At 38.6% G+C, this 72,089-nt stretch overlaps 1 long non-coding RNA gene across 2 annotated transcripts; it reads right to left on the bottom strand.

The window, feature by feature from the left end:
- Positions 1 to 13,283: 13,283 nt before the first annotated feature.
- LOC131503744 (uncharacterized) lies at positions 13,284 to 57,505 on the bottom strand. 2 transcript variants are annotated; one of them, XR_009257569.1, is made up of 4 exons: positions 54,486 to 57,505; positions 50,327 to 50,428; positions 15,840 to 15,939; positions 13,284 to 14,328 (listed from the first exon to the last, which is right to left on the bottom strand). It is a non-coding gene; the product is annotated as an uncharacterized LOC131503744 (long non-coding RNA). The 2 variants fall into 2 exon arrangements; XR_009257568.1 differs by having other exon boundaries at positions 13,284 to 15,939.
- Positions 57,506 to 72,089: the final 14,584 nt, after the last annotated feature.

Here is a 72,089-nt window from a genome sequence, read left to right as displayed (position 1 = left end):
TCATGGAAATAGCTACCTGAAATGTGACCTCTTCCAGTCATTGGCTTGACTTTGGATTCTCTTACAGAAAGCAGAGATCCAGTCAGTCTTTATTGAGACCAGCTCTTCAGATTCTATGTTGTTCATCAACATAGGATAAAAAAGTAATTTACCCAATCCCTTTTTCCAATTCTCATTTGACTTTCTAAATGTACTATAATACTCTATTTTTATTTAAAAAACTGATTTTCTACCTTCTCTGTTGCATGTTTATATTTATTAACTTATTTAGACTAAGAATAAAAGATTCTCCAGCTCTTTCCTTCAGTGACCTTGGAAAGCATAAAGCTTTGGTTAATATAATTATACCAATCCTAGAAAATCAAAATCACTACCCCAAACTCTTCAACACTAATAAAAAATGGAGCCAGACAGACTGTTAGGTAAAGCATATGCTAATAAAGCACAGAAGTGGTTAAACACAAGGACATTTCCCTCTATAGGAGACCAAAGGCCCAAATATCCAATAACAAAAATTTTAGCCATATGTGCACTTATGTAGAACAGATTATTAACGGTTATCCTTCGTAAATATAAGAAATGAATTACAATAAATCTGAATAATTTTAGATTATTTTTCTGAAATCCCAGCCATTAAGCAGTGATGATCATTCAGGGGAAATTTTCATCAAGATACACGTATGACAGAAATACGAAGTTCATTCTGCAGTGTCAAGTGGAGGCAAATTCTACAAATGCTTATATTCAAAAACATTTTCAGAGTAATTACGTTTTTTTGGACAACACTTTTAGCATTCTTTTTTTTTCTTACATATGCTTCTAAATCTGTGTTTGGAATCCAAATTTTAAATTTAATTACAAGCAGAAGAATATGCCTACTTAACATCCAATTTAGGCCTAAATTACCCTTAAATTTATAGAGATTCATGGAAGTTTAGGGTTGGAAGTTTTTTAAAGTTTACCTAACCCAGTGGCTTTCAAAGTTTAATGTGCATCAAAGGGCTTCTCGAAACACAGACTGCTGGATGCCACCCTCAGAGTTTCTGAATCGGTGAATCTGGGGTAAAGCCCAAGAATTTGCTTCTTTAAGGAGTTCCCGGATCATGTTAATGTGACTGGTCCAGGGACCACACTTTGAGGATCACTGATTTAACCCACATTTAAATTTTACAGATAAAGGCATAAAAGCCCAGAAAACCTGGGCTAAATGTTTGGTTGAATGATTCTGCCACAGTCAGTGGCAAAAATGGCAGGAAGAGGCCGAACTAGGATGCAGCGTTTCTAATCGCAGGTAGGGTCTCCTTTGATTCGACTTTCCCAGTCCGAGGTGTTTCAGCACCATTTGAGGTGTTGATGACTACGCTACAGAAAAAATAAGTCACAGCCGAGGAAAAGGGAAGGCAACCCCAAAACCCTCTCTCCCAGATTGACAACATTAAAGACATGCCGGACCGCACCAAAAATGGCATGATTCAGGTATTTCTTTGCGGCCACTACTCTCCTTTTGAAGTTCCTATCCCTCTAAACATCTAAGGACTTACTTTGCATTCTTACATTGCAACGTCTTTGTTGATAACTTTTCAGTAATTCCATTACGGCAAATCACAGGGTTGTCAAATCTTCAAGGATCAGAAGATCATGAGTTGACAAGTAGCAGATGCGCAGAAAGAAGTTTTAAATAACGTGCATTCATTCCCCATGTGGAGCCAAGTAGAATACCTATTACCCCGTGATAGTAAAAACCAGCCGGGGAAGTAACAAAGAATAGAGTTATGCCATGATATTTACTGTTTCTCCCACTTTTATTCAGTGAAGAATCAAAGAATTCAGAAGAAAGAAAACTCTTAGATTTTCAAACAAGCTGTTTCTGTTTAAGGACAGAAGTTTCTGTTAAAATTTAGTATAATTGTGATGTCACTGAGCACAGTGAAAGCTGCAGGCAAACAGAGCATTCTCATTGTAATACCACTACTGTAGGCATATTTGAAACACTATCGCTTCTTCAGACTATAATTATAACTGTTTGTTGCTTCTGTGGTTTCAAAGATAATAGAAGCTGTTCACAAAATTTACACAACACTGATGTGTTGCATATAAAATGTAGACAGTCACGTGTAAAATATCCCATTATATATTTTCTCATAGACAGAAACAGCTGAGAAACCTACAGACCATCAAATTATGACTCCAGTGTTTCATTACAAGCAATTAGACTCCGGAACCCAAAGGTACAACCGAAATGCTTGGTGTAATCTGGTTAATACCACTGAAGAGCTGGCCCACAGGTGTTTGCGTCTGTAGAAAAGAAAACCTCTAGTGGCTATAGGGGCTTGTTATTTTACTGTTAACTACCTCCATAGGCAGAGCATCAAATGTGGAACTAGTGAGAAGATACATGGTAAGTGAAGCCAGATATTCAAAATTATACTCATTCCTTCCACTGAATGGCTACTCTCTGTTAGATACAGTCCTTGCCCTCGATGAAATCAAAATCCAGCTGAGAGGTGGGCATGAATTCATTCCTTTGTCAAACATTGAACAGTGCTGTGAAGCTCTCAGTACAACCTGTTAGTAATATTACAGAACACAGTGGCTTACGTGTTCAAAGGACTGGGAAATTAGGAAATTATCTCTAAGAAATGACACCGACCTAGGTCTAGAACACTTAAAAAAGTAGTTTCCATCTAGAAAAGAAAATCCCGTGGTGGGAGATAAAGTTATGAAAGACAGACGTCATATCCCTCAGAAAATTATGCTAAACAATTTAGACACTGTTTCCAGATAGCAGGAGCCATGGCGGGTGTTTGAGGGCTATAAGCAGAGTAATTTCTGAGAAAACTCTTCTGGGTGGCACACCTTAAAAAGTGGACAGAAAATAAAAGGCACTTTTGGTAATGCCTGAATGAGCTGTCGTAAATAGAGGACCAGCCAGGAACCCATTACAAAATACAAACAAACAAACTAAAAAACAAAACAAAGCAAGCAAGCAAACAGACAAAAAACCAAGGGAGGGGCTAAAGAAGTTTGGATGAAATTTTAGCCTGAGGCAACTGCTAATTCCTGGTGGCCTGGAACCCAAATTTCAAAGACTCATGCTTCAGTGACATGACACAAATCCGAGGTCAAGGTAGAAATGGGGTATGAACACAACAAAACAAATAGAAGGAGACAATAAAATAATAGAAAAGAACTAAATGAAACTCAAAAATGTAAGGAGAAAACTAAGGAACTAAGTAAGAGGTTCTGTCCCTTTTCACAAGCAGCTAATGAATTGACAGAAAAATCTATGGAGAATCAACATGAGACTATTATGAGACTAATAAGGAACAAATCTCTCACAATAATAGTCAAGAAAAAGAAGAATACAAAATATACAATATGAGGAATGAAAGGGGGACTTAATTAGTGATGCAGCACATACTAGAAAGATTATAGAATATTATATCAACTTTATTGCAGTAAACTTGAATGATTCCATGAAATAAAAAAAAATTAGAAAAATTCGTAACCAAACATATTCACAAAGACCTAGAAAAATCTGAATCACCTTAGAACCCTCTCAGTAAACTGATAAAGTCATTTAGAATTTCCGCAATGGAAAACACTTCCTTGAAATACTCCTAATGCATTCTACCAAGCTGTCAAGAAGCAGATTATTCCACTTTTTTAGAGATGAAAAGAAGAAGAAATACTATCTAACATATTTGGTGAGACTAGCATATCTCTTACACCAAAACCATGCGGAGTCAGTTTGAAACAGAAAATTATGAGCCAATCTCACATGAAAAAGGATATTAACAAACTAAATCCAGGGAATATATGCAAAAGATAATACATTATTACCAAGTTGTGGTTATTTCATAAAATCAAAGTTGATTCAATATTAGAAAACTATGGGATAACTTCATTACACTAAAAGATTAAAGGAAAAAATCAAAATCACCCCAATAGGTACAGCAAAAGCATTCAATATAATGCAGCCACCATTCAGAATAAAATTCCTAGCAAACCAGGAGTACAAGAGATCTTCTTTGACTAAACAAAGAATATCTACAAAAGCACCTACAACAACAATTATACAGACTATCTTTAAAATCAGGAATCTGACAGTATTACACTTTACCACTAATTCTATTCAGCATTGTACAGGAGATTCTTACCATAAGGCAAGGGGGTGGGAATACTCCGTTTAATTTCATTTATATAACACTTTTTAAATGACAAAACTATAGAAATGGAGATCAGACTAGTGGTAAGCAGGGGTTATGAAGGAGGTGAAGATGAGAGGGAAGTTGAATGTAGCTCTAAAGAAACAACACAAGGGGCCCTTGTGATAACGGCCTATTATGTATCTTGACTGTATTAATGTCAATATTCCATTTGTGACACTGTACTATACTTTTGTAACATGTTACCATTGAGGAAAACTGAGTAGAGAATACACAGGATCTCTGTATTATTTCTGCATTTAAATCTATAATTATCTGAACATAAAAAGTTTAACTGGGGGGTGGGCAGAAACAAATTTTGCATGGAACTTGACAAACTGATTCTAAAATGGATATAGAAAAGCAAAGAGCCAAGAATAGACGACTGGGCCAGGGACATCAACATAAATGGCGAAGTAGGAACTAAGTAAGCGGCTCCTTCCCTTTTCACAAGCAGCTAATGAACTGGCAAAACCTGTCAGAATGAACTCACGAAGAACACTGAAATCCAATCAAGAACTTACAACCAGAGGATGATTTTGGTGAAGAAAGAAACTGCTGCTTTGTAGTGAGAGAGTGCTGTGGCATTTTAAACTGCGTCCCCCGCCCCCCCCCCCCCCGCCCCAACCCCACCACCAACTCGGATCTGTGTCAAGACTGTAGAGCACACAGTCCTCATGCACCTTGCTGCAGGGACCAAGACTGACCTTATGCTCAAAGAACTGTGCTCTGGGGTCTCCACTGGAGTTTCCTTAATGACCAGCGTAAAAGCTTCCCTTTGTGTCACCCCATTTGGAGCATTCTCAGGGCTGGGGTGGCTTTCCCAGGCAGCTTCTGCAAAACATTTAAAGGCATAGGTACTGGCCGGGGCCTGGGCAAGGGAAAATACTTGGAACAAGCAATGGATAGATTGAGAAGCTGGAAAGGCAGGGAATGGAAAAGGAGATAAATACAGGAATAGGGATTTGAACAGCTTCCATGTATACCACAGAAGGAAGAATGACATATGCGTGGCCAGGTTGGGACGTATGTTAGAAAAGGCCTCAGAAGACCTAAGCTTCCACTGCTGGCTGGCCTTCAGTCTCCACATGAGTGGGAAGTACGTACTAAGGCAGAGTTTTAAATAGACTAGCTAAACACTGAACGAGTGTCACAGCACAGAGCCCATCCGCAGAGTAATTTGTAATGCATATTTGTCTTATAATTCCTATTTATTTCTCCTTTTTTCCCTATATTATTTATTTTCTTGAAACGGTTATTTTTTATTTACTAAAAAGATTTTTTTAATGTTTATTTATTTTTGAGAGATAGACAGAGACAGAGCATGAACAGGGGAGGGTCAGAGAGAGAGGGAGACACAGACTCTGAAGCAGGCTCCAAGCTCCAAGCTGTCAGCACAGAACCCGACACAGAGCTCGAACACATGAGCTGTGAGATCACGACCTGAGCCGAAGATGGACACTTAAGTAACTGAGCCACCCAGGCGCCCCAAGAGTAATTTTTTTAAAGGTTATTTATTTTTGAGAGAGAGAGAGAGTGAACAGAAGAAGGGCAGAGAGAGTTGGAGACACAGAATCCAAAACAGGCCCCAGGCTCTGATCTATCAGCACAGAGCCCGATGTGGGGCGTGAACTCATGAACCACGAGACCATGATTTGAGGCAAAGTCAGATGCTTAACCAACTGAGACACGCAGATGCCCCTTCCCTATATTATTTAGAAGATAAATGCAAAAATATATATATAAATAATTTTAAAACTAGGTTAAAGGGTGGGAGATGGAGCTATAAAGAAACAAAGTTTTTCTCTACAACTGAAGAATAGTCTGAAGAAATTCTTATCTAAAGAATAATAACCAGAGGAGGGACCTGACCTATCAGATAGCAAGGCTTATTACACATCTGTAGTAACTAAGACAGTGTGAGATTAGGTGTATGTGGAGATAACCCTACAGACCAGTGAAATGGGACAGAGATTTCAGAATCCGATCTGGACACCTAGGTGGAAACTTGATATAGGAAAGAACTAGTATTGCAAATCAGTGGCAAAAGGATGAATTTATCATTGACCTCTGCAAGGACAACTGATGATCCACACGAAGGAAAAAACAAAGTGGTAGTGTCTTTGAACACATGAACACTCAGTTCGGGATGGCTCACGAACTTACATGGGAAAAGCAAGACTTTAAACCTCTAAAAGAGGGGCGCCTGGGTGGCGCAGTCGGTTAAGCGTCCGACTTCAGCCAGGTCACGATCTCGCGGTCCGTGAGTTCGAGCCCCGCGTCAGGCTCCGGGCTGATGGCTCAGAGCCTGGAGCCTGTTTCCGATTCTGTGTCTCCCTCTCTCTCTGCCCCTCCCCCGTTCATGCTCTGTCTCTCTCTGTCCCAAAAATAAATAAAAAACGTTGAAAAAAAAATTAAAAAAAAAAAGAGTATATAGGAAAATGCACTTAACACTTCAGGGTAATAAATAACTTTCAAAGTAAACAAAAACATAAACCAAAAAGGAAAAGAGTGATAAAGGATTGCTGCTGTCCAGAATAAAATTTGAAAGCCTATGAATTAAAATGAGAATGTCAAACAACCCCTAGAAATGGGAAAAAGACATAATGAATAGTTTTTCACAGAAGATGAATGGAGAGTAAGCATAGGAAAAATTTGTCCATGTCAATGGTAATCAAGGCAATGTATATTTAAACTATCATGAAATACAATGTCATGTCCAAGCAGACCAGTTCAAAGTTAAAAATCTAAAAATGTCACGAATTGGCAATATGTGGACTAAAGATACTTCTCAAACACTACTGATGTAGAATGAAGTGGTTACAACTACTTTAGAAAACAATTTAAAATCACAGGACAGGTGAATTTGTGCATATACAACAATACCACTTTCAGATATATGTTCTAGAGAAATTCCTCTTTAAAAAAAAAAATTGAGAGAGTATGAGAGGGAGAGGGTCAGAGGGGAAGAAAGAGAGAGAGAGAATCTTAAACAAGCTCCACCCTCAGGGCAGAACCCGATATGGGGCTTGATCCCATGACCCTGTGATCATGACCTAAACCAAAATCAAGAGTCAGATGTTCAACTGACTGAGCCACTCAGGTATCCCTAGAGAAATTCTTAAATATATGAACATGAGGAAAGTTATACAAAAACAATTATAGTAAAACTGTTTTGCAACAATAAGTCAGTCCAAGTGCCCAACAACAGTAAAATAGACCAAAAAAAAATCAGAATGTATTTTTGAAATGGAGTACTATGCAACAGTGAAAAACAGATTACAGATATATTTATCAACATAAATGGATCTCAAGAACATCATGTGAATGAAAATATCGAGTTATGGAATAACACATTATAATTCCCTTTATATAAAGTTCAAAACCAGGTAAAATGAAACAATATAGAGATGTAGTTTATTTTTTTATTTAAAAAAATTTTAATGTTTACATATTTTTGGCAGAGAGAGAGAGAGAGAGAGAGAGAGAGCATGAGTGGGGGAGGGGCAGAGAGAGAGGAAGACACAGAATCCGAAACAGGTTTCAGGCTCTGAGCTGTTAGCACAGAGCCCAACGTGGGGCTCGAACTCACAGACAGCGAGATAATGACCTCAGCCAAAGTCAGATGCTCAACCGACTGAGCCACCCAGGCACCCCTAGCAATGTAGTTTATATAAATATATACATATATAATCTTTATATAGGTTAATATATATACCAAGATGGTAAACTGAGGAAAACAAGGGAATAACTAACATAATTTCAGGATAGTGGGTACCTTTGGGGCAAAGAAAGGGAGACGCAATTGGGCAAGAACTCAAAAAACTTTTGAGTTTTCAAAAGTTAGGCTTTCAAAAGTAAAGGTAGTATCTTTTTGGAGCGCCTGGGTAGCTCAGGGGGGTGCCTGGGTAGCTCAGTCAGTTGAGCATCTGACTCTTGGTTTTGGCTCAGGTCATGATCTTGTAGTTTGGTGAGTTCAAGCCCCAGGTTGTGTTCTGCACTGGCAGTGTGGAGCCTGCTTGGGATTTTCTCTCTCCCTCTTTCTCTGCTCCTCCCCATCATGCTGTCTCTCTCTCTCTCAAAATATATAAATAAACTTAAAAAAAAAAAAAGGTAGCATCTTATTTCTTAATCTGACTTGTAAGCAGTGATCATTTTACTAGTTTTTAAATGCTACTTATATGCTATATACATTCTTCTAGTATGCTATATTTCACAAGGTATAAAGCATTGCATTCACAACAAAACACATTTTATTTACAGTAAAAAGGAAAAACAAAAAGAAAGTCTGAGTATGAAAAAATAGATCAAGTCCATGTTTTAGAAAGATTATTCTAGTGGACACGAAGAAGAGAAACACCAAAGGCTACTACTATCCAGGAGGAAGAAAATGAAGTTCTAACCTCAGCAATGCCAGTCAAGTACAGATTTAAAAGAGAAACCTTGTAAAAATAAGTAAATGAAAAATAAATAAGAGAGAAACCTTGGGAACACATAATTGACAGAATAGATAAGAAGATACTGATGTGTTTTGTGCCTGGCTTATTTGTGCCTGCGTTTATTTTTAAGATGGTGATAATGACCAAAGAGGCCTGTAGGGAAGACCTGTGTGAAGGGTGGGAGGTAGAATAGGAGTAAGCCGTGGAAAGATAGACCCACAAAAGAACAATGTCCCCAAAGCCAGGTGAAGAGTAAGAAGTTAGAGTTTACGTTAGTTAGCTTCCATCGCCATAAAGTATGTTCTGAGGTCATCTGCTATTATGAAATTTACAGGAATGGTTTTCTGGACTTGAGGAGAATGGAAGGCTTTGGAGCAGCAGCTATGGGAAATATAATGGGGGGGGGGAGGGAAACAGAGACAAAATGCTGAACAGCAATGAGGGCTTGACTGAAGTTAGAAAGCATGAACCTGTAGGAGAGTCATCTGGCATGAGTCATGACCTGGTCCAGCCACCTTGACTATCATTGAGCAGTTACCAAGACTGCAAACATTATCATGTCCAAAACATACAGATTCACACACGCAAGCACTAGCACATACACTCACACACTCTGAAGTCTGGGCTAAGCGATTTGTCAAAAGTCCATCAAAGACCATAGACCATGGCGTAGAGGAGACTTTGTAAAAGCCCTTTTACTAGGTAATATAATTTCCATGGATAAGTATTTCCATCTAGGCACAGCTTCTTCAGGATTCTGGTTGGACAGCACTTCTGGGAAAACTTACAAGAGGAAAGTTGCTGGGACAAATTACAACCCCCACTGCCTTAGTTGACTGCAAGGCAGTAGCTGATATTCACCCTCTTTCTCGTTCTGACCCTCTCCCACTTTTAGCCACTACTCTGGCTGGTCCAGGTGGCTTGCTTGGTGGTATGACCTAAGTCCTCATCTCTGAAATCTGTTTCTGTGTCCTTCTCAAGCCACAGTTACTGCATTTGCTTTTCACAATGGGCAGGAGAGGTGCCCTACACCTTTATGTAGCACCAGGGTACCTGCTCATAATCATGGTCAATTACTTCTGCCAGTATGGTAACTTTCCTTGCTTGCTGACCGGCTATAATAAGTGATGTGGTGCCAGCCAGGGCTTTGAGTTCTATGATCCATGATGGAAGCATCCTTATCTGAGAACAAGGACCTCAGGTTACTACGGTGATGAGAAAGAGGACTACTATTTCCAGCCCTAAACTTTCAGACCCATGTATTTTACCTATTGAGTCCACAGTACTATATAATGTTTTTTGTTGCAGTTGCATAGCATATCCTAAAGAATAGGACCCCATACTTTGAGTGTGTCATCTCTAAACCAGCCCCTCAGCTTTACCCCTGCCTTCAAGAAGCCATGCAGTATACTCCACAGTCAAATGCCAACTGCCACACTTCATCTGTTGTAAAGTGGTCCCTTGTTCCAAGGTAATGTTATGCAAGATTGCTTGTCAATAAGTTAGACACTCAAGGAACCCTCAGATACTGGTGTTGACCAACAACCAGCAAGCAGAAAAAAACCAACTCATACCTGGACTATGAGTGGATCTCAGTTAAGATGAAACACTGTACTTTCTATAGTACAAAGAATCTGATGTAGTCAATTCCAGCAAGTAGCTTGATATTGCAGGGGATATTACAACATCCAGGGATATTACTGTATCAGAGTGTGGCAGTACTTAGCTATGATGGAAAATTCTGGCTACATGGTCACTGAATATCCTAAGTTTAGAAGCTCAATTTCCACCAGAGCCCAGTATAATGCCAGGAGTTGCTTTTCAAATGGCATACAGTTCTCTGTTGCAGATGATCTGTTCTTGCTCCCGAAGGCCTTCTCTGTGACTCACCTATGGGTCCATATCAGAAGCTCTATATGCTGTCTTTCTCTTTCACACATATCTCTAATACTATGGAGTCTGCTATGTCATTGGCCCAAGGAACAGGCCTGCTTGCAACAGAGTCTAAGACCTACTCAAATCTACAGTCCCTCTCTGTCATCCAAGACATGAGTTATAGTATTCCTAAGAGCAGGTTATGCTGTCTCCAAACCCAAAGATGCCTACCAAATGTGCTTCTCTCTTAGTGGTAAGAAGTGCAAGATGTTGCTGGATACCCATCTATCTTGCCTCTAAAAACCCCACATTCAACGAACCATTCACATAGGTTCCTAAGGGTCATTCTCTTCTGCCTGCCATTATGACCTTGTTACTCACCATGGTAATTGTGCTACTTTATTTCTGACAGTTGAGTGTTGCTACTTGGCTTCTACTCCTCAGAAGTCCTATCATTCCCACTGTTACCAAGATCAGTTTTTTACAGCATGCAGCTGGGGCTCTGTAGCCCCAGCTTACAGAGGACATTCTACCATTGGGCTGCTTTTTATTAAATGCTTATTTATTTTGAGAGAGTCGGGGAAGGGGGGAAGAAGCAGAGAGAGAGAGAGTCCAAAGCATGTTCTGCATTGTCAGCATAGAGTCAGACATGGGAGCTCTATGTCACAAACTGTGAGATCATGACCTGAGCCAAAATCAAGAGTTGGACCCTTAACAACTGAGTCACCCATGCACCCCTACCACCAGGCTTCTTAAAGACCCTGATGTCCCGATGACCACCACCAATATATCCCTTATTTCCTTGATAAACTGAATGCCTTCCAGCCCTTGTGAAGAACTTGGCCAGTCAATATATTTTTCAGCCTTATGTGCTAGATTCATTGTAGCATGCCTTGTCCTCTGAGCCTTTGGATCCTTTCCTCCACAATTTCTTCCACTGGACTCCATAAAGGTTCTAGGACTTCTGCTTCATTTATTGTAGACCACTGGTCTTATCCAGCTTCTAAAACTATCCCAGCAGTATATTAGAACTACCCTTCAGACATTTGCTAGAGTGTTTAACAGTGTATCATGGGAGAATGCCCCATATCAACAAATTCTCCCTTGACTGGCTTTTACTCCCCTGATCCCCACTTGATCCAACACTCTAATAGGCCATTCCCAAGCATATTCTCCCGGTTCTTTTTGGAGCATGCTAACCAAGTCTCACAAATCTCTATCTTTTTCCCAGTCTGTACTAAGATTTAGCCATTGTTATAGGTATGGGACCAAATGAAGAGATGAGGGAAGACATGAGAAACAAAACCATTGTGTTGTAAGGAGTCGGCCTCATTTGGAGCCTCTTGATAGCTTTCGGGCAAGGAGAGAATTTCTATTTTCCAACAAGGTGTAAGTCTTCCGTAGAATGAAAGGTCTCAGGGGAATTGGCAGATTCAAAGTCTCAGGATCTCATTTGCTTCTTATCATGGCCTAATTTTAACACAGAAGACTTGTCTAGTCTAAGAATTTAGCCTTCTCTAAAATTCAGCCCACTTTTACAAGTAAATACAGGGTGACTAAGCATTGTCTAATGTTAGTTGTGTCTATCCTTCAACTACAGAAGATGAGAGCCTCAAATGCTCACAGGTGGCTTTCTAACACTTTGCTTTAAATTGGTAGCTAGTAGATGTAAGCAGGTCATTATTTTTCTTCATTGAATCAATAGCACTTAGCAACAGTCACCCAGTTCCATAGTTGTTACAGATACTATTTCCCCCATATTTCTCAAATACCTGAGACACTGCACCAATTATTACATTCCCTTCACCTGTACTCCATCCCTGTTCGCCACAGATGAAAGTCTTAGCAATGGCACTGCCACACTATACATGGGATGATCAATATTCCCCCTACTGCCAGTGATCGCCTAACATCTAGACAACAAGGAATCCAACTTCAGAATTCTACCCTTACAGTTGCTTCCTACGACCACTTCTGCTCTCGACTATCTTAGATCTTGTGCCCTAGAAGCAGCCTAAGAAAGGGATTCTTATTCAGGTTATTTTCTGAGAGAGGCGGGGCAGGGCAGCAGGAAGAACCAAGAGAGGCTGCAGTCTTGGTTTCCTTCTGTTCCCATAAGAAGCTCTGGAGCAGAAACTGTACTGCAGAGTTGGTCACAGCTTGAGACAAAAGGTTGACAGTTTTCTTCCCTCGTGTCAGACAGACAATGTCTATAGTCCATCACAGGGGGCAGTGTTGGAGCTGGGTGTGTAGCCTTCCTGGGTGAGGCCCCTCCCCGTCAAGGGTAAGTCTGCAGACAAGGGGACAGCTGTGAATGGTAATCAGCCTACACTACAGCAGCTAGGCAATGGATGCATCACAGCATGCAAGAGACCCAGCGGCATCCACTAAACTACTACTTCTTAAGATATTCTTAGTGCTCCAAATTACAGTAGCACAGAAGAGCAATTGCATAAAATCAAACCGTAAACTTAAAGTCATACCGTGGTGTGTTGGGAGCTGGCCTCTATCAAACCACAAGAGTAGATTATACACAGCTCTTTCCAAGTCAGCATTCAGTGACGTCATGTTGGTAGCTCAAAATTGTCTGTGGTGGGAATATTTACACCATGGAAACAGGCAGAAGCTACACACCCGGTCCTTTATCCATCTGTCTGTCTATCTGTCTATCTGCCTATCTGCCTGCCTATCTATCTATCTATCTATCCATCTGGAAAGGACAGTCAAGTTGTTAGATATTTACCAGCACACACGGAAGCAGTGCAAGACAGAAAGCTTTATTCCTGATTTTAAATGAGGAAAACAAGCTAAGAAAGAGCAATTAAGTGATAGTTTTAGAATTAAAACCTGTTGCTATCTACCTCATTGCAATGGGAATAATGAGGTTTAGTTCAACACACATTTATTGAGTGACAACCATGTGCGGGCACCGTCGTCACTAAGATACATTCTCAGTCCACAAAGGAAATGGGATGGAAGTTCAATCTTCGGAAAATAAAGAAAATGGTATCTTGAAATCTTGATTGGATCACTTCAAGTTATTTTCACATGTTTGAGATTTTAATAATGTTCTAAAGATTTTTCCCTTTCAAATTTATAAAATGAGGGTTAAAAAAATTGAATCCCAATGCTTCCATTTATGAGATATATACTTTTGAAATGCACAAAGCTTAAAACAAATAAATGAATTGTTAATAGGAAAATCAATAGTAAAGGGAACCGTCCTGTTTCAAATGGCTGAAGGAGAAGATCCCTCAGAGTCAAGATGAGGGCGTGACTCGACTCTACTTTTCAATTGAGTCAAGACCATTTTTTGTTGTGGTGTTTCAAGTGAGTTGGAACAACTTTGGGCTTTTATTTTAACAAGTGACGTTTTCATGTGATCAGAATTCTTGTGGCCCTGGAGAAACAAGCAGCATTTCTCTCTTCCAACATCTGATTCCATATTGTTTTCAGAGCCAGAACTAGAGTTGTTCTGAAGAAGTTTCCAAATAAAGACAGCTCCAGCTGCTCGTGGTACACACATCTTCTCATGTCCATTCAGGAAAGGTCGATTAGTTCAGTGCCTTCCTCTCTTCAGATGTTTGCTGATCTGCCAGTTTTAAGACGGTCATATTTCAAATCTTCTCTTCTGTTCCTCCCTTTATTTTCTCACACCTTTGTCCGTAACCCACTCCCTATCTGTCCTAGGATCTCCACTTCATTTTTCATCCCAGCTGCACTTGCTTGCTCCTCTCATTACTATTTCTGGCAGAACAGTACATTATGGTCACACTGTCATTGGTCTTCGGTGCCATTAGGATACTCTGATGGAAGGGGAGAAATTAAAAGATGGCTTTCTATTGCCATAGTTAGAGGTATAATCACAGCAACAGAAACACTCATAACACTGGTAAATGTACCAATCTGAGCACCTTACTGGTTCTTTGAGAACCCAATTCATGTGTGCGTAGAAACATTCACACACACGCACACCTATGCACACATACATACGCACACACTGCGTATCATTATATATCCTTTTCCTAACTGAACACAGCAAAGGCAACAGTACTCTTCAAAGGGTTTCTTGTCACTGGGCCAAATTTTGTAAGTGTGCTATCCGGGAAGGTTGTATACGACAGACAAAGACCAAAAAGATTGCTTGTTCCAAGAATTTACTGAACGATTTCATATTGTTGAATTTCACCCATTAACACATGGATTTAGATCCTAACAATGACTGACAGACATTTGGAAAGCAAAAGTAAAAGTTGACCTGCAGACAGTTCAAATTTGCCATATGCTTGCTGTCACCATTAACAGTTTGTAGACCATCCTAATTTATGCTTCAGCTAGCTAACCTGATATATTTTAAAGAGAGGGAATACCTGTTTCTTTTTCAAATAAGGTATTTTATTTTTCCCTATGATTCATAAGTCTGACAACATAATAAATGATGAAGGATAAATTTAAGATAGTTTGAAGGGCGAGGAACAGTTTTTTTGCACCCTGGGACCTATCACAAATGTTTCCACCTGAATGCCTGCCTCACTGACGAAATTCTCTAACAATATTCATCAGGTACAATTTCAGAAATAAAAGGTACTTCCTTCAACATCACGTAACAGAATTTTTAAGGGGAACTTCTTGGTGCTTAGAAATCACTGTAGTTGGAATTGTATATATGTAAATAAATGACTACAAATACTCAGTTCTTACCCCAGTTTTTGCCTTTTTGGAAAAGAATTCTATTATCCTCTCGTGTGTTTAAACAACTAAACATCCCATTAACTAGCTGCCCTTTCTTTCACTTCTTGAAGCTTCATTTCTCAGGCACCATTATTGCTGGAAGGGAGTTCCGATGAAAGGGAAAAGAGAAAGAGGTCCATGTGAGTTGTTTCAGAATTTGACACTTCAGTGCCAACCTACTCACCCTTTCCTCTTCATGTACTTAAGGATGGGTCTTCAACTTTTCCAGTTTTAATCAGATAGCCCAGATGGTCATGCTCATAGTAAAAATGTTATTAAAGCCTGAGTAAATAAACTAATTAAGAGATTTACTAATTAATTTTTAAAATATTCTAGATTCTGAACAAGGGCTATAGATTGTGTCCTACAATCTTTGTCCCTTCTGTTTGCAACATAGTTGTTGGGAGGTGGTGGTACTCAATAAATGAATTTTAATTAGTTAGTTAAAACAGTTATTTATAAGTCATAATATGTATTCTGCTTCAAAAAGTGCCACGCTTATGTCAAAATATTCTGAAACAATTAAACCAACCGTCTAAAACATAGAACCATTAATTATTTTATGATAAGATACTCGGTTGCTTACATTTTAGCAACCGTCACCTTTCAAAGATCTCTTCTGAGGACACGGAAGGCACGGATCAGGAAAACAAGAAGTAACTCGCGGCGAGCCACAGAAATGAAACCTGGAAAGAAAAGAAAAACGGTTCGACTGCGGGCTTGTGCTCGTCGTCACGCCGAGGGACAAAGCCCTCGGAGATGCTTTCAAAAAGGACCCACGACTCGCCCGACGCCACCCCTCCGGTTTGTCACGGCAGGCCCTCCTTGCCCTCTAAACTGTCACTGGGAGGAGGGCGAAGGACGCCCCGCTTCACGTGAGGCCCCACCAAGACTCTCGGTTCCTCTGCGACAGCGAAGCCCTGGGCAGCTGGCGCCCTTCCACAGGGAGCTCCAGACACCCCTTTGCCACATTGCGAGTTTCCTCAGGCAGCAGATGTCTTGGAGCTGCTGTGCAGGTCTCCAGCTCTACCGAGCCACCTGTACGACATATTTAATGCACCGGCAATGCTTTTGATGCCGCTTGGGAAAGATTTCTTTCTTTCTTTCCTTCTTTCTTTCTTTCTTCTTTCTTTCTTTCTTTCTTTCTTTCTTTTTTTAAATTTTTCTCTCAGCCCCTGCACGATCGGTGGCACTATTGCATGAAATTCGGCCCCCTGTTGCAAAGTTTTGTACTCCGAAACAGAAGGGAGAAGCCTCTCCCCCCCAAAAGATTCAGGAAAAGGCTGTGTCGCCTTCTAGAGCATGACAGTTACGCTTCGTTCCTTAAAAATCGAATGGTTCCGACAGGCAGTTTTGCTGAACCACTCCACAGCAAAGTTAAGCAGCTAACTGTTAAACTGCTGACCTTCTGCAGCACTCCAACACTACCAAACTTTAAACTGCGGGTGCAATCCTCTTAGAACATTATCTGGAACACATTCTGACTTTTTCGGCTGCTAAAGTGATACTTACAGTACCATTGTGTCTGTTTAGTTTAAAAATGAGGTTGATAACGATAATGCTTTTCCATAAGATGATCTTCTACTTTTTAATGATACCCGTAGTTTCCCCTACATAAATGACTAAATCCTTACAGAATCTCGGTCTTGATTAGCACTCCTGCTAGTAAAATTTCACATACTAAATCAGCACCAGCTGTAGCAAGAAAGAAAGAAAAAGGCAAGTGTAAATGTTCCATATGCCCCACCAAATTGGCATCTGTGTCAGTAACCCTTTTTTTTTAAGCTATTGTATACATACATTCTCTTAAGTGTTTTGTTCACAGAATACTGCTAACAAAATTCCTCTGTTGGCATCTCAAGGAAAGAGCCTGTCCTTGATATCATTCAACTGCACAGAACACAATTTCTCTTTCTCCCCTTGTGGTCACAGACACACCTGAATGTTCTATTTATGTAAGTTGCTTCAAGTTAGCGAACCTTTATTTTGACATCTGTTCTCTGTAATGTGACACTGCAGTGCTCTTATAAAGCTGTTTTACAGCTGGAGTTAAATGGATAGCAACACCAAATAGTGTCAGAGAGACAATAGAATTATTTCGGTCGACCTGAAAGGTATCTCGGAGAGCAGGCTCAAAACAAATAACCTGGAATGTGGTGGAGATAGGAAGCATTTGTGATCACTCTCATCTCGTCATCCATATTTTCTTCAAATTACGAGGTGCCTCTACATAGATAGGTGATATAGCTATACCAGAAATAGTCCGAATGACATATGTAAAGCACGGTGTTATACTACTTTAGGTGGTTTCCAATAGTTTACCCATCAAGACCTTATTAACTGTCTGAAACCCATTAAATACAGTTCTTCAGGGACATATTCAAACCATCCCTAGGAATCCTACAATAGCCGTCAGAAAGCTACAAACACAGAGGAGCATACTAATTAAATGGTTTACATAGAAGAAGTAGTGGTCGAGTATGTCCCAGAGAGCTATCTCATTGGAGGAAAAAAAATGTATTCTCTTCTCTCTTTGGAACATGGTTATGTTGGTGAAGGCCAGCCGACACGAAAAAGAGAACTGACCACTCTTTCTTTGTGACAGTTTTGATTCCTGCTCATGCGTTCTCACACATGTCGAAAACCTTATGTTGTTCTTGTTTATTTGGAGGTCTGCCTCTCTTGATCTGACTCTAAGCTCCTCAAGAGTTGAGATAATATCTGTGTGGTCCTGTATCTATCTTACCAGAGTATCAGAATTTAGTAGATATGCAGGAAAGGTTTACCCACATCAAAATGGCTAAGAAGAACTAACAGTTTTTGTTAAACCTAAACGAACTAGTTGGGGAGCAACTTACCAACTCAGATCAAATGACCCAACTAAATGAGGACAAGGAAAAATGGATGAAAATGTCCCTTACTTTTCTGAAGTTTCCTACTACATAAATATCTTTCATCATGTGTTATCATAGTGCTCTTGAGATTTAGTCAAAGTTATACTTGATTACCATTTTATACCTAAGGGTGAACACCAGAAGATATTTTGGATACAAGTTTGAAAATCACTTTGACCTTAAGATCTAGTTTATCTAAATTCTTTTCTTTCCTTTTTTTAAGTTTATTTATTTATTTTGAGACAGACAGAGACGGCATGAGTTGGGGAGGGGCAGAGAGAGAGGGAGAGAGAGAGACTCCCAAGCAGGCTCTGCGCTGCCAGCACGGAGCCTGACGTGGGGCTCAAACCCACAAACCGTGAGCTCATGACCCGAGCCGAAACCGAGAGTCGGACACTTAACCGACTGAGCCACCCAGCGGCCTCTATGTAAAGTCGTAATGAGTAATTTAGAGAAGGTCATGTGGGAAAATCCACAATTGTAGTATATCTTGCAAAGTGCTTTTTTAAATTCATTCTCTTAAAAATACGTAGCTTCTCTTATAAGACAATGGCCTCTCTCCCCAGTACTGTAAATGATCCAACAAAGCTGCTAGCCACCTCTCAGGGAAGCTGTGATACTGAGAAGTTTGGATGAGATGATCCGATGTTTATATACATGAAATCCAACTGCACCTACCAACCCTAGAGAGATCTTGTAGCTGTTATAATGATTATACTGAGCTGATTCTTAAAACATTTGGTCATATTATAGTTGGCAGTAACCGTGGTAAGATTTCTATTTCTACTAACCTATATGCTCCTGAAATATAAGTATCATTGTTTTTAATCTCCAGATTCCCACAGTGATGCAGAGTATGTATTTTAAAATGACTGTTGAGTACCTGAACTTTTTTTGAACAATTGATTCCTTAACTTGGTTGTCCCCTTATTTTTAGACCGAAGTTTGTCATTGACATGCTTATTTTCATACAGTCGTGTGGATGGTAAAGGAACACGCTGATACGGGATTTCCTCAAAGGACAGACAAGTATGAAAATGAACTTGGGGAGTCAATCAATCAAAAAGTCCTTTCCAAGAACACTGTGTATGCAGTCCTATGACACTTCTTCATGTAGCGTCATCAACCCCAAAGAATGAGGACAGTAACTTGAGCAGGCCGAAACAGTGTCAAGCCAGCATTCTGGTCACTCTATGTCTGTGTCTGGTTGTTAAGCATTTTGAACATCAGCTTTGGTTTCTGATCTAAGGCAATTTGTGACTACATTGAGAAGACACCATATCATTATAATCTTAAAAAAATGAAGCAATAAGCAGTATGTGAAAAATAGGGTCATTTGGCCAATGCTTATAAGGAGGTTGTGGAAAATGGTCATGTTTAGGAGGCAAAGTTGTGGAGGTGATGACATCTGGAATTTGTACTTAGAGCACTGGTCTTCATATCCCAAGGTGATGTTCGGACTAACATGGTCTATGCATACTGGGAACTGATAGGTACCACTTGTCATTGCCTTTTATAATTCCATAGTCTTTGCTCACCAAAAGCTACCTCGTTCTCTAGAGTTGCATGCCAGGGTGGTTTGTATGTGGTGGTTGCTTCTTAAGAGGCCACAGCCAGGTCACACGCTATTTAAAGCACTCCTTTATTTAAGACAACTTTCAAGTGTTTCTTCTCCCTTTGCTATCTATGATTGCCCCATTTCAGTTTGCCATAGAACAGCTGTTTCGATATCCAGCATTTATCCGTTCTCCGCATGCATCCAGCCCAGAGGGATTGTTAAGCAGATCATTGTTTTAATTCTGGCTACATTCCAGGTCCCCATTATTAGTGATCCTGTCTTAACATTTACTCTTCAGTTTGGCTCACAGGTGATGTTGATTAAATTGGAAATACCATCTGGGGTAGGTTCTCGTCTGGTAGGCACATTCAAGACTGAGCACACCATTCTCTCGTTTTGGTGTGACGCTTTATGCCACATCTGATGGCCTTCTGGACATGGTTTCATGCAACCTGGGTTTGACTCCTAGCTTATCCTTTTGGTAGTTGTGCAAAATTGGGCAATCTACCTCACTATAGGGTTTCGGTTTTCTAATGAATAGAACAGGGAGAATAATCATTAAGTCATTTGTTCACTTAGTTCCTTGTTAATTTTGTAACCATTTACTTGGCAACCACTTCGTGTCCGATACTGTGCTAGATGTAGAGAAATCAGAGATAAAGAAGGAATCAAAGCGGAGGAGAGAAGACACATACCCAGAATGATGGCACGACTACATGTACTGTTTACAAAACGTCTCTTTGCTAACAGATATGAGCAAAGAGCTCTGCAGCCTGGAAGAGAGAGCAACAAAATGGGCCTAGGAATCATAGGATTTCTCCAGAAGGACATGAGCATTGAACTGCATCCTGAAGATCAAAAGCTTCAAACCTTGCTTTTGTACATCTCATCGGTTAAAATGTCCGTGTCACGATAACATACGATAATTTTATCTCTTCCATTGGGGGAAAATATCAAACGTGTACAAATTACTTATTCATTTCATTAGTTGATTTAAATGAGCAATGAAGACTTTAAAACATGTGCTCCACTGTTGGTGGGAATGCAAATTGATGCAGCCACTAGGGAAAATAGTGTGGACGTTCCTCAAAAAATTAAAAATAGACCTACCTTATGACCCAGCAGTAGCACTGCTAGGAATTGGCCCAAGGGATACAGGAGTGCTGATGCATAGGGGCACTTGTACCCCAATGTTTATAGCAGCACTGTCAACAATAGCCAAATTATGGAAAGAGCCTAAATGTCCATCAACTGATGAATGGATAAGGAAATTGTGGTTTATATACACAATGGAATACTATGTGGCAATGAGAAAGAATGAAATATGGCCCTTTGCAGCAACGTGGATGGAACTGGAGAGTGTGATGCTAAGTGAAATAAGCCATACAGAGAAAGACAGATACCATATGTGTTCACTCTTATGTGGATCCTGAGAAACTTAACAGAAGACCATGGGGGAGGGGAAGGAAAAAAAATGAGGTTAGAGTGGGAGAGAGCCAAAGCATAAGAGACTCTTAAAAAGTGAGGACAAACTGAGGGTTGATGGGGGGTGGGAGGGAGGGGAGGGTGGGTGATGGGCATTGAAGAGGGCATCTTTTGGGATGAGCACTCGGTGTTGTATGGAAACCAATTTGACAATAACTTTCATATATTAAAAAAAAATTTTTAAATTAAAAAAAAACCCATGTGCCCCATACCACATTGGATTGTTTTGCGAACCAAATGGTACAATTTGTGAACAAACACCTTTTAAAGTACTGGAGAAAGCTCTTTCAAACATGTGGGTGACGTTGCTTGTCCGGCCTATCCCGAGAGGCTATCACAGAAAAATGTGAAAAAATGTTGCAAATGTAGAACACAGATAATAATAAGATGATAATTGCTAACACTTAGTTTGTTCTTACAATGTACTAGACCCCATCCTAAATGTTTTATATATATTTGCTCCTTTAATCCTCACAACAGCCTGCAAGGCGGGTTCTGGAGGTAAGCCAAATAAACATGTCAGTATGGAACCATTTTTGACCTACAAAAGTGACAGTTTCATACAGTTCAACCTGGTATTACACCAGTATTTTAGGTGTAATATATTACATCACTATATTAGATGAAGAAAAGAGGTGCAAATAGGTTAATTTACTCAAGATCACAGTGTTAGTAAAAGATTATTATTTTTCTTATTTTTTATGGACATTGTGAGTTTGTTAGAGTTCTTGGATTACAAGAATAAAAGTCCAAAATGTCTAACTTGACAGAGAAAAATAATTGATTGAAAAGATATAGAGTCGCTCATAGAATCAAAGGAAAAGCTGAACAACAGAATATTTCTAGAATCCCATGGTTTCTCATCACCTCAAGGTCTACATCCTCTTTAAAGCCACCATCATTCCTCACCTGGATGAATGCAGGAACCTCCCAACTAGTCCCTGGGTTTCTGCCCTTGACCTTCTTCAGGCGATTTCCAACCTAATAAACAAATAGATGGTTTGTTTCTTTGTTTGTTTGTTTGTTTGTCTTAATGTTTATTCATTTTTGAGAGAGAGAGAGAGAGACAGAGCACAAGCAGGTGAGGGGCAGAGAGAAAGAGGGAGACACAGAATCCAAAGCAGGCTCCAGACTTTGAGCTGCCAGCACAGAGCCTGACACAGGGCTTGAACTCACAAACCACAAGATCATGACCTGAGCCGAAGTCGGAAGGACCCACTGAGCCACCCAGGTGCACCCAAATAGATGATATTAAATGTAGATCAAAAAATGCCACTCTCCTACTTAAACTGTTCAATGGCTCCATTTCACTCCAGGTCAAAGCCAACATCTTTTCTCTTGACCATGGAATCCCTATGTGATCTTCCCCCAGCCCCCAGACCACTCTGACCTCACCTCCTACCACCCTCTCTCTCCTTCCCTCTGCTCCACTCACATTCCTTGAAGACCCAGGGCATAATCCCACTTCAGACCTTTGCATCTTTGGGTCTTTCTCCAGATAACCATGTAGCTCATTCCCACACCTCCTTCTGGTTTTTCTCACACCTCACCTTCTCAATGAGATCTTCCTTCACCCCCCATTTAAAGTTTCCTTTTTATTTAAATTTATTTATTTATTTATTTTGAGAGAGACAGGGCTCAAGTGGGGGAGGAACAGAATAAATGAAACGGTCTCTGTGCTGAGAGCAGTGAGCCCATTGTGGGGCTGGAACACATAAAACATGAGAGATCATGACCTGAGCCAAAGTCAATACTTAACCAACTGAGCCACCCAGGCACCTCTTCCCCCCCATTTAAAATTTCAATCGCACGTGGCACCTGGGTGGTACATTTAGTTAAGCGACTGATTCTTGGTTTCAGCTCAGGTCACAGTCTCATGGTTCGTGAGATCCAGGCCCACGGTGGGCTCCACACCAACAGTACAGAGCCTGCTTCGGATTCACTCTGTCCCTCTCCCTCCCTCTCTCTCTCTGCCCCTTCCCCGTTCTTGCTCTCTCTTTCCCTCTCTCTCAAAATAAATAAGTAAACATTTAAAATTTCAACTCCGCCCCATAGAGAAGCATCCCATCCTCCTGCTTTCCTTAATTTTTTCTCTGTAGTACTTATTATTGTTTCACATATTATACGTTTGCTGACTTACATTTATTATTGATCTTAAGTAAAATACTAGGGCAGGGACATTTTGCACAGTAGATAGCACCTAAATAAATACTCGTTGAATAAATGAATGACTAAACCATGGAAAAGTAACACAAACAAAGAAACAAATAGAACAAAACTACACAAAAGTAGAGTGTTGCAGAGCCAGGATGTTCCCACTACTCTCCATGAAATTGTGTTCAAAATAATAATTCTTAGAAGAAAGTATGATGGGCATAGCTTAGGTCCCATGCTCATCCACTGGTCAGAATAGGACAAGACACAATGAGTCTCTAAAAAAAATACCAGACGAAGGCATTATACTTCTAATACCATAAGAAGGAGGAATGGATTCTAGGTAAGTAAAAATCAATAGATATACCACCCACTGCACATGCTGACCTTCTTGATTGGCTTATCTACTTTTTACTGTATTTTCTAGGCATTCAATGTATCATCTAGTATTCTTCAAAAACAGACTTCCATGAAAATTTGATTTAAAATCAGACTTCCCAGTGCAAACCATTATTGTTTCCATTTTCTTTGTATTGATTATCTTTCCACAGTTGTGGGTAAACTTTAAAATATACTATACATATATTAGAATATCGGTGTATCTTATAGAAGCGTTTTTGAATTCTTACATTTAGGATTTTTATTTTATCTTAATGAAAATACTGAACTTATCAGCTTCTAGCTGATTATACTGCTTTTGCTGACAACAAGGCAATGTGTGCTAATTGAAAAAAAAAACTGGACACATAGACAAGTATGTAAAGCTACTTAGATCATGCCTTACCCCTTGTTTTCATCCTATCCCACAGATATAGTGTCTTTTAACATGTGGGACATGTACTTCCAGTATATTCTTCTTTAATTTTTTTAATGTTTTTTTAAATTTATTTTTGAGAGAGAGAAAGAGAGAGACAGAGCACGAGCAGGGGAGGGGCAGAGAGAGAGGGAGACACAGAATCCGAAACAGGCTCCAGGCTCTCAGCTGTCAGCACAGAGCCCGACGCAGGGCTCGAACTCATAAACTGTGAGATCATGACCTGAGCCGAAGCCGGACGCTTAACTGACTGAGCCTCCCAAGCACCCCTGTACTTCCAGTATATTCTTATATCCAGCATACAAAATCACTAGATAGAATATTTTATGCACTACTCTGTAAACTGCATATTAGATAAATTAGCATAATGCATGTTATTCTACAACTTGCATTCTTCATTTTACATTTTATCATGGACAACTTTTCATGCCACATCGGTCTACTTTATTCAAAGCCCATATAGTGTTCCATCAGATGAATGTATCATAACTTATTTAACCAAACCTTTAATGATGAATATTGCTGCTAAAAACAAGGCTACAACCGATGTCACTATATGTAAATGTTCATTTGCATTTTTAGGGTAAAGTCCAAACTGTACAATTACTGAGTGAAAGTGCAGATCTACTTTATATTTTGATACGTATTACTAGATTGTACTAGAGAAAATTTATCACAACAAACATTCCCATCAACGACATATGGTAATGTTCATTTCTTAACACTTACCATCATCTAATAAAAGGCATGGAATCTATTAGTTTGTCTGTGAACTCTAGACTTTAGATACCAGAACTTATACAGTTCCATTTTTCACTGGTAATAGGAGGTGAGTCAGACAACTTAGAGTCAAGGGGGTTTCAACATTTTCATCAAGACTGGATCCTCCCTGAAGTAGACAGATGGATGCCGAAATATAGTACTTAGAAACACAGTATATGCCAACAATGGAAGTACAGGACACAGACACCTCCAGCCCACATTCTCTGGACTTTGGCAGACAAACACGTTTCCAGTGATCTGAGGTTCTACCTCTGATCCTTCACAATACAGCTACTACAAACTCATTGAGTAGACACATCAGATAAAACATACCTGCCATCCCTGAACTAAGCTCTTGGTTTTGTCACATGAATGGAATTCAGAAGATACAGAATTCTCACCAGATGTATTTCAGAGGACGGGGGAAGTGTATGTGGCATCTGATCAGTGGCTTTAAGTCCATTTTTTTAAAGTGCTCCCCGGGATCCCTGGGGGGCTCAGCTGGTTAAGTGTCTGACTTTGGCTCAGGTCACGATCTCACGGTTTGTGAGTTTGAGCCCTGCATCAGGCTATCTGCTATCAGCACAGAGCCTGCTTGAGATCCTCTGTACCCTTCCTCTCTACCCCTCCCCTGCTTGCTCTTGTGTGTGCTCTCTCTCTCTCTAAAAAATAAATAAACTTAAAAATAAATAAGTAAATAAAAGTGCTCCCCAATGTTCAATAGTATCAAAGATGTGAACAGGTGGAAGCCTAAAGCTTGGTTTGTGGGTGCGCCTAGTGGAAAATAATAAATAGGCTGATTCAGAATGATTCTGGTCAGAACCTTGCTGGTGACAGAAACAAACATTACCAGAATAGCAACTACATCCATTTGATTTCATAAAACAATTAGAAATTCTGTAATTTTTGTCCAGTATATCTTCAATGGTACATATATTTCAATAAATAGATAAAACATAATCTGCTGTCCCAAATTTTTTTAAACGTCCTTGATACTATATTAGTAAGGACATTTAATGCTAGCTGCTGTAACAAACAACCCCCAAATCTCGTGGGTTAACACAACAAAATATATTTCTTGTTCTCAAAGACATCTCTGATGTCTCAAAGTCTCAAAGACTCTCTGATGAGAGTTTTCCTGGGTGCCTCTTTCAAGTGGTGACTATCGGATCCAAGCCTTGTGTATCTTGTGACTTCAACGAATGACCTCCATTGTTACTTCCAAAGGAGAAGAAAAATCGTGAAAGATCATAGAGATGGTTTGCTGGGCAATTCTGGAAGTGCTGTATCTCACTTCCATCCACTTCTGGATGGCCAAGACCTAATCTCATGGCCAATCCTGAGGGAAGCTGGAAATGGAGTCTCCTTGTGTGCCAGAGAGAGGAAATGGGATGGGTGAACATCCAGAAGGGCCATCTCTGCCACAAGTACACAACCAGGCTTAGGAGTTTTATTGTTCTTTGTAAATCTAGCAGTAAAACTCACTTACTTAAAAATTTGAAGGGAAGCGGTGTCAGAGTGGCTCAGTTGGTTGTGAACATCTGACTCTTGATTTTGGTTCACTTTATATTCCCAGAGTCATGGGATCAAGCCCCACGTCAAGCTCTGCGCTGAACGTAGAGGTTGCATAAGAATCTCTCTCCCTCCCTCTCTCTCTTTCTCTCTCCCTTTGCTCCTCTCCCCTGCTCACTCTCTCTCTCCCTAAAATAAAATTTTTTAAAAAATTTTAGAAGGAAAATTGTTTTGCTATATTTTACTGAGTTCTTTATGCCATACAATTCTTCATTCTTGGGAATAAAATTGTATTATGAATATGACTGAATTCATAGAATCTTAGATCTGAAAGCTGGAAGTGATCTCGAGAGTTTTCTTAGTTGAATTCACCTCCTCAGGCAGGTGATATTCTCTCCAAAAGTGCTCAACCTTTTTTAATCACCAAGAATACCTTCAGTTATTTCTCTACAAAGACCTTATGTTTAGAAATAATTTGTCTACCAAATCACATTTATGGGGCAACAGCATTCATTTTTACCATGTGTTACTAATCAGAAATAGATAAAGCTGCAAATCAAAAGTTCTGAGCAGAATGTGGAGACTAGTCTTACACTGAATTAATGTAAAAAGCCAGCCAGATACAAAGAAACCTGAAGTTCCAGTGAGCCTTTGCATTATCTTAGCATTATGGACTAAACTGTGTCCTCTCCCAAAATCATACGTTAAAGCTCTAACACCCATGTGACTGTCTTTAGAGATAAGGCCTGTAAGGAGGTCATTAAGGTTAAGTGACGTCCTGAAAGTATGCCCTCATCCAGTAGGATCGGTGTTCTTATCAGAGGAAAAGACACCAACGGTTCTTTCTGTATGCACACACGAGAAAGTCCCTGTGATAACAGAGCAAGAAGGTGCTGTCTGCAAGGCAGGAAGAAAAGTTTCACCAGAAACCAGCCCTCCCGTCCTCTTGATCTTGGCCTTCAGACCTCCAGAACTGTAAGAAAATACATTTCTATTGTTTAAACCACTCAGTCTGCGGTATTTTGTTATGGCAGCCTGAGCAGAGTAAGATACTCAATTAAAAGTAAAAGTTTTATACATCTTTAAAATATGAAAATAGACCTCAAATGTTTACTCTGTCATAGTCCATTGTGACTAGGAACAACTGAATTATCCTCCTTTGGTAAAGAGCTTTATTTCTGAAGGATGGTGTCATCTTAACTCTCATTTTTGCTAGATGCGAGTCTGTATATTGTGAGCCATGTATCAGAAAGTCCTGGCTGGAGGAAGAATGCACCCCACAGACATGGAATTAAATAAGACTTGGTGTTTGTTTATTTGCTTGTTCTTTAATATAATGTCCCACCTTCCGGAGATGCAGGTTCTAGCTGTGATATTCTCCCCAGCAATCTTCACATATAAGCATACATGTACGTTAAAGGATATTGAAAGTGTCAACCCAACTTATTATTTTTAGATTAGTGCAGAGGATAAAGATAAAGCAATCATGGCAATTAAATAAAACATTTCAATCTGCCACCGACAGATCATTTTCCCATCCCTCTTCAAGGCAAGCATCAGTACACACAGGTGAAGGAAAAGTTATGAGGCAGAATGCCAGGGTCATTTTTTGCAAAAATTTCAAGCCCTGTTTTGCAAAGAGGCACTAGTCAAAGGCATTTGCCATTGGGTCCTCTCTCCCTCCCCCTGCCCACATGACTCTCGTATTGTACTTCTTGAGTCTGCTTCTCTGACCAACACAGCCTTAAAGAATGTGAAGACTGTTAGAAAGCAGGATTTAGCATCCCCATTTTAATAATAAATACAAACACACACTTACCCAGTACGGTTTACGCCTGCCTGCAACCAAAACAGCTGAACAGATTGTGATGAAATTCAGAGACTGACAGTCTGACAAAAAAATCCCTTTTTGTCTAAAATCTGGCTTCCATAGGTTTTTGCAAATCTAAATATTTGATTTTGCACTGGAAAAGGAGCCAGTCTTATGTACAATTTATAAAATAAATGTGTAGATACATGTTTAAAAATCTCCAAATTTTGTCAACACATACTGTCCAACTTTAAAGACTTTTTCTCCCCCATTTTTTTCCCTATGACTTGGGTGTATTTTCCTCCTGCCTTTTAAGGCTTTAACTATATTTATCTAATGAGAACTCTTTTGCAAACCAGTGTTTCAATAGTGATTTAACAGTAGATTCAGTGTCAAGTTGGCCTTTCCGCAGCAGGGACTTTTAAGCCTTGCTGTATTATTCTTGCAAGACACTCAGGAGCTGGAGTTGGGACATATAATATTTTCTTTGAAGTTTGCCTTTCATGACACACGGGGATGCAAACAGGCTTCAGTTATTCAACAGTCAAATAATTCCACCACACAGCTACCAGGGCCATATGTTGTACCAAATTTTCTAATTATGTCTTTGGGATACTTGCTACATGAGGTCAGGCAAAGGCAGACTAGAATCAATACAAAACTCCTTGTCTACACAGGACATGTAGGCTTTGAGAGATTTCATTTATCGCTTCAAAATTCCTTTGGGAAGTCATAATTGCAATAAAAATAACTTGATGAAAACCTTAAAGATATTTCTGATCAATTAACATATGTTAAAGGTACTTATTGTACCAGAGATTTTGTTTTTGTTTTTGTTTTTTCAGGATATATTTTTTTTAATATGAAATTTATTGTCAAATTGGTTTCCAGACAACACCCAGTGCTCATCCCAACAGGTGCCCTCCTCAATACCCATCACCCACCCTCCCCTCCCTCCCAGCCCCCATCAACCTTCAGTTTGTTCTCACTTTTTAAGAGTCTCTTATGCTTTGGCTCTCTCCCACTCTAACCTCATTTTTTTTCCTTCCCCTCCCCCATGGTCTTCTGTTAAGTTTCTCAGGATCCACATAAGAGTGAACACATATGGTATCTGTCTTTCTCTGTATGACTTATTTCATTTAGCATAACACTCTCCAGTTCCATCCACATTGCTACAAAAGGCCATATTTCATTCTTTCTCCTTGCCACATAGTATTCCATTGCGTATATAAACCACAATTTCTTTATCCATTCATCAGTTGATGGATATTTAGGCTCTTTCCATAATTTGGCTATTGTTGAAAGTCCTGCTATAAACATTGGGGTACAAGTGCCCCTATGCATCAGCACTCCTGTATCCCTGGGGTCATTCCTAGCAGTGCTACTGTTGGGTCATAGGGTAGGTCTATTTTTAATTTTTTGAGGAACCTCCACACTGTTTTCCCGAGTGGCTGCACCAATTTGCATTCCCACCGACAGTGCAAGAGGGTTCCCGTTTCTCCACATCCTCTCCAGCATCTACAGTCTCCTGATTTGTTCATTTTAGCCACTCTGACTGGCGTGAGGTGATACCTCAGTGTGGTTTTGATTTGTATTTCCCTGATGAGGAGTGACATTGAGCATGTTTTCATGTGCCTATTGGCCATCTGGATGTCTTCTTTAGAGAAGTGCCTATTCATGTTTTCTGCCCATTTCTTCACTGGATTATTTGTTTTTCGGGTGTGGAGTTTGGTGAGTTCTTTATAGATTTTGGATACTAGCCCTTTGGCTGATATGTCATTTGCAAATATCTTTTCCGATTCTAATGGTTGCCTTTTAGTTTCGTTGATTGTTTCCTTTGCAGTGCAGAAGTTTTAATCTTCATGAGGTCCCAATAGTTCATTTTTGCTTTTAATTCCCTTGCCTTTGGAGATGTGTCAAGTAAGAAATTGCAGCGGCTGAGGTCAGAGAGGTTTTTTCCTGCTTTCTCCTCTAGGATTTTGATGGTTTCCTGTCTCACATTCAGGTCCTTTATCCATTTTGAGTTTATTTTTGTGAATGGTGTAAGAAAGTGGTCTAGTGTCATTCTTCTGTATGTTGCTGTCCAGCTCTCCCAGCACCATTTGTTAAAGAGACTGTCTTTTTTTCCAGTGGATATTCTTTCCTGCTTTGTCAAAGATTAGTTGGCCATACTTTTGTTGGTCCAATTCTGGAGTCTGTATTCTATTCCATTGGTCTGTGTGTCTGTTTTTGTGCCAATACCATGCTGTCTTGATGATTACAGCTTTGTAGTAGAGGCTAAAGTCTGGGATTGTGATGTCTCCCACCTTGGTCTTCTTCAATATTACTTTGGCTATCCGGGGTCTTTTGTGATTCCATACAAATTTTAGGATTGCTTGTTCTAGCTTCAAGAAGAATGCTGGTGCAATTTTGATTGGGATTGCACCGAACGTGTAGATAGCTTTGGGTAGTATTGACATTTTAACAATATTTATTCTTCCAATCCATGAGCACAGAATGTTTTCCCATTTCTTTATATCTTCTTCAGTTTCCTTCATAAGCTCTCTATAGTTTTTTAGCATACAGATCTTTTACATCTTGGTTAGATTTATTCCTAGGGATTTTATGCTTCTTGGTGCAATTGTGAATGGGATCAGTTTCTTTATTTGTCTTTCTGTTGCTTCATTATTAGTGTATAAGAATGCAACTGATTTCTGTACATTGATTTTGTATCCTGCGACTTTGCTGAATTCATGTATCAGTTCTAGCAGACTTTTGGTGGAGTCTTTCCGGTTTTCCACTTAGAGTGTCATGTCATCTGCAAGGAGTGAAAGCTTGACCTCATCTTTGCCAATTTTGATACCTTTGATTTCATTTTGTTGTCTGATTGCTGATGCTAGAACTTCTGACACTATGTTAAACAACAGCAGTGAGAGTGGACATCCCTGTCGAGTTCCTGATCTCAGGGGGAAAACTCTTCAGTTTTTCCCCATTGAGGATGATATTAGCTGTGGGCTTTTCATAAATGGCTTTTGTGATGTTTAAGTATGTTCCTTCTATCCCGACTTTCTCGAGGGTTTTTATTAAGAAACGTTGCTGAATTTTGTCAAATGCCTTTTCTGCATCGATTAACAGGATCATATGGTTCTTATCTTTTCTTTTATTAATGTGATGTACCACATTGATTGATTTGCGAATGTTGAACCAGCCCTGCATCCCAGGAATGAATCCCACTTGATCATGGTGAATAATTCTTTTTATATGCTGTTGAATTCGATTTGCTAGTATCTTATTGAGAATTTTTGCATCCATATTCATCAGGGATATTGGCCTGTAGTTCTCTTTTTTTGCTGGGTCTCTGTCTGGTTTAGGAATCAAAGTAATGCTGGCTTCATAAAATGAGTCTGGAAGTTTTCCTTCCCTTTCTATGTTTTTGGAACAGCTTGAGAAGAATAGGTATTATCTCTGCTTTAAATGTCTGGGAGAATTCCCCAGGGAAGCCATCTGGTCCTGGACTCTTTATTTGTTGGGAGATTTTTGATAACTGATTCAATTTTTTTGCTGGTTATGTGTCTGTTCAAGTTTTCTATTTCTTCCTGTTTGAGTTTTGGAAGTGTGTGGGTGCTTAGGAATTTGTCCATTTCTTCCAGGTTGTCCAGTTTGTTGGCATATAATTTTTCATAGTATTCCCTGATAATGCTTGTATTTCTGAGGGATTGGTTGTAATAACTCCATTTTCCTTCATGATTTTATCTATTTGGGTCATCTCCTTTTTCTTTTTGAGAAGCTTGGCTACAGGTTTATCAGTTTTGTTTATTTTTTCATAAAACCAACTCTTGGCTTCACTGATCTGCTCTACAGTTTTTTCAGATTCTATATTGTTTATTTCTGCTCTGATCTTTATTATTTCTCGTCTGCTGGGTTTGGGGTGTCTTTGCTGCCCTGCTTCTATTTCCTTTAGGTGTGCTGTTAGATTTTGTATTGGGGATTTTTCTTGTTTCTTGAGATAGGCCTGGATTGCAATGTATTTTCCTCTCAGGACTGCCTTCGCTGCATCCCAAAGTGTTTGGATTGTTGTATTCTCATTTTCATTTGTTTCTGTATATTTTTTAATTTCTTCTCTAATTGCCTGGTTGACCCATTCATTCTTTAGTAGGGTGTTCTTTAATTTCCATGCTTTTGGAGGTTTTCCAGACTTTTTCCTGTGGTTGATTTCAAGTTTCATACCATTGTGGTCTGAAAGTGTGCATGGTATGATCTCAATTCTTTTATACTTATGAAGGGCTGTTTTGTGACCCAGTCTGTGATCTATCTTGAAGAATGTTCCATGTGCACTCGAGAAGAAAGTATATTCTGTTGCTTTGGAATGCAGAGTTCTAAATATGTCTGTCAAGTCCATCTGGCCCACTTATCGTACCAGAAATTTTGTACGACCAGATTATATCACCTGCATTGTGAAGTTCCAGGTTAAAGCAGATACCTTTTATCCCTGTGCATGTTATCATATTGCTTTTATGGTTTGTATATTGTAGTAATTCAGCTGCCTTAATGCCATTTCTATAAGGGAGTTCTTAATCATTTTTTATCCTAAAAAGGAGAGCTTCTCCTTTTATAAGATTTCTAAAGGTTATGCATGATTCTTTTCTTTCTTATTAACAGTATATAGACAGAAAAAACAAGAACAACAATAAACGGCCAAGGAGGCATCTCACCCACTAGAGAGAAGTAAGGTGTTGAAAAGCATTCAATGACTCAATAAAAAGCATCACTATTCCCCACAGGAAATGCAAGCAAATTGGAGGGGCCTGAAGAGTCAGGCATGGCCACCGAGGCATCCATCCTACAGTTCTGAAGAGCTGAGGAACTGAGGGAAATAGTTTTGTTTCATTACACAAATATAACCATTTCAATATTATCTTAAACTTTAAACAAGAATTCTGATGTAATTTAACATTCATTCATGTACAGCAGCATCTGCGCAATCTGTGTGGTGGAAAAGGGAAGACTGGGGGATTTCAGGAAGTTTGGGGTCTTCTGGAACACTCGTGGCATAGTAGAAAAGGGAGAGATATTTGCACTCGTAAGAAAGGGACACTAGCAGGATTTCCGTGATGGCAGCCTTAGCTAATAAGAAGATCCAGCTCTGCCATAGCCATCAGATCACATCCTTGCCTGCAACGGGGCTGACCATTTCTAAGTCATAGAGCATGGAAAAGGGGGGTGAGGAAGGGCATACGCTGAAATAGTAACTGGCAGTCATCCTGGGACCTTGAACCCTGAATGATTTTTTCTTTCTGCATATTTATATTATTCTAACATTATAAAAATGAGCGGGATTGAACTATGTCATCAAAAAAAGCTCCTAAGAAGCAACCAAGGTGTCCTCCAGTAAGTGAACGGATGAACTGTGGTACACCGAGTGAATGGAATATTATTTGGGGCTAAAAACGAGCAAGTGATCAAGCCAAGAAAAGACGCGAAGGAAACTTCAGCACAGATTACTAAGTGAAAGAAACCAATCTGAAAGGGCTACATACTGGATGATTCCAACTACATAACATCCTGGGAAAGGCAAAAATAGCTTAAAAATCAGCAGTTGCCAGGGATTAAGAGAGAGAGAGAGAGGGATGAATAAGCAGAACACAGAGGATATTTAGAGCAGTGAAACTAATACTAGACGATACTATAATGATGTGTGATATATGTCATTATGTATTTGTCCAAACCCATAGAATGTACAACATCAAGAGTGAACCCTAAAATAAGCTCTTCACTTTGGGTGGCTGTGAGGTGTCAATGTATATGTTCATCAGTTGTAACAAGTGCACATCTAGGATGTCGATTACGGGGGAAGCTGTCCATGTATGGGGGGGACAGGGTATATGGGAACTCTCGGTACCTTCCTTTCAGTTTTGCTGAGAACCTAAAACTGCTCCAAAAAACTAGTCTTTAAAAAAAAAAACAACTAAAAGTCAGAATAAGAGTGACCAAGTATCATGTGCTCTAAAGAAATTTATAAGCATTGGCCTGGCCTGTCTCTTGCATCCAGTAACTAAACATACACCAGCTTGTTATCTTCTCCAATACTAGTACCAAGGAAAGGTTGGCTAAATGTGCTTAAATAACTCATGAGGGTGAAGAAGGTAAATGCTCCATGTAGTCAACCACGTGGCACTCCATGTATCTTCAGAAAAAATTACGATTATAAAAATAAATATCATGTAAGCCATATTTGGAAGAATTACAAAGATGCACCAGAAACACCCTCCAGATGAAGTTTCACAAATTAAGTCATTGACCTGCATGGAGTTGAACACCAAACAAGGTGCCCCTTCTTCTACGAGTAATGAATATTCTTCAAACAGCAAGGGAGCGCCGGCTGCTGTTTGACGCTGATGACATTGAAAATTTAGGAGAACGGAAAGCCCATCATTTTTCATTTGTATGCAAATTTGTCTGTTCCAGAAATTAACCCCTGGACCCCACGTCAGTTTTCATCTCCAGGAATTTTCTTTGCCAGCACCACACGGTGTAGTCGTGTCACTATCCTGAGGTCACCGGTTTCCCCAGTTTAAAAACAACCACCATCCCCAAAGTCATAATGGTCCTTTGTTTACCCTCATTACTGGTGGATAAAGAGCCATAGAAGGAAAGGCCTGTTGTAAAATGCACATCTCTGATGGCTGCCCCGGTGCCAGCAGCATTGAAATGCAAACTGCATACTACTTTGGCCAAACAGCTCTCATTGACCACTGCTTCCCAGTCTTAAGGTGAACCCAGGACAATGGACCAATCCTATTACCCTCCTTTTCAGCCAGATCTTCAACTGTTAAAAAGTTCCTTTGTTATTTCCCACCTTAGACAAATGTCACCATCTACATGTGAAGGGGAGAGAGGTGATTGAGGTTTTTAATTGATGTGGATTTAATTATGCTAATTTAGACAGCTGTAAAGCATTTCAGTATAGCTGCATAATAGGACTAGCAAATACAGGCGCCCTTCACTGTAGGGGCTTAATTTTTAACCTAGGTAGCTTTAAAAGAGAAAAGGAGTTCAAAAGCCTGGGCAATTCGAGATTTGTAGAGGGAGGTCCATCCGCCTCAGAAATACTTAGCCGACTCTCCAGCACCTAAGAGCCTGAAGAAACACTCATTCTTGACTGAAAACTCCAAACTTGTCTCTAATTAGAATAGACCATATTAAATGATGGATTTATCAAGAGATGATGTGAGATAACACTAAACTCGAATTTGAGGATTAAAAATGACCTTTATTTCCATCTCTGGAAATAATCACACAATGAAAATGATGATAAAAATGAGCAAGCATTTTTTTTAATTTTCTTTTTTTAAAAGGAAGGGACTTCTGTTTGTTTAACTTTAATGACAAGATGAGTTTACCTTACTGTGTATCTAACGTGACTTCCCCTACCAGCAACATGGAGATAAGATATATAGCATCATCAGTGGGAATATAGTATTTGTTTAGTTTTTAAAGTGCTGCATAATACTGCTTTGGTGTTTTTGGAGGAGTGGGGGTTGGTGAATAATGCAGCAAACCCTATTTAAGTTGTATTGTAAGAATGACACGGAATCCTATGCGCTGTCCTGATGCTGAAGAAATGCCAGCTGGTGAATTCACTGCTCTCGAAGGAGGCTTGGTTTTAAAGGGCAATATTGGACAGGCCAGTATATAATAGTATGAGTGGAGAGGAGGAAGGAGTTGAAGACCTTTTATGACTTTTTTTTGTGGCTTGCTGAAGTAGGGAGGTCTGAAAATGCTTCACTTCTGTTTCCATTCACCTCTGGGTTAACGCTTTCTTCGGCACTCAAGCTGTCCCTACAGACACTGAAAGTCTCCTCCTAGGAGGCCTATTACATTTCTAGGGGACAAAGAGCTTATAAATGAATCATCTTCCTTTCTCCCGGCCATTTCCTTCTACCCGGTCAGCCTTCTCTTCTGTGCTTCTCCTTTGTCCTATACTAATCAGAGATGTAATTAACTAGCAAAGAAAAGAAGCAGGGGCATCTGTCTTGGGTTCCACACAGAGGGTGGAGAGGGACCTTTCCAAACCTGCCCCAGTTTTTGGTGAAAACACAGATTTGGGTTTGAATTTTGACTCTGGGCTTTACTAACCCTTCAGATCTTAGATGAGTTATTTAATTTCACTGACTGAACTGATTTACCAAATGAAATAACATAAGCACTCATAGTTCACACATTTGGTGGTGCTACGTGAGATATAAACAGTGCCTAATATTCTGTCCAGCACACAGGGGCATAAAGGAGTTTGTTGTTTTCCTCTTTTTATCACCCACAATACTTTATACCTTCTCCATCCCGGCACTCCTACCTTCTTTCTCTTTTCATTTGTCCAGTGCCTCTTTATTCATTCCCATCTTATTTTCTCCACTCCTAAAAATTTACTCTTTGACCTTTTTCACGTCCTTCTCTCCTTTTGCCAATTTATTACATAATTTTTGTTCTTTTGGTTATTTCAGTATCTTCCTCTCATGTTTGCCCCCTTTGAGAGTTACAACAAGAGTGGAGAAGGGAGGAAGTTGTTAAAATGGAGATCTTAAAGGAATGGAGAGAAAAATAATGTTTAAGAACTTTATGGATGAAATTCCGAAATTCCTTTGCCTAAAGGAATTGAAAATAGTATGTTGACCGATATAAAGCTATACAAATTATTTCATTCTATCTCTATGCTATAAGCATAATCTAAAATATGGAAATCAGGTATGTAAAAACAATATGAAAAAGTGGCAACTCAGATTACTTGAGGATTTGATTCTAGCAGCCATACGATTCTGTTCTTAAAAGGTATAGAAAAGGCAAGAACAGTAAAGACGGTAGCAGTCTTTTGACAATGTTTTAATAAAATGCATTCACAATCATATAATAACAGTCATGGGATTTTTGTTTCTAGCAACATGACAAGCTGAAGCAACACAAATAAATCTTTCTCTCTTAAATTGTGGGGATGCTGGATACAGTATAACAAAAATTATAATACATAGTGAAGTTTGAAAGGAAAATGAAATTGCTTCAGAAATAAAGAAGAAATTTGTGGTCAGAGTGATAAGCACATATCTGACAAGACAGTCACTGTGGAAGATACTGGTTTAGGTAAGCAGCAAAAATATTTGCTTCTGCTTGCTACAAGGGAAGAAATAAATTCTCAGCAAATATTAAACCCCCAAAGATGAGCCTTATGCAAGTGTCCATTCATACGGAGTTATTTGAAAATCTCAAATAAAGAATATGATGTACAGGAAAAAAAAAGTGAACTTGAGAAAACCAAATCCCAAACCTAGGTGTAAGGACTCTGGCACAGCCTGGGGTCTCAACAATCTTACAGCTGAAGAAAAACCCACAATACTAAAATGACAAGCCACACAAGAACACAAATTTCTGAAAGGGAGAATCAGGAGACACAATAGAAAGGCTAGTACCCTTATGACCTTAATGTAATAAAGTAATCCACAAGAATCTACAAAATAGTATGTTTAGAATGATAAAATCGATTAGAGAAGGAATAGCTATGAAAATGAAACAAAATATAATTTTAAAAAAGGAAAGGCAAACTTGAAAAATAACCAAATAAAACTTGAAGAAATTTAAAAATATGTTCATTAAAATGAAAATCCTCAAAGGATGAGCTGCTCAGTGGCTAAAGAGCCATTGCATAAACTGGAAGACATGTCAAAGGAAGAAATTATCCCTAATTAGTACAGAAGGAAGGAGATCAAATGCAATTTTCTTACTGCTGAGAGACATGAAGGAAAGAATGAGATGGTCAAACATAGGCCTAATAAGAATCACAGAAGGGAGCTCCTGGTGGCTCAGTCAGTTAAGTGTTCAACTCTTGCTTGGTTTTGGCTCAGGTCATGATCTCACGGTGTATGGGTTTGAGCCCCGACTAGGGCTTTGCATTGACAGTGTGGAGCCTGCCTGGGATTCTCTCTCTCCCTCTCTCTCTGACCCTCCCCCACTCATTCTCTCTGTCTCTCTTAAAATAAATAAATAAATGCAAATAAATGAATTATAGGTGATGAAATAAATACAAACAAACCCATATCTAGACACAATATAATAGAAATAAATAATGCTAAATTTAAAAATACATATATATTAAAAGAAACTGGAAAGAAAACTCAGATTAACTAAAGTACAATTAGCTGAAGCAAACTTTGCATCAATAAAATAGAACCAGCAGAAAATGGAAGAAGATACTCAAAAATGCTATGGAAAAACAACTGTCACTTTAAAATTTTATATTCAAATCAATTATAATTAAAGGGGAAGAAGATGATAAAGAGATTTTTGAGTAGAAACTGATAGAGTTGACCATTTTCAGATTCCTTACTGAAAGAACCACTAAAGGATGTTCTTCAGTAAGAAGAACATTGAACCAGAAGAAAGGAGAGACACGAATCAAATAATTTAGTAAATATGTGGGTAAATTGAAACAAATACTGCAGTAAAAATATAATAACTTCGTTTAGGAGACAAAACAAAGAGAAGCGAAATAAGACATTGATGGTAGAGGAGTGTAGTGATTGGAAATTAAAACAAGTATTTCAAGTGTTCTTGTTAAAAAAATGGAAGACTAGAAATAGAAAATATGGTTCCCATTTAATAACAAAAAAGGGGGAAATGCAAGCAATCTAAATAGGAATAGGGGAAAAATTAGAAAGTGAAACACGGTAAGTGGAAATCATAAATGCAATTTGAAATCATAGTAAGTCCAAATATTTCATTCATCTCAGCAAAGTTGTGTGCATTAGGTCTAACACATTGAAACCTCATTAGCCTACATCATGTTTCTATATCATGTTTCTATAACTAGTTGTAAGGAAGTCTTGGACATAATAGTTTCGGGAATTCTACTTGGAGAAGAACAGCTAAGATGAATAGTTAGAATTCAGTGACAGCACAATTACTGACTTCCCTTAGGATAAATTATGCAGCAACAAAAGTCAGACAAATAAAAAAATGACGGTGTGGTACACAAGAAAGCTCACTGGACCAAACCAGGAAATGTGTGATTTTGTTCTAGATCTGCTACTAATTTTGTGATCTTAGAAAACTGATTGATCCCTTCTAGTTCTCTATTTCATCCCGGATACAATGAGGGGGTTAGAGTTTTTGTTAAGCTTTCCTCTGTCAAATAAAGAGACCATGATACTTTGAGGTAATAAGAAAAGCAAGAGCAAGAGGTATTCTAGGCCCTCCCTTTTCACACCCTCGTATATCCCTCCCACCTCTACAACTGGACTTCACTAATTTTAGTATGTCTGTTAATCAGAAGAAGGGTTGTTTCCAATGGGTTCTGTGGCAGACACCATTAATTGACTCTCCAATAGCCATCCCTTCCCTTCTTTACAAAAAAAGAATACGAATTTTGATCAGATTGGCACTAGGCCTATTTCAATACTTTTCTGATACCCTTCGCTAAAAAAAACTAATTCAACTGAGTAAAATTTAAAGATCTTTTTGGCTTTATTCAACAATTCATGAATCAGGCAAAATCCCATTTAACAGATAGAAAGAAGTTCTAATGAGCTGTACAAACTGGAACACTTCTATGGGCAGAAGGAAGCAGGATAAAAAAGTTATTAGCAAAGAGTAGATTATTTCAGATCAGGCCACCTTTCCATGGTGGATAGAAGGGGTCTATCGGGCAGATAACCTTACTGGTGCTGACCAGGTAATTCCAGATTGACTGGTTAAAGGTCACAACCCCGGGGAGAGGCCGAAACTCCAATTAGGTTAGATATTAAGCCTTGATTTGCTATATGGGGCTTAGCACAAGTGACTCTATTTTGGACCTGTTGTCTCTTTTTTAACAGGTGCTAGGAAAGGCCATGTGACACAGATCTACCCAATGAGACAGAGGTGGAAGGGCAATAAGGATGTCTGGGAAAGCTTTGGCTTTCTTGATGTGTAGCAACCATCTTGTAGCCATAAGGCAACATAGCTGAGGAAAGAAACGAGAGAACTGTATTGAAATACGTCCTGATATTATTGAACTATTGACCCCAGACCAGCAGCTACCTTCCTCCAGACATTTTGTTAAGGAAGATAACGAAACCTCCATTGTTTAAGCCAAGTTTTCAGGTTTCTGTAACGTCTAGCCGAACATATTCTTAAATGATAAAGAATGATTTATTAAGGTTTGATTGTGTGTGTGCAGAGCCATTAGTGATGAATCATAAAACTAGACAAATTAAAACATGAATTCAGAAAAGTAAAGTTGAATATTGAATCCCATCTGTACTTTGCATAATGAAAGATATTTTAAATGTGTTACTGAAAATTAAAACAAACAAACAAATAAATATATTTACTTATATTTCTAGATACTGATTGTACAAACTTGTAACTAAACTTTCAATACATGAATACTCTTCAAGGTTACCTGATCAGTTTGAAGCAGATGTTATAAATATGGTAAAACATCTGATGTTTAAACCTTTGAAATTCTGAGAGACACTTTAGTAAATGGGTAAGGCAAATAGAAAGAATATGTGATTTTCTTTCATTTTATGCACTTGGACTTTTAGCATCGGCAGAATTCAGGCATTAAAAAAACCCATGTGACTGAGATTCAATCTGATGTTGAACGGTCTGAATATTTTGTATCCTGTAAAATATAATAGATTTCCATAACATTCATCATCAATAAACATACATTCCTAGAGTTTTGATCCATTTAGTTGGAATGTCTTAAATATAGAGGTTCAACTAGTGTTCTCACCTAAGTTCATTGAGGATATTTCCCGACGTTTCTGATTTTTCATGGACTAATCAATACTGATTCCAAGATATATTTGAGATGCCTGCTTTAATAGTTTCTTTAAAACCTTTACCATGGATCAAAAAATGACTGTCACACATTCTGTATGCATGTTTGAAAACTTGGTTTGCTGGGCTAAAACAGAGATAGAGAAAAGGCAAATCTCATTCCAACATTTAGTGCCTACAGAAGGAAAATTTTATTAATAGCAAAATGACATTGAGATGCTGTTTTAAAAATGGGCTTCTTCTTATGTAGAGTTCCAACTGGGGCAGGGGTTGGGACAGGAGGCCAGGTGCTTTCCTGTTTATTTTTTAAAAAGTCAGAAACCTGTTCATTTTTAAGGGAAGGAATCAGAAAGCCATGTGATGCAAAGGAAGATAGCATGGACTGCAGCCTCAGACAGATTTGGTTGCAAATTCACTCACATTACTTTACTTAATATATAGTCACTGAGTCATTACCACATTCAAAGTACTTCGCTAGGGCCCAGAGATAAAATGATGAACAAAATAGCTGCATTTCTTGATCTCATGCAACTTACGGTCCAGTACAGAAAACTCATTTCAAGAAATGCTCGCACACAAACGCATACTATGAAAAAAATGATCGGGAGCTTGCAGCTATAAGTGGTCTTGATTCAGTCTGGGGCAAGACAGAAATGAGTCCCTAAAGAGAACGTTCAGGCTGCAATTTAAAAGATATAAAGAAAAAAAACCCTGAAGCAGGGTCAAGTTTCCACGCCAAGGGTACAGCATGCACGGCAGTCCTGAGGTGAAGGCGAGTTCAGTCCATTCAAGCAAGTAATGAGCGACTCTGTCTGGGTATCTTAGTCAAGAAGAGAGTCATCTCTTGCTTTCTGAGTAACCATTGGCAAGTTACTGGACCTCCTTAAATCTCAGGGTCCAACTCTGCAGGATATTGTGGTTATTAAATGGGATAAATGAAATTCTATGGTGATAATTCAATATTGTGAAATTAAATGTTAATTAAGTGATGACTTTCTGTACATAAAAGGGCCTGGCATCTAGTAGATGCTGAATAAAACTAAGTTCCCTTTCCTTTTCTCAAGCTGAAATTATACTAAGTCATTCTACTCATTTTTATCTCATTGGAAGCGGTAACTTCAGATATAATGAAACTTTTCATATGATTGACTGTCTGATATTCCATGTGCCAATTCAAAGCCATCTCATGTTTATTTATTTAAGGTATTCTTAGTCTTGTCACTCATTTCTCAGATCAACTAGTTAGTTTCCATTCTTATCATCTCTGATTATATTGGATACAGTGCCTTTTCTTATCAGAGCTCACTATCTTTTTGAGCCCACTACCCTGGTCTATTAGGGTTCTCCAGGGAAACAGACCAAGGGGATATGAATATACGTAGAAAGAGAGAGGGATTTATTTTAAGGAATTGGCTCAGGAGATTGTGGGGCCTAGCGAGTTTGCAATCTACAGATCAGGCAGCAGGCTGGAGACCCAGGAAAAAGTTGATGCTGCATCTTGATAATGAAGGCAGTCTGGAGGCCGACTTCCTTCTTTGTGGAGGGACCTCAATCTTTTCTCTTAAGGCTTTCAACTGACTGGATGAGGGCTAGCTACATTATGGACAGTAATCTGCTCTTCTCAAAGTCTACTGATTTAAACATTAATCACATCTACAAAATATCTTCACAGCAACATGTAGACTGCTGTTTCACAAAAAAAAACTGGATACCCTAACCTAGCCAAGTTGACACAGAAAATTAACCATCACACCTGGTCATGCAGATTCAGTTCAATTCAGAGAAGTACTTTACCCAAAGGCTGCTGTCTCCGTCAGGGCCTGGATCTCTGGGGTGCCTGAGGACACAGGACTTCTCCCCAGGGGAATGATTGCATGCCAGCTGACTTCTAAGCCAGTCTCAGAGACACATGAATTCAAGACATCAGGGAAGGCCACAGTGAGAAAGGTTCAGAGACTGAAATGCATCCTCACAGGAAGCAGGAAGTGAGCAGGGATCATGAGGCAAAGGAAGGCTTGGTTGCGCAGAAGTCAGGGGGAGAAAGGAGTCTCGGGAGTGTACAAGTGTGAAGCAGCAGGAGAGATACCAACAGAGAGGGTCACAAGGACCCACGGGGATGGTAACACTCAACAATAGGAAGCTGCAGACACTGTTGTTGAGAAGACAAGATAACTGGATCTCCAGAGGCGCATTCTTCGCCAAGCGATATATCAGTTTCCACCTGAGTCCTGAATGTGCAGCTGTTGTTATGCCTGAACAATGCTCCAGAACCCCCAGTCCTATGATTATAAAATTACTATTCTTCCATATTGTCATATATTGTCTTTGTCCATTTGGAGGGCTATAACAACACCACAGACAGGGTAACTTAAAAACAGCAGATACTGATTTCTCACACGTCTGGAGACTGATGTCCAAGATCAAGGTGCCAGCATGGATTCTGGCGAAGGCCTATTTTCTGGTTCATAGAAAGCCATCCTCTCCTTGTGTTCTCACATGGTTGAAGGGGTGAGGGGGGTATTAATCCCATTTGTGACGGCTCCACTCTCATGACTTAATCACCTCTTGAGGGCCCTGCCTCCTAATATTATCACATAGTGCATTAGGATTTCAACATCTGCATTTGGAGGGGGACACAAAACAAGCATTCAGATCATAGTGTTTTCTGGCTGCGGACCTTGGCTTGCCTCCCTACCCACCTTGGGCAATGATTTTGAAATTTGAGGCCCAGTTTTCACATCTGTAAAGTGGAAATAATAATAGTACAGTTGTAGTGAACATTTAACGAGATAATCAATATACCAAAAGCTATTAATATTGTGGTTGGCCAAGAGTAAGTGTTTAATAAATGTTAACTGTTATCATAAATCCATCTCCTCCATCAGAACCATGTTGGGGGCACCGTCAGTTGAGCGTCCGACTTCAGCTCAGGTCATGATCTCGCCATGTGGGTTCAGGCCCCGCATCAGGCTCTGTGCTGACAGCTGGGAGTCCGGAGCCTGCTTTGGATTCTGTGTCTTCCTCTCTCTCTGTCCTTCCCCCACTCATACTCTCTCTCTCAAAAATAAATAAACATAAAAAAAAAAAGAACCATGTTGGAAAGTTAATCTCTTGGCCACAACAAATGCCTCTCTTTATGCATGTGTATATGACATTTTTAATTCTGTGTATGTTAGTATATTTCTATTATATTTCATTTGTGTTTGTCCTGTACCTTCTGTATTTTCCACTAAAAGTCAGGATCTTACAATATGTCTCATACTTCCCAGAATGCCTCACAATTCCTAGTGACGATTATTAAAATTAACAAACGTTTATTGAGAACATACTACATTCAGTGTCCCATACCAGGTGCCATTCACTACAGTGGACTAATATAGTTATCAATACGGAACATTTTCATAAAGTTTGCATACAAAGTCTCACCACCAAAGTGAGAGTATAACAGTATAAACCTGGAGGCCACACGACTGGGTGACTAGACAAACTCAAGATTCAGTAAGTCATATTCGGTTTTCAACATTTATGAAACGCCTGCTTTATGCAAGCAGGACACTCCTGAGCTTCAAAGGTGTTATACATTGACTTGACATAAAGATGTATTCTTCTCTGTTTAGACATTTTTGTTTGAAGAGGTGATCTATGATTTCAATTTTGATCAGATGCTAGCAGCATTCTTTTTTTTTAAAATTTTTTTTTTTTCCAACGTTTTTTATTTATTTTTGGGACAGAGAGAGACAGAGCATGAACGGGGGAGGGGCAGAGAGAGAGGGAGACACAGAATCGGAAACAGGCTCCAGGCTCCGAGCCATCGGCCCAGAGCCCGACGCGGGGCTCGAACTCACAGACCGAGAGATCGTGACCTGGCTGAAGTCGGACGCTTAACCGACTGCGCCACCCAGGCGCCCCGCTAGCAGCATTCTTGACACTAAACAGACACAGTAAGTTGCTAATCACAGCAAGGGTCACTTATTTTCTCTATTGAGTGAAAGAAACATGACAGCTCTCTGTTCATAATGCCAAATTCAAAAACCCATTTTCTTTTTAAAACCCGAGTATCACGTTCCCTCTAACCACACCTCTCCTTTAAACCTGGTATTCACTTCTCTCGCCGTAGTTTGCAAGGCCCTGCTTAGTAAACAAAACGTGCTATCTGCAGGAATTGAGGGTTAAAGGAAAACTGAGCCCCATAACCAAGTCCTATGAGCAGAGGGGTCGATTATGTCCTCAGAATTGCTACATGCATTCTCCATGGGCCCTCCTTCCCCACAGAACCCAAAGAGCAAAACAGAGTATCTTCCCGTGAATACGTTATCAGTACTAACTTGAGAGTCTTGCTGTTGACAATATTGATTGTATTTCACTCCCTTCCTGTGATCTAAAACCAGATCCAACACCCCTGGGCCCACACTGGGGATGTACAGCAGCTGAAGGGCCAACTGCCAATGGATCTGGAACAGAGTCTTTCCAGCCCCGGCACCTGACTTCCTGGCTGCCTCCCGTTCAGGTCTCATTGGTTGATGCGGCAGCTGTGGTTCCGACAATGAGCTTGGTGTTGGGTCAAGTTTTTGTCTGGCTGACTTACTCCCTTGTATGCCATTTTCCTTGACTCACCCTTGATTACAGGGAATGTTCTTTATTACCTTTTAAAATCATATGATATCCATAAGCAAAGCTTTGGATTAGAATTTTTGAAGGCATTACCCATGACTGATTTTTTTTTTTCAAAGCTGAAATGCAAGAAGTAGAGCCAGAGTCAGCCCAAACCCTGTGTTTAGCCCAGCAGTGTATCAAATATCATTTGTAACTTCAGAATCGAATGCACAGATTTGTTTTCCCTTCCTAGGAACCTGGATGCAATGTCTGCCTGTGTAAACAATTTATAAATGCAAAAGTAGTAGGCATTTCATGCATTAGAAAGGGTGTGAGAATCTTCCTTTCCCCAAAACTGTAAAAGACTAAATATTTGTGCCATATATAGCAAATGTGAAATAAAAAGAAGTATAACTCTATCGATATAACAGAGCTTTATACAATAGTTATAAGATAAGTCACTTGTAAAACTTGCTTACGCAAGGAAAACACTCTCAGCGTTGTTTTTTTAAATCACAGAACACCATCGCCCTGTGATAATTAATGTCCATGGTATGAAAATTCTATGTGATATAATTTATTTCTGCTTTGTTATAAAAAAGGTAAATTGACTGCCAGCACTAGAGATGTTGAAAATAATGCTGCATATGTTGAAAAAATAATTCATTGCTTTTATTGATTCTGCTAATTATACATTGATATCTTTAAAGAACTATCTTTATGGTTTATCATATGTATATATTTATATACATAAAATATCTAAATATTACAGAAATATACAAAGTAGAAACTAAGAGTCCTGCAGAAACTCTTACGCACCAGTCTGGTGAATATTCCTTCAAACTTTTCTCTTCATATTCTAATGTACATGGACATAATTTTTACCAAAATGAGAGCATACTATAATTCCTCTTTGTGATTTCATTTTTTAAGATTATATTTAATATTAAAACATTTTTTTTAATGTTTATTTATTTCTGAGACAGAGAGAGACAGAGCATGAGTGGGGGGCGGGGGGCAGAGAGCAAGGGAGACACAGAATCCAAAGCAGGCTCCAGGCTCTGAGCTGTCAGCACAGAGCCTGATGTGGGGCTCAAACTCACAAACCTTGAGATCATGACCTGAGCTGAAGTTGGTCACTCAACAGACTGAGCCACCCAGGCGTCCCATATTTAATATTTCTTAGAAATCTCTTCTCTTTCATGATGTCTAAAACTGTCTCATTCGTCAAAACAAAACAAAACAAAACAGGGGCACCTGGGTGTCTTAGTTGGTTAAGCGCCCGACTTAGGCTCAGGTCATGATCTCACAGTTCGTGAGTTTAAGCCCCACATCAGGCTCTGTGCTGACAGCTTGGAGCCTGGAGCTTGTGTCTCCCAAGCTCTCTGCCCCTTCCTCACCCCTGCTTGCTCTCTCTCTCTCTCTCTCTCTCAAAAATAAATAAACATTAAAAAAAACTATCTCATTCTTTGAATATGTATAAGTATTATAGTAAGGGATTTATGGGCTCTGAACCAAATGTCTCGGTTGGATCTGAATTTTAGTTCTACCATTAGTAATTTTGTGATTTTGACATGTTACTTAATTTCTCTGGACTTCACTTCCTAAACCCATAAAATGTGATGGTAACAACATCTACCCAAAAATAGTTTCTGTGTGGAAAGAAGAGGTGCTGTTTGGTAGGCCAGCAACTATGGCCATGCTGCTGCAATGGACGATGGATGTCTTGTTGGCAATGCAGTGTTGATAGGCATTTAGATGGCAGTTTTTATTCTCACACATGATGCAATAGTGACCATCCTTCTCACTACAGCTGTACCAATGTTGTAAGTATTCCTAAAGGTCAAATTTTTGGAAGTACAATTTCTTGATCATAGGTGACGCACATTTTTTTCAACTGATAGATACTCCAGAGTAACTATCTCCAAAACTATTTACGCTATAAATCAGAGAAAAAAAATAGAGTCAATTTGGGATTAGGAGAAATACTTTGTTAAATCTTTTTCCTGTACATAAAAATGCACAGTATTTTTTTTTTTACAAACAAGCTGGGGATTGCCATAACACAACATATAATAAGTTAACACTTATATTATCCATAAAAATCAGAAACCATTTTCTATAATTCCCACCATGCTCACATTTCTGTAAGACTGAGCCCTCTTTCCCCAGAGAAAGAATTCATAGCATCTTATCTATTTTAACTATGAACTGTTACTATGATAATAAGTGACTATGAACTGCAGAAAATGATATTCCATCAGGCAACTACTCATAAATACCTACCAATCAGATATGTAACAAATGTTTATGGAAATTAATAAGTTGAGATATGGAATTATGTCATCTTCTACAAGTATGGTAACATTTCTGAAACCCAAATCGAACACATCACTTGACAACCCTACCACACATTCAGAACTGAGATTGTTCCAAGCTGCTTTCTGTAGTTAATCAGATCTCAAAGAGGAGGAAATCATTGTGATACCAATCACCTTAATGTTTAGTAATAGATGTTATATGGTAGCATGAGAGAGCATTCCTTCAAACAGTAAGCACTGAATTTAACAGTGCCTGGAAATACTTATATATTTACTTCTAGCTCTTTGGCATAAAGCTAATTTGAGGCTTTGTCAGGGATAATAACATCTGATACAATGATAGCATAAGAGTAAGTAAATCTCTCTTTATCAAGATAAAGTCTATAAGGGAGAAGAAATTTTTTCTCTACTTTTCTAGGTTTGTTGTCTGGTCTAAGAAATTTTTTAAGTTAATTTATTTAATTTGAGAGGGAGAGCAAGAGAGCAGGGGAGGAGCAGAGAGAGAGGGAGAGAGAGAATCCCAAGCAAGCTCCGCACTGTCAGTGCAGAGCCCAGCATGGGGCTTGATCTCATGACCATAAGATCATGGCCTGAGCTGAAATCAAGAGTTGGACACTTAACTGACTGAGCCACCCCATGGCTGGTCTAATAATTATATTGACATAAGACAGATTAACAAGAGAAAAATAAATTTAATTACACATGTACAGGAGCCCCATAAAAATATGAGACCCAAGGGCAAGTCAAACAGCTGAGGCTTATATCCCATCCTGAACTAAGGAATGAGATAGGGGCCTGGTCTTTAAAGGAAAGGAAGGCAATTCATTAGGCAACAAGAAAAGCAGATGTTTGGCTAAGTAGATGTTTGTTCTGCCATACAGATAGGTCTTTCAGATAAAAGTTACAATAACTTTCTGATAATCACTTTCTTTCTGGATCAAGCCCCCTATCTATATCATTTTGGGGAGTCAAGGAGAGGAAAAGGTTTTTCTTTAGTCTGCTGGATCTTGGTCACCTTCAGCTCAAAATAATCCACTTGCCAAAGTGGCATATTTTAGGGTCCCATAGTTTACTCTCCTTCAAGCCAAAAAAATTTTTAAATAATGAAGAGGTTTTGCATCACATGAATAGAAAGGTAAAGATAGTCACATAGAAGAAGTTCCCATGGGTAAATCTGTTCTTTTTACATACAACAGCAAATACTGTGCTCTTTACAAAGTTTTATTGTTTCCACACTCATTGGTTAAATGCCCTAGAATTTCTGCACAATGGAGTTTTGAAGTGAAACAAATAAAAACATTTGAATATTACAATGGAGAATTTTATTCTACCCTTTCTCAAAATAGGTTAATAGGTGGCACTGATACTTTGAAGGCAGTTGAATTTTCGAATTTTTTGAATGCATTCGAACTTTGAATGCAGTTGAATTTTCCTTTCTAAAAATGGGAATTGGGGCCCAAATAAAAAACGAATGCACATGTATATTTAAAGAAGAGTTACTCAAAAACAATGCTTACTTGATCTAGTTTCATATTTCACAGATTTTAAACACAATCAGTTCTCTACCCGATCTCTTAAACTATAATTTGTCTACAATAATAAAGCCCAATTCTTTGGAAATAATGCTCTGCTAGCATAATTGGCATTATAGAGTTTTAAAGTATATTATAGAATATTCTGTCACTCGACACTAAATTGAAATTTTAAAGAAAATGATGGAAATAGCTGTAAGGGGGAAAAAGTAGCCTTTTAAATCTAATTTGTTATGCACTGCAGTAGGGTAATGGATGCAATGGAAGTTCTTTTATTGACTTCCCATGTCCAAGAGGTATTTAGGTAGCAAAAGATGTTAAGCAGACCCCCTGCAATCCCCTTTTAACTGAAGATAGCAGGAAATAAGGAATATAGGTCTGTGTCCTCCTGATTTTTTTATTTCCTTAGGAGTACAACTTATGCAAAGGACACCTTAGGCTGCTTAGCAGATCACAAAGGGTGCACTGGACCCCCTTGCTGTCTGCTTAAATAGAGTGATCTAAAGGATGGCTGAAACCATACCGGGAGTTCAATCCTTCAGGTGGGTCTTTTCAAATTCCAATAGTGAGGAGTTACTGGAGAATTGGTAAGGATTTCACTAGGTCTCAGCAGGTTTGAGATCAAAAGCTTTGGTTAAATAGAAGCCTGTTGGGAAATCTTAAAACCTCTTTGTAATGTAACTTTAAAAAGTTAATACAAAGAACCCTTAGACTGAAGCTCGTAACAGCGCGAACAAAGAGTATATCAAAACTGATTCCATTAAGAGAAAGCGGACATACAAATTCACTTAATTTAAAGAGCAATCCGTTATATTACTTTGTGAGAGAATAGAACTTATACCATACCATTGAGCCCATTTAGAAGATGTGCTCATTTCTTGTTACATATGCCAGACTTCATTCTTTGTCATTCAGATATGCTTTTTAAACAACATATATATTCATTTTCTGAAAAGAGAGAGAGCAATGTGCATTTAAATTCACTCCTAAAGAAGATACTTTTAAAACAAATTAAAATTAAACTTGATGGGGACCCATCAGTCAGTTGGTTATCTCTTTTTCATGGTGTCAAACTGCTAATTGCCCATTCTCCTTAAAATAATAAACCTTCAATTGATATTGATTGGTAGATCATTAATGAGTGCATTAATTATAATATAATTTTTATAATTAATACCAATCCATTTCTTCACAAGTCACACACTTTTATTAACTGAACTCATCCATTAATGGTGTAGTGGAAATATTTTGCTCAGTCAACAACGGCCCCCCCTCCCCCGAATCTTTATTTGGTTTTAGAGTCTGAATTTTACAGTTAGTTTTGAATCTTTCAAAGCACTTTCATGTACCCAGTGTGTCTCATATTTTCACATTAGGCATGTGGGATGGGCGGGTTAGGGGTTGTTTCCCTTTTTGTTTTTAATAAATAGGGACACTGAAGCACACTGGTAGGACAAATAATGTGCTCTTGATTGCACAGCCGTTTTGAGACGGCTTGGACTAGAACCTTTAGCTCCCAATGTCAAGCGTAGAAATTTTTCAAGTAAGCAATGCCTCCCAGATCCCAGAAGGTAATTATAGCTTAAGTTAAAAGATAAACTGAAGTTTATTAACGTTAAGAGTTTATTTGAGCAACAATCGATTCAAATAGGGGCAGAATCCAATCTAGCAGATAGGAAGGAGCTCTGAGGAGCTGTACTAAATGAAAGACATTTATAGGCGGATGGGAGCAGGAGCCAGAAGTTATACTAAACAAAAAAAGGGAGCTTGTTATTCCTAGGTCACTTCCCTTTAGGGGATAGCAGGGGCCTATCTAGTGCTGATTGGGGGATACCTAGCTGATTGGTTTAAGATTCCATTTCTGCAAGTGCCGAAACTATAAGTCTCAGTTTTGGGACATGGGCTTAGCATAAACGACTCCATCTTGGGCCTGTTGTCTGGTTTTTAACACTCAAACCACACACGGTTGTATTTCTTCCAAAGAACTCTTTCCCAAGTGTGGCCATTATGGACAGCAAATATCCTGAAATTCTCATATTGATAGATGGAGAAACTGTGGTTTGTGTACCCATATTCAATTTTTTATCTGTATTTTCTCTTGTCTTCTTTACTCATATCTTCTTTTACTTCTCCCCTTCCACCTCTGTTCTTCTCTTCACGTGTCATTTGATTAATGATAGGAAAATGAAAAAAAGGAGAATGGCAGATTATGTCTGTGAGACTTTCTGTGGGAAAGGTATAAACAGCTTTGGAAAAGAGTCAAGTATTCCTTGAATGAACCATCCCAATGAGTTTTTTTTTTTACCAAGTACCAGCAGTCCCTTAAAAAAATATATGAACAAAGATCTCAATTGACTTTATTGAAAACAAATTTACATTTTTGACAATCCTATATTCTCAGAGTCACCATTGAAACTCTGAGCCAGCACCTTACCCTGCTGGACCAGTGGACCAGTGGACCAGTGGACCAGTCATCAGACACTGGTCCACTGAAAGCTATTCAGCAAGCTCTTATTGATGTCTGTCCTGATGGAATGTTGACTCACTTAGGTCGTCTACCATGCAACTTCCTGTTTGTGATATATATAAAAACTTCAAATCAATAATGAAGGGTGCACATTATCCCCAAATATGTATATATGAGTATGCATTGTGTCAGTGTATCTATGTATATATTCTCCATGGATTACATATGTGCTTATATCAATATAGTCAATCTCTGAGGTGTTATTAGAGTATATTCTGCTCCAACACTGACTCCATGCTCAGTGAGAACTGTGTGACCAGCTTATCCCAATTGGATATTTTGGATACCTTTATAGATATACTAAGACCTTAATATTCCTGAAGTTATTGCTTACACCTTTAGTGGGCTTTGAATTGTAAAATCCATTCCAATGCATATTCTAGTATTTGCACATAAGTCTTGAATTTCAAAAGTTCAAAAATCACCACACTAGCAATAAATAACTTGAATGTAAATGTGTTCTTTGAAACCTTGGCACATTGTCAGCAATACCTTAAGACACTAAAAAGATTATTTTCTTTTCTTTTATTAAAAAAAAAAATCAGGTAGGCTTCACACCCAGTATGGAGTCCAATGTGGGACTTGAACTCATGATCCTGAGATCAAGACCTGAGCTGAGACTGAAAGTCAGACACTGAACCGATTGAGCCACCCAGGAGCCCCGAGATTGTTTTGTCTTATTTTATTTTATTTATTTATTTAATTTATTTATTTTTTATTTTTTGAAAGATTCATTTATTTATTTTGAGAGAGAACACGAGCTGGGGAGGGATAGAGAGGGGAAAAGAAAGAATCTCAATCAGCTTCTGTGTTGACAGCACAGAAACTGATGTGGGGCTTGAACTCATGTTTGAGATCATGACCTGAGCCCAAAACCAAGAGTTGGTCACTTAACCCACTGAGCCACCCCAGCAACCCTAAAGAGATTATTTTAAAAGTGTGTTATAGGACATTTATAATTTTGTGGTAGATGGAATATCTGCAAAGCTGACACAAAAATTCATGAATTGTTCCATATTGTTTCTTCAGTGAACAGGACAAAGGACACATGCTAGGTGCTTAATAAATGTTAACTGAGCTAATGAATAAAAAATAGATGAACAATCAGAGGCCAAAGGGAAACAGATGATTATGTGTTGAATTTTTTTCAGCGACCAAAGGACAAAAAACAAAAATTAATATCTAGAATTTTTCAAAGTGAAAAGACTTGTCTTTTCTAACGAATAATGTATGCTCACTGGAAAGTATTCAAATGTCTCACAATAATTCCTCTATGAAAGGAAATCAGTTTTACTGATTTAGTATATGTTGTTCATCCACACATATTTAAGGTTGACATTTTTAAAAACACAACTGAAACCAAAATAAATATATAAATATATATATATATATATATATATATTTATATATTTCAATGACTAACTTTAAAAATTTAAAAATATATTGCTGATACCTCTCTACAGATACAAATGCCCTCTTTAACTGGTTAAGGCAGCTTATATTTTGTATATATGATAATGTATTTAGCTCTATTAACAGATATTATCTAAACTGCAGTAATTTTTTTATTCTTATAAACAATGTTTCAATAAATATCTTTTAACTTTTTCAATTTCAGATTTATTTTCTTGGCATAAATTCTGACTCATGAAATGGGCTTAAAATGTTGAAGTATTTTGGTAGAATTATTCTCTAAAATGGTTGTGCCAATTTATACTCCCAGCAACTATGTATAAACCATTTTCTCTATAAATTAGACTGGATAGAACTCATCTAAAAAATCTTTGTTAATCTAATAAGGAAAAAAATCTCATTGTTTTCTTTCTTTTTTAAATTTTTATGCTTATTTTTATTTTTGAGAGGGAGAGAGAGAGAGAGAGAGAGAGAGACAGAGACAGAGCTCGAGCGGGGGAGGGGCAGAGAGAGAGGGACACAGAATCTGAAGTAGGCTCCAGGCTCTGAGCTGTCAGTACAGGGCCTGATGCGGGGCTCAAACCCACGAACCGTGAGATCATGACCTGAGGCCAAGTCGGACACTCAACTGACTGAGCCACCCAGGCGCCCCTCATTGTTTTCTTTTTCCTTACTGTTATTTTAAATCTTAGGCTACATAGGGATCTTTAAAATAAATCAATTGTTTGATAAATCACAGATGGCCCACCCATGGAGTATGTTCAGTATCAAACTGACTTCCCTCTTCTATCCAACACCTTACTGGATTGTGTTTGTGCAGCAGATATGGATCAAGGAAATAAGATGATCTTAATACTGGGTTAAACACACTTAGGAAAGATCAAATCTATATATTAAATCTGAGAATAAAAAGCTTTTGATTGTTGACCACTATAATTATTTTTCATCACTATTCCCCTCTGGTCACGTGGATAATTAAGGAAATAAAATAGTTCACAGAACATATGACCCTGTTTTAGGACACATTCTTCAAATCGTCTTGCTACCAGTAATAAGACAAGCTACCTGTAATTGTTTGGAAAGCTCCAGTGGGATTGTCCACTACAAACTCAACGAGCTGCTGACATGATGTGATGATGGGAGAAAGAATCTGTGAAACAAACAGACATATCTCAGAATATGCCATCAGCAACAAGAATAAAAGCCATTTTATACTTCCATAGTACCAGTCTGTATATGTGCTAAACCCTGTCATGGAAAAACGAATTGTACTTTTATAATACTATCCTAAAGAGTAACCACTAGTCAATACCTCTTGCCCATGAAGAATGGCAGGATCTTTGTGAGAAGGTCCTAAAGATGTCACACATTTCTTCATGGACTTGGTGGGCATTTGCATGTAGCCTGCCCCTGGGTATGAAACTGTCTGTTTTGAAGGCAAAAGTGTAAAGGTCTCCAGTCCCACTGTTTTACTACTCACTACAAAAGGAAAATAGTGAGCTACCTCGTATGTTCACTATCAGATAGTAGTTGTGTTAGTTGTCTATTGCGATACAACAAATAAACCCACAGTTTAGTGGTTTAAAACCCCACACATTGACTCTCTCGCAGTTTCTGTGTTTGGAATCTGGGTACAACCTCCAGGATCTTTTGTTTCAGGGTCTTGCAGTAGAGATGATATCTGGTATCACAGTCACACCAAGGTTCAGCTGAGGCAGGATCCACTTCCAAGCACACATTAGTAATTGGCTGGACTCAGTTCCTCACTGGCTATTGCGATGAGAGTTCCAGTTCCTGCTGGCCACTGGCCAGCGGCTACTCTCAGTTCTTTGCCACATGGGGCTCTTCAATACAGAAGCATGGTTCATCAAAACCAGCAAGGAAGTCATTATGCAAAAGTCATAGTCTTTACAACCTAATTGTAGAAGTGACATCTAATAACTTTAGTCATATTCTTTAATTAAAACCAAGTCACCAGGTTCAGCCCACACTCAAAGGGAGAGAGGATTAGACAATTTGGGGAATATTGAGAGGCAGGGATCATTGGAAGCCATCTTAGAAGGCTGCCACAACAAGTGATTTCTCAGTTGGTGGCAGTAGAGGATATTGGGGGAAAGTAGGAAGGAGAATGCCAGGAAACATGGTGGGAGAGAAATTCCTTGGAAAAAGGCTCATAAAACCCCAGTGATATACACATTGTCAGTAAACACAGTTGAATCTGGGAGGTGTTAGCTGTCTTGAGAAAGTGTGTTAAGTCCCAGGTCAAATTAATATGTACCCTTTCAAGGCAATAATCCTTCCAATTTCATATACATTGAGAAAAATCGAAATAGGTATTACTGGGTGATGATGGCAAAATCTAAGACAAAGGCAATAATTGATAACAAAGAAACACAACCTCAAGAAAAAGGGAAAATATTCCATAGCTAATGCAAAAAAAACCCCATAATTCTTAGACCCTTAAAATGCTGTATCTAATAATTAACATCAATACAATGACATAAATGACATTCAAAAGACTCTGAATCTGCATTTATTTATCATTTATTTATCCATTTATTTATAATTTGTCAAGCTGAAATTCTAAGTTTGTTTTGTAAAGAACATAGACCTAGTGGTAATTTAATGTTTGCCCTTACTGTGCACCCACCCCTCATTTTGATAGGATAATTGGCTCAAGGGGCATCTGAGTGCTTCAGTCATTTAAGAATCTGACTCTTAATTTCAGCTCAGGTCATGATTTCATTGTGAATTCGAGCCCTGCATCGGGCTCTGCACTGACAGTGCGGAGCCTGCTTGGGATTCTCTGTCTCCTTCTCTTTCTGCCCCTCCCCTCTCATGCTGTCTCTCTCATGCTCTCTCTCATGCTCTCTTTCTCCCTGTCTCTCTCTCTTTCTCTCTCTCTATCTCAAGAATAAATAAATAAATAAATTTTAGAAAAAAAGGGAATAGTTGGTTCAAGTTAGGGGTATATTTGGAGACCCTTAAACAAAATATAGAAAGTATAGCTTACTGATCCACAAGGGAATGGGGGGGATTCATTCTTATGATTTCATTGTTATTAGCATGGCTGTTCTAATAACTTGAGCTAATAAGCTGAGTGTATGCACGTATGGGTTATATACATGTTTTTATGATAGCAAAAATGAACAGAGATACAACAGATAAATTGTCTTAACAGGTTATGCTTGGTTTTCGTGTAAAAACTTCCTAATTAATGCCAGTGTTGCAATCATTTTTATGACATTCCCCAAAGATGGCACTTTAAGGGTTATGCCATATGCTGATTGACAGCAGCCATAATTCCATACAATGAGACTGTATCATATTGTTTGAAGTGAGGTGATATTCATCTCTTGAAACTGATCAAACATACGACTGCATCAAACAGTATTACAACATAATCACGCTGTATGTAGGGACTGCCAAGGTTGATCACCATGTTGTGCTCCTTTTCCTTGGACTTCTCTAATAGCAGTTGTGACTGCTTCCACATTTTCCTTTAAGAACTGCAAAATCTAAGAAGAAAAAAAAACCTGCATAAAATTGTGATTTCGCTATGCTGTGTGAGTGTACATCTGTAGACTGCTTTAGAATAACAAATTTGCTCCTGCTAAGATCTCTCTAAATATACAAATAAAAACATAGTAAGGCCAAGATAAGAAGCGGAGATTTGAAACACGGTGAAAATAATTCAAATACTCTTTCTTTCTTTCTTTCTTTCTTTCTTTCTTTCTTTCTTTCTTTCTTTCTTCTTCTTCTTCTTCTTCTTCTTCTTCTTCTTCTTCTTCTTCTAAGTAAACAGGAAACCTGGAAGAAATGTCTTTTTAAAAAATACTTTCCAGTGTCTGAAACTCCCAGTGGTATTTTTTTCTAATGTGTTGTTTTGTGAAGCCACTTAATTTTTCTACTGACCTTGGGGCTATTTTTATTTTGGCTTCAGATGAAAATGATCAAGAATCTGTTCCTCTCCCACTCTCAGTTACTGCTGATCTTGGAAAGAAGTGTGAGAATGGGCATGAGTGAATGAGGGTGATTTGGTTATTCTCTTAGTGACATGACATCCTATAACACAGTGGCTTGTAGAGTGATGGGAACTCTACAGAGTTCTACAGAGAAGAGGGACTGCCCTTTTATTATCCATCCATCCACCCACCTGTCCAATATACTAAAAAAGCCACTGTGGGGGGTGCCTGGGTGGCTCAGTCAGTTAAGTGTCTGACTTCGCTCAGGTCATGGTCTGTGAGTTTGAGCCCAACGTGGGGCTTTGTGCTGACAGCTCAGAGTCTGGAAGCCGTTTCAGATTCTGTGTCTCCCTCTCTCTCCGCCCCTCCCTCAATCACACTCTGTCTCATTCTTTCGCTCAAAAGTAAAATAAAAAAAACATTAAAAATTTTTTAAAAAGAGCCATCAAGATACTTTTGGGACTATGATCAGAATAGTTTACAAAGAAACAGGGTGCTTGGTTGAGAGTCCTCTCTTCATGATGACATTCACTGAGAGATAGGTTAACTATTCTGATTCTCCAGTGCGAATCCATGGGAGTCTGCAGGATATCACCATCCTCTCTGGAATTTATCCCTTTGTGTAACTCTACCCTAACCCTGACTTCTTAGGCTTAAACATCCTGCCTTTTAGGCCTAAAGAAACTTCATGGTTCTTTGACAGACTCATTGGGATGTGAGGAACACAGAGGCTCTCTCTGATTGGTTCCCTGCACACCCACACAGCCATCTGTCTTGTACTGTTCCTGCGTTATGGTGGGCACCAAGGAATCTGTGAGGTTGGAGGCCTCTTTCGGTTCTCCCAAGATAGAAGATCAGATCGCTCTCTGCTCCCAGATTCCTTCATTTAACCTTGGACATTTCTCTCAGATTAGGTGTGGGAGCGTCAGGCCAAAGTCCCTTCACAGAGACATCACCAATATTTAAGCTCTGTGTTTTCCTTCTGACCATTCTCTCTTTTTCTTCCCTTCAGCCTGTCTATGGGGTCTTCATTTAAAATGAGGTGGAAAACACTGGATTTTCTTCTGTTTTACCCAAATCTTTGCCTTGTGATATTAACGTCATGCTTTGAGATCGTAGGGCCTTCATGCTTGATACACAAATGCCCAGGGTTTCAAAATTAAAATTTAGGAACTGACTTTTCCTTTATCTTTCTGCAAGAGCATCCATTTCCTGAGCAATAAGGAAGTTCTAGCTGCTACCCAAATGTGGAGAAGGGCTACTATGCACCCTCTCTCTTACTTCTTTGCTTTCAAATGAATTCATTTTGTTATTTGACCTTTTTCTTTCCTTTTCTCTCCATTTTCTTAGAGTTCAATTACCCGGGTTTTTTTTTTTTTTTTTCCTAGTGTATTGAATGGAATAATTAACTTGCTATTTTTCATCTTTCTTCTTTTTAATTATAAATCATGAAGACTATGTAGTTACCTCTAAGCACTACTTAAACTACATCACAAATTTTTGTTTGCTTGCTATTGGTTGCTTTCCTAAAATTTTGGTTTTTTTTTTTTTTAGTTTCTATTTTATTTAATTCCAGTTAGTTAACATACAGTGTTGTATTAGTGGCAGCTGTACAATATAGTGACTCAACAATTCCACACATCAATCAAAAATCTGCTAAGAAATCTAGACACAGAGTACAAATAATTCATTTTTTAATGTTTATTTTGACAGAGAGAGAGAGAGAGAGAGAGAGAGAGAGAGAGCACGCAATGATTAAGGGAGGGGCAGAGAGAGAGAGAATCCCAAGCAGGTTCCATGCTCAGCACAAAGCCTGATTCACGATCTCAGGACTGTGAGATCATGCCTGAGCCTAAATCAAGAGTCAGATACTCAACTGACTGGGCCACCCAGGTGCCCCCAAATGAATCATTTTTTTCTGAATACTTTTAAATTGCTGACCTGATGTTCTGTAAGCCCCACTTTGATATGTTTTTACAAAGGAGAACAACTCCCTATTTAACTGCAACACAACCAATAAAAGTGGAATATGAACTTTGATACACTCCTGCCCTTTAGTCAACAGATCACATTTCAGAGTCATCAGTTGATATAACAATATTTTTTTTTACCAAAGGATCCAGTTTAGAATCACACACTGCATTTAGTTGTCATGTCTCTTTAGTCCCCTCCAGTCTAGAATATTTCTCAGTCTGCCCTTGATTTTTATGACTTTCGTGCTGTCGAAGATGAGTATAGGTATTTTGTAGAATTTACCTTGATTTAAGTTTGTCTGATGTTTCCTGATGATTAGATTCAGGTTATAGTATCATAGAAGAGATGCTGAGTTCCTCTCAATGCATCATACCAATTCACGCATGATTTCAGTAACTGATATCTTCTTTGACCACTTGATAAAAGTGATGTTTTCTAGGCTTTTCCATCATAAGTTACTTTTTGCTCCTTTCGTGGGGCAGTACCTTGAAATCATATAGATATCATATTCTACATAAAACTTAAGTTTATTTGTTAATGTCAGTATGGTTTCATGGTTTCCTATTTTATTTAAGATTATAAATTCTATAAGTTGTTATATTACTCTCAATATTAACTTTGATACTTGAATTGTGGCCAATGTGGTCAGTAGGAGCCCCTTAAAGCTGGTTTCTAGGGTCTTCTCTTATAAGTTTCCTCTCTGTAGCCCCAGAATCAGCCATTTCTCTAGGAAATCCTATTTTCTTTTACTGGACAATGGTATTTAGAAGCCAAGATCTGTGTGCTCTCTGTGCTCATTGTTATCAGAGTGTTGCTGCTTCCAGGCCCTATCAAAAGACAGAAACAGGAAGTAAATGTATGCCTATACCATATATTTACATGTAAATTTATTTCTATGTCTATCTATCTATACGTATTGAAAACCATGAGTTCAAGCTGACATTTACAATTTCACTGTAGTTTTTTCCCTCTCCATGTATGTAACTACCTTCTCTATTAGTGAGAAGCCTAGTTTCCATACTTCTTCAGATATTTACTTATGTGATCAACCTCACTTTATGCAACCAATCTCCCATTCCCATGATCACCCGTTTCTCTACATAGATGCCTTCCTTTTCCTGCTTGGGCTCTGATTCAGCTGCACAGAAACTTTCTCATGCTGATTCCTCATGCTAAAGTACCTGCTATCCCCAAGTGGATGTTCTCCTCATCTTTCTTGGGCTCTGATATCCTCCTCTGAGCCGCTGCTGTTCCACCTACCTAATCTGTTTCCCCTAATAGCATTAAGATTGAATTATTCAGGGAGGGGAAGGAGTATCACTCAAGTTTTGCCATTTAATGTTTTTATTATCCTTCAATTCTTCAAGTCATAAGTTAGTTTATGGATATTTTGCATTTTTCAAATGTATTGGGTCTTTTGTTATGGAGTTTTAATTCAATGACATTGTATTCAACTCTATTTTCTAATTTCTAAATTAATCCAATTTAGATCAGTTCTTGTATTTGTCAAGAATTCTTTGAGATTCAATTAGTGATCAGTTTGGTGAGTGCTCCAAGTTTGCCTCAAAAGATTTCATGTTCTCAAACTCTTGGGTTCAAGGTTCACTATATATCAATCATAGCAGGCTTATAATTTGTGTTGTCCAAATTTTCTCTATCCATACTAAGATTTTTATCTGCTTGATTTACCAGTTACAGAGGTAAAACCATTAAAAATATTTCCACTGTGATTGTATATTTGTCCTTTGTCTTTTTTCCCCCAAAATTTGATCAATTTTTACTTCATGTATTTTGAATGTATGCTATTTGATGAATACAAGTTCAGAAGTGGCATATCATCCAGGTGACATTCTTTTTATCATCATGAGCTAACCAAAATTAATTATTCCTGACAATGTTTCAATAATGGTTTTTGCCTTAATGTCTATTTTTCTGATATTAATATAGCAATACCAGTTTTTTTTTAGTTGTTATAAAAATAATGTTTTTTATATTTGGATTTAGTTCCACCATCATATTTTGTGCTTTTTTTAAAATTTCTTATTTTTTTTATTATTATTTTTTTTAACATTTATTTTTGAGACAGGGAGAGACAGAGCATGAACAGGGGAGGGTCAGAGAGAGGGAGACACAGAATCCGAAACAGGCTCCAGGCTCTGAGCTGTCAGCACAGAGCCCGACGCGGGGCTCGAACTCACAGACCGTGAGATCATGACCTGAGCCGAAGTTGGCCGCTTAACCGACTGAGCCACCCAGGCGCCCCGTGCTTTTTTTTTTTTTAAACATGATTCTGTTTTTCTTCTTTCTTGCTATTTTTTGGGTCAATTGAGTTTGTTTTCTTTAAATTTTTTTTTTCTTGTTTGGAAGTAATATATTTTATTTCAGTTCTTTTACTGTAACTTTGTAAGGGCTAAGGTTAATGAATATGCTTACTTTTCTTTTAACTAATACAAAAATGTAATGACACTTAAAGTATGATTATTCTTCACGTGCCATATATTATTGTTTTTCAGACTTTTATCCACTCTGCTTTTCAAAAATATTTACTTCTGAATTTCTTATGATACATTATCCAGATCAAAAGAAGAGTTATAGAATCACAACCTCTGTCCATTGTCTAATTTAAGAAATAAAACTTTATTCATATTGTTGAATTAACCAATGTAGCCCTCCTCCCTTCAGAAAGGACTACTATGAGGTCAAGAGATATTTCATCTTGCTTTTATGCCCCAAGTGGTTATTATTATTATTTTATACAGAAAATGCTCATTTAGACTTATTATGTATTTACCATTTTATTTGGTCACTATTGCTTCTTTTATCTCATTCTTGTCTGGGTTCAGTTTCTTTCTATGAAGAACATTCTGAATTGGCTCTTTCAGGAAAGTTCTATAAGTGTTCAGCATTCTCATTATTTATCTGGAAAGAAGTATTTGCTTTTGACCTCATTCTCAAATGATATAGGTATAGAGTATGAAATAGATATGAAAATAGAATTGTTAATTGACAGCTATTTTCTCTCAACAATTTACAGATATTATTTTATTTGCCTATTACGCTGCAATTGAGAAAAATCTGTTGTCAATATCATTAGCATTCCTTTGTAGATAATCTGCCTTAATAGGTGGATGTTTGTCCTATTGCTTGTACTAAATCCTTGTGAAATTTCTATTATAAGGACTTTTTCATTCAAACCTCTCTTTGTATGTGTATTTGTGTGTGTATGTGTGTGTAAATTATATATACATACATATGTATAATCTCAGATTTATTTTCTTTATAACCTCAGATTTACTCCTAAATTCATGAATTCTGCCTAAACTGTGTGCAATATGCCCTTAAAACCACTGATTGCATTAACTTTGAGGGCAATATTTTACATTTTTAGAATTTCTAATTGGTTCTTTTTCAAATCTATCTGTTATCTTGTTTTTAATGCTTTCTTTTTCTTTTTCTAATGCTTCAGACATTTTAAATCTATATATGTTATAGTCTCTCTGATATTTCTATTATTGATAGTTCAAAAATTCCTTGGAGTATAATTCTGTTGTTTTTTCTCTTTCATAAATCTCTCAAGATGGACCTTGTATGTTTTGGAATTTTGAATGATGAGCTCAATGTTGATAGGCTTCATCTGGAGACATCATGATGACCTGGGATAAGGTGGTATCACACCAGATTTGCTCTCAGTTTGCTTCTGCTGGGAACACATTGACATCTCAACAGGAAATCTTTGGGGCCATGCAGTTTGAACACCAAGCTCATATGATTGGTGTTCAATCATATCAGTCACATGACTGACATGTCTGTGTTTACAAATTCCCCGGGGAGGCTTATTTTCCACCTTACACCCAAGACTAGAAGGTTTCCGTCATTGTTTTCTCTTTGTGCTAGTTTACAGATTATTTCCAGTCTACAATTTTACTGAAAGGGTAGCCCTTAAATGATCCTGAATTTATGTAAGTTTCAGTTTCAACCGCCCCCCACCCCCATCTCCCTCCAGAATTTTTAAAGCCTTGTTTTCTATGTGTCTCTGAACATGAAAATGAAAGCTTCTAAGTTTCTGAGACATAACCATCACCCTAGCCTACCCCAGCTCTTATAACCTGCCTCGTTGGTTTATGTCATTACCACCTGGGCTCTCTGTTCTCTCTTCCTTTGGGTCCTGGTGATGTTTCTTACTTTCTCATGAACTCAACAATGGATTGAAGAGCATTTATTTTATTGTCTCTAGAATTTTAGAATTTGTGGTGGGCGAAGTTTCAGGGTATCTAGACCATAATAATACTGTAACTGGAAGTCCCTCTTAACTTCCCGTAGGCCTTTCAATTTTCTGCAAACCATTCTGGTGGGCTTCCTCACAAATCTGGATCTCTGCAAGGGTTTCCCATCTCAATTTCACAAACCAGAAAGTCATTCTGACTCCTCCTTCTTCTTCATGGTCCAACCAACTACCAAGCTCCATTGATTTCTCTACAGAATGTATCCTAAACCAATCCACTTGTCTGTCTCCCCCTGCTTTAGTGTAAGTCACCACCATCTTCCCCTGGACTACCATAACATCCTCCTAATTCTCCTCCCCTCTAATCCATTATTTACACTGTAGCCAGAAAAAACTTCCTAAAAACTAAATCCAATAAATGTACTTTCCTGCTTAAATCCATCAATAGCTTTCTATTATGCTTTAGATAAAAAGTTTTTTAATTCCTTAATATGATCTATTTCACATGGCTTATTCACTTCCATCATTAATTAATCTAACAAATATATACTGAGCAGCCACTACTTCTGGGCACTGTACTTAGAACTGGGCTTGCAGTGTGTATTAACTTCCTATAATAACTGAATGTTTGTGTCCTCCCCCCCACCCCAAATTCAGAGTTGAAATTCAAATCCCCGATTTGATGGTATTAGGAGGTGAGGTCTTTGGGAAGTGATTAAGTCATGAGGGTGGCCTTCATGAATGGTGGGTTTAATGCCCTTATAAAAGAGTTCCCGACCATCTCCTCTGTCCCGTCCATTATGTAAGAACACAGCAAGAAAATGAGAGTCTATGAAAAGAAAATAGGCTCTTAACAGATACTGTCACTAGACACTTAATCTGAAACTTCCCAGCCTCCAGATCTATGAAGAATACATTTCTGCTTAAAAAAAATTTTTTTTAAAGTTTATTTATTTTTCAGAGACAGAGAGATAATATGAGTCAGGAAGGGGCAACGAGAGAGGGAGACACAGAATCTGAAGCAGGCTCCTGGCTCTGAGCTGTCAGCACAGAGCCCGACGCAGACCTTGAACTCACATATTGTGAGATACGACCTGAGCCGTAGTCGGATGCTCAACCGACTGAACTACCAAGGCACCCCTAAATATCTGGGGTTTTTTTAGCCACTCAGTGTATGGTATCTTTGTTGTAGCAATTGAATGGACAAACTACCATAACAAAGTGCCAGACTAGCTGGTTTAATTAACAGAAACTTATTTTCTCACAATTCTTGAGTCTCTGGAAGCTAGAAGTCCAAGAGCAAGGTATTGATAGGGTTGATTTCTTCTGGGGCCCCTCTTGTTGGCTTATAGATGATGGTCTTCTCCCAGGTCTTCAGATGATTTTCTTTTTGAGTGTGTCTATGTCTTAATCTTCTCTTCTTATACAGATACCAGTCAGACTTGTATAGGGCTTACCCTAATAACCTCATTTTCATTTAAACACCCTATCTCCAAATACAGTCACATTCTAACGTACTGAGTGGTCAGACTTGACTATATGAAGTTTAGGAGAGACGCACAATTCAACCCTTAATACTGTAGTAAACCTCATCAACCTTTGTTCTTCCAGTTTCCTATTTCCTCTGCTTTCCAGATACTTCTCTGTAACAAGTGGGCTTCTCTTTCTTTCCTTAGGGGCTTTGCAAAGATTGTTCCCTTCACTTGGAATGCTTTTCTCCCTGCCCCCCTTCCCCCTTTGCTTATCCAAAGGCTAGATCTCAGCTTCAATGTCCCTTCCTCAGAGAAACATTTCCTGACTCAGATTAGATTAGGGCTCTGTGTTTTGTGTTTTCGCATCCTTTTTGTACAACTTCCTATAATTCTAATTAAATGATTAACTGTATAATTAGTGAATTTCCTTGATCCTACAATTCTATGAGTTGTTAGATGCACCATCAATTTCAAAACACTTGTAGGGAGAGGAAAGAAATACCACTCTATTAGTCAGCTATTGCTATAATAATGCTGCATAAAAAACCACTCCAAAATTCAGTGACTTAAAACAGTAAGCATTTACTTTTCTCTCATGAGTCTGTGAGTTGCTGTAATTCACCTGCGTAAGACTCAGTTTCAGGTTCCCAGCTCTGGGCTCCAGGCTGAAGGCTGGGTTCAGGTCTACTTCATGTATCTCCATATTCTCCTTGGAATACTGGTCACCCAGGCCATGGTACTCTCCCAGTGAATGACAGAAGTTCAGGCGGAGGGCATATGCAGTGTCTATTACAGCCTCAGCTTGGGATAGGTGTACTCTCACTTCCATGGAATTTTGTTGTTCAAAGCCAGTGCCAGCCAAGCCTAAATTCAACATGCTGGGGAAAGTACCCTGCCTCCACTAGTAGGATCCCTGCGAAGGTACATGGAAAAGTGTAATGTATATAAGAAAGTGTTCTATGATAAGAAAGAGTTGGGAACAATAATCCGATCTACCATAACCATAGTAAATAGTATGCACATACATTTTGTATTAAGTTTATCTATTTTATTTTGAGAGAGAGCGAGCAAGTGGAGGAGGGGCAGAGGGAGAGAGAGAATCCCAAGCAGCTCCACGCTGTCAGCACAGAGCCCGATGTGAGCTCCAACTCAGGAACCGTGAGATCATGACCTGAGCCGAAACCGAGAGTCGGATGCTTAACTGGCTGAGCCACCCAGGCACCCCTGCACATACATTTTTATTTTGCTTACTTAAAATAGATTATCTAAATAGTTTGTCTAAACAAAGACATACCACTTTCTTCTGTAGTAGGAGCAAATATTCACAGAGTCTAAAGTACCTTCTGAGTCACTTTTGGCCACCAGCAGTTAGGCACAACATTCTAGTGACCGGTCCTTTAGATAGCCCAGGTGTGGGGTCTTGACTTCTTTAAGAGTTGTGCAAGTTTTAGGTATACAAAAGAATACTACAGTTGAATTTGCACTTTCAATTTAGTTAAACTCAGACATCCCCCCCCCCCGCCAAACTAATTTTCTTATCATTGGAAATTAAAAACTTTTTAAAAATAAAAATCAACAAGTAGTTTTTGAACGGTTCCTTGACACCTGAATGATAATCCTTCAAATGCATGAAACTCTCAAGCTTGGAAATTCTACCATCCGTTTCCAATGGCAATTGTACTGTCTAGTATGTGACAGGTAATTCTTTTGAGTAGGTTTTAATAAGAAAAGAAAACACACGTTTATCTCCTGGTGGATATCTGTCCACCTTAGGGGGGCTGCAAAGGACTTGAGTATTTCTACATGACATTTCAGTGAAAATGGGTCATTTCTCTGGTGATGAATGTTAGCTTCACTCATACTGTCATGTGGCTCAATTTCCAGGTTTTTCCGCATATGCATAACTTTCATTTCAAAGCTATGGGAGTGTAATCCTTTGAAAGAAATTTGACAAGACAATTAGAAATGTAAATTTAAGTTAAAATTCAAACTTGTGTGGTGATAGTGGTGTAAATAACTCAAGTAACAAAGTATTTGTTTAACAAGAGATACAATGTCAACTGTATCACAACTTATTCCTCTGCTTAATAGCTGGAAAGTTTCTTTTAACATGGATTGAAGGATCTAACCAATGTAATGCTGGAGTGGTCATCTGAAATTACATCTTGCTCCCCTAAGTCCCCTACCACAAGTGTGGGGAAAGTAAGGCAGGTGGGGTGAATAAGTGTCCTTTTTACCAGGGTATGATAGGTTCTTTCTTCTGAGGCTGTAAGGAGCATGTGAAATATACAACACTGAGGTAGCCTTCTAGAGAAAACAACAACAACAACAACAACAACCCAGATGAGGACCTAGAGAAAGAGAGAGAGAGAGAGAGAGAGAGAGAGAGAGAGAGAGAGAAGCTGAGCCAGATCCCAGAGGACGGTGCTTGCATATGGAAATCTCTTCTAGGACCCAGTATTATCTTCGAGGATTTTTTGACACATAAGCCAAACTTTATGCCTGATTAGTGTGAGTTGATTTCCATCACTTGCAGTCTAATAGAGAAATACAGATAGAGTCCTGGGCACTACAAAATAATACCCCACGTGAACAGCATCATGGTTAGAAACAACACACAACGCAGCAATCAAAACTAAATTCTTAAAAAAATAATTTCTGAATTCCTCAAGTTCTTCATTTGTTTTTTTGAAGAAGATGGGGGGAACAGGGATCCTTAAAAATCCCCCTTCGCCTCCCCCGTCTAGAGGTTCACATGTGGCAGTGGCTTCTGCTCCCTTACATCTGTCTTTGAATTCCAGTCTCTTGTCAAGATAACCTCCTCCCCCAGATTTAACCTCTGGAACTTTTGTTCTCTTTTCCTTTCCTCCCTAGTCTCACGCCTACAGCCCCAAAGAACCTGTCTGTCAAAGAAGCGCTCTCAAGGCAGGACACATCTCAGAACACAAGAAACTGTAACAAGATGAAGAAAGCCTGAGAACATCCAGTGCTCCTCATTTTCGTCCCATTGCTCCCTTTTTAAAAATGTTATAAAATGAAAAAAAATATATACACCTTATGTTTGAGGTTACACAGATATTTTTCAGCATTTTTTTTTCTTGCTCACCTTCCATGTACATATGAAGTACCCAATAACAATTTTTTGAATCACCAAAGAGGAACTTGCTGGCCACACGAATTACTGAGTGAACAAAGAAAGGAATGTATGAATAAATGGAAAAATAAGACATGACAATAATTTGGGGAAATTATCACTGAGAAATTTCAGGGCATGGCCAATAAATGCTTGATTAAAAAATACATTTCTAAAATCCAAGTCTTTCTTTCACATACATTAAAAAACAAAGAATGGAAAAAAAAAAAAGGACTTTGAAAATAAAAGCAAGTCCTCTACAAGCCAGAATAGAGTATCACATTTGTCTGCGGTTCTTGATCAAAAGTTATCAAAAATATTTAAAGATCCTTAAATTATGAATTGAAATTATTTGAGACTAGGGTTCGGTCCTAACTGATAGAAGTCATTCCTGTTCCCACTCCAGTTTATGCATTAATGATGCAATCAGGTGGATGGGGAATTCTCTGAATGGGCTTCTGGAAAAAGCTTTCCTTGACTGCAGAGACTCTAGCAAGAAAAAGTCCTTTCTCCCGCATTTGGAAACAAGGTGTGGTAAAAATGTGATGGCTGGATTGCTGAAGGCCTCTCGTGAACATAAGGGGGATGGCCAAAAAGAAGGTGATATATCACGATGGAAGAGTGGAAAGACGTAGGTACGCTACCTCTGTACCTCTAGCTGTCGGGAATGATCATTTTTCCTTACTGAGCAACTCAGTTGAGCCAGATCTTTCTGCTCTTTGCCCCTGACAGAATCCTAATAGAGAACCATATAAAGGAGAAGCTGGACATCTGAGTGTGGGACTGAGAAGAACCTCACAGGCTGGAGGTTAAGAAGCAGACCCCAACAGCTATCTTTTGGTAGAAATAGTCTGGTGGAGCTGTTCTGGGTTGGGACTGGAACATGGGACTAGAAATCCAATGTTTTCTTTGGTTCCCCTATTCAAGGCAGCAATTCAATCCTCAGGCCTGACTGCATTTAGCAAGAAAGAATTAATTCCTTAACTAGAACTTCAGATTCTAACAGAAGTTTAGGTAGATGTTGAATAGCTAAAAATATCAAGTGTCTACCACATAAAAATTAGTTGGTTTTCCCAAGACTTCCTGTAGTATGGGTTTCCTTGTTTCTCGGTATTCATTCTCAGAGGGCCTCCATTTCTCGTGATCATCTCTTGTCCTTATTTCCTGTTTCCACAAAATTCTATGCCTTCATTTTAAATCATGCCTTCTGCAAAGTCACCCTTGGCCGCCTTCCCTATGCCTTCATTCCTCAAATGTGGAACTAAATCAAGCCAGTTTTGTGTCTCAGACGTTCAGTGGAGATTTGGGGTTACAAATGGAGACTACATTGGAATGAATATAAGCTTAGAACGGAGTGTAATATACTCCTTTAATAAGAAAATAATAATCAACTGTATCCCACCCTGGGGAATTTGTTGCTGGCTATGTTATCTTTAAGACATAACTTATGTCCCTGCATTCTTTGACCATTTTCTTTTTCTCTCTGGTGTGTGTGTGTGTTTCAATTTCTCCAAATTCCTATTAATTTCTTAAACAGAATAGTTCTCCATCTTGCACTCAAAATCAAGCTTGTGGCCTACTCATGCACATCCAAGACTCATTCAGGAGCTCTGTCAGTAGATTACCTACTTCAGATCTCTATCTTTTAAAGCACAAAGCACTGTGATAGCTTTGGAATTAGCTTTTCCTTCATACGATACAAATTTTAGGAAGCGCTTTCCTCCTTCCTAGTCTGTGTAAGCAGAAGGGGAGCAACTTAAAGATTTAGTCTTCCCCACATCACAGAAAACTCTGCAGGGATCGTTTTGGTTTTTCCCCTTCCTTTCTTCTTCTTATTTCCCATCTTCCTTCTGCTCCTGCTCCTCCTCCTTTTCCTTCTTTCTACCCACCACAAAGACTGCAGTTTTGATTTATTGTCATAACCACCATTCAAATATGAAATCCAGTCTAAAGGAAAGGGAGAAACTGGGCATGATGTGGTATGATTTCCAGTCCCAGCTCCGCAACGTGCTAGTGGTAAGATTTTGAGCGCTTCTTCTGAACTTTGCAACTAAAGCTCTGGTTTTCCTCTTTCACAAGAGTATTGCAAAGACCAAATTAGATGATGGATGAAAAGAATGCATCTTCAACTACCAAGGACTAACTAAACATGGTAAGAACGAATATGAGAGAGAAGATGCCACCAAGAGAGGTCCAATAGAACAAGGAAGAACCCAGCGGCAGACTATCTGTGTTAGGGGCAGGAATTTAATCAAAGAGCAAAGCCCTCGGGGACTGCGGTGTTGGGGCACCAGCATCAGAGTGGGGCCAAAAACAAGGTTGGAGCTTGAGCTGCAGAGCTACTAGGATTCCTTTTATTTTATTTTGTAAAGGCAGATTTGATCTCTGAGGTTGCTGCAGGTCAAACTTAAAAGAAATCTTACCCTCTGCTTTAAGGCTGAAGGAGCAAAGAGTTAATTACCTTGTTCTATTCGTCTCTCTTCCAAATTTTTCACATGGGCTTTTCCCTTAATTAGCCATCATAGGAAACTGAAGAATATTTATTATTTATTGTGTGTATTAAATTTTATGTCTTTTCTTCTTAATTTTTAAAATGGGTGAATTTATTACTTTTTCGTGTTTTTCTCCTAAACAAGCAAGGTTTGTTGTTATTGTTGTTGCTTTTATTGTTTGTTTAGTGGTAGTCCTCATCTAACTTTTCTTTGGGTCGGTAATTCTTCATAAAAAGCAAAATGAGAAAAAGCTTCTGGCATGTTTTATATTAATTGGAAGAAGCAAATAGTTTCCCATACTTTTTTTTTTAATTCTCAATTCTTTTCTTTTTATCTCTTACTCAATTTAAACACGATACCCAGAAATGCCCACTCAGTATTGATTAAGTTATATGGTTTAACTTCAGGGCTCTGTGGTAACTTATTAAAGTATATTTTATAAAGTGATTTTGGTTGTCAAGATAGCACGACTCTACAATGACTGATGTGCACGCGTGGATCGTGGATATGGTTCTAACTCAGCTCTAAAGGGAACATGAAATGAGCACCTATGTGCCAATTTCAATTTTGATTATATTACCTACCACAATTCATTAGACTCCTCGAGTTCCAAAGGGGTTAGGCATTTAAGGACTTGCTTAACCTGTTTAGAAATTCACTGCTAGCCAAGGTGCTCAGAAGGAAAGCATGTCTGAATAATTTGTCCATTTAAAACAGTCTTTATTTTTACACCTACAGCATGTAGCATATATAACAATGCTTATACATAGTCTCATTTATTTTATGTATCCGTGGCTTACTTGTAGACTGTAAATGCCTTGAAAGCAAAGAGAGCCTCTATTCCTCTTTCTGTCTCCCGCAGTGTGAATATGGATATCTAGGGCAAGCTTCACTGAAGAAGGTTGGACTTGAATGGAAAAACTGATCCACAAGTATCAATCAAATTTCACTTAAGAGTTTCCCTTAGCTGTTTAATATCTGAATGCAACAATCTAAGTTTTACTTGGAAAGGATGATGCTTCTAATGATTATAGCTTATGGCGCTCAAGCAGTGTTGAAAGTTTTGTATGATGAGCCTTTTTCATCCCAGCTCTAGTGTCGGCTCCCTTACTTCCTTCCCCCCGTATTTTCTCCAATTTCTCTTCTTACCCCCCACATTTCTCTCTTTTTGGTACTGTCTCTGTACACTTGAGCCACTTCTTAAGAAAAAGGAGTCTGGCATTTTCTTATCTTAACTCAAGGGAAAACAAGCCTACGTAAGACCACGTGGATTCATTGTTTGGGGGGAGAAATCTGACCAGAATGAAAATAAACAGACATTTAAAATGTAACAATTAGATTGAAAAAAACCAATTATGTATAGATGGGTTTGTTTACTTAGATAAGGTATTCTTAGTGTTCTTAATTATTT

Source organism: Neofelis nebulosa, chromosome 2 (genome assembly GCF_028018385.1).
Source record: "Neofelis nebulosa isolate mNeoNeb1 chromosome 2, mNeoNeb1.pri, whole genome shotgun sequence".
NCBI lineage: Eukaryota > Metazoa > Chordata > Mammalia > Carnivora > Felidae > Neofelis > Neofelis nebulosa.
Note: the sequence above shows the minus strand (reverse complement) of the source record. Positions and strands in the feature narration are given on the sequence as shown.